This window comes from Lycium barbarum, chromosome 1 (assembly GCF_019175385.1).
Source record: "Lycium barbarum isolate Lr01 chromosome 1, ASM1917538v2, whole genome shotgun sequence".
Classification (NCBI taxonomy): Eukaryota; Viridiplantae; Streptophyta; class Magnoliopsida; order Solanales; family Solanaceae; genus Lycium; species Lycium barbarum.
In genome coordinates, this window is record NC_083337.1 from 141,755,006 (window position 1) to 141,827,094 (window position 72,089).

At 37.8% G+C, this 72,089-nt stretch overlaps 2 protein-coding genes across 7 annotated transcripts; both read right to left on the reverse strand.

Annotated features, from left to right (window-relative positions):
• Positions 1-39,157: 39,157 nt before the first annotated feature.
• On the reverse strand, positions 39,158-40,759 carry LOC132640767 (peroxidase 41-like). Its single transcript, XM_060357526.1, has one exon. It carries the CDS (start codon positions 40,269-40,271, stop codon positions 39,294-39,296), a length of 978 nt encoding a protein of 325 aa, XP_060213509.1. The 5' UTR covers positions 40,272-40,759; the 3' UTR covers positions 39,158-39,293.
• Positions 40,760-40,961: 202 nt separating this feature from the next.
• LOC132640778 (calcineurin B-like protein 1) lies at positions 40,962-47,575 on the reverse strand. 6 transcript variants are annotated; one of them, XM_060357565.1, is made up of 9 exons: positions 47,416-47,575; positions 45,175-45,307; positions 43,493-43,575; positions 42,731-42,790; positions 42,326-42,434; positions 42,166-42,218; positions 41,690-41,770; positions 41,327-41,423; positions 40,962-41,234 (listed from the first exon to the last, which is right to left on the reverse strand). In XM_060357565.1, exons 2-8 carry the CDS (start codon positions 45,251-45,253, stop codon positions 41,352-41,354), a joined length of 537 nt encoding a protein of 178 aa, XP_060213548.1. In that variant the 5' UTR covers positions 45,254-45,307; positions 47,416-47,575; the 3' UTR covers positions 40,962-41,234; positions 41,327-41,351. The 6 variants fall into 6 exon arrangements, with proteins under 6 accessions (XP_060213548.1, XP_060213518.1, XP_060213539.1 ...); XM_060357535.1 differs by having other exon boundaries at positions 41,327-41,439; XM_060357556.1 differs by lacking the exon at positions 41,690-41,770 and adding an exon at positions 41,771-41,795.
• Positions 47,576-72,089: the final 24,514 nt, after the last annotated feature.

A 72,089-nucleotide genomic window follows, 5' to 3' on the forward strand; every position in this document is an offset into this window, starting at 1 on the left:
GACTACCCTTTCAAACCCAATTTAGTTAATACCAATATTATATTATACAAGAGTCATTATATTATTTTATCTCACATTCAAACTCAGATAACAATAAATGATTAGTTTGTAACGAAGTACATCCACGACCATTTAAATTTGTCAATAAATTTCATTTAGACATTGAAACTACACCTTGTTTTGATTGTGTGCCTGAGTACGTGATAAAGTGTTTCTATTAGACGCTTTCAGCTCAATTTTTTTTTAAAAAAATTGCCCCTCTCTCAGATATCCATTACATGGATAAGTTAACCACATAAAATATATCACCTTTCTCATATATCTTTATTATTTCCAAACAGTTTGTGTTTTTCAGTTTACCCTTCTCGAAGACTACAAACACCTCAATTATAACACATAAATAGAGTAAATATTCAATGGAAAGATTATATCTTAAGATATAAATAAAGGTAAAATAGTCAAACACCCCTCCTAATTGATGTTTTATTAAAAGACGTGTAAACTAAAAGCACAAACTGTTTGGAAAGTCACCTGGTAAGTGGAATTGGTGTAATTACTAGGGTAGTAATTACACAACCTAGTAATTATACAATATTGTAATTACAATGACCTGTTTGTTTGTCACGACGTAATTACAGAATAATTACAAGCATATTGTTTGATTGCACATGTGTAATTACACAGTTAGATTAGTTAAAAATAAAAATTAATAATCAAGAACACTCAAATGAATGTTAAATCCCCCGTTAGATTCTTCAATGTGTGGTCTGAACATCCTGATTTTGAAACAATAGTGAAAGAGGTGTGGCAGAAACAACTAGCAGCTGGCAAAGTGGAGTCTACTTGAAAGAAATTGAAAACTCTTAAACCTGGCTTCAAGAAACTGAATACTCTAGAATATAAGGGCATCACTCAGTAGATAGAGAAGGTTAGAGATGATTTAGTGGCTATCCAGGAACAACTAAAATTGCAGTACTCATATACATTGCTAGAGGAAGAAAATAAGGCTGCTCAGAAATGGTCTTTAAGTGAGGAGAGCATCTTAAAGCAAAAGTCTAGGGTCAAATGGATCAAGCTAGGAGATGAAAATAATAAATACTTCTCTGCTGTTATGAAGGAAAGGACAAACAGAAAGCAGATTTTAGAACTCACTATTGCTAATTGGGACAAGATTACAACACTTACTGGTATCAGGGATGAGATGATATAGTTTTACAAGAACTTGATGGGATTTGCAGCTCATTCCTTACCAACAATCAACAAAGAGATAATGAAGAATGGGCCAACACTAACACATGAACAACTACTTAGTTTGAGTGCTGAGGTGACTGAAGAAGAGATTCAAGAAAGGTTGTGGGCTATTAGTGAGGACAATGCTCCAGGGATTGATGGATATAATTCATGTTTCTTCAAGAAATCATGAATACAAGAGTTCTTCAGAACAGGTAACCTATACAAACCTGTAAACTGTGTTGCTATAACTTTAGTACTTAAAGTGACAAACCCAACCAGCATAAAGGATTTCAGATCCATTGCCTGTTGTTCTGTCTTGTACAAGATCATCTCTAAGGTGTTAGCAACTAGATTATAGAAAGTGATTGCCAGTATCATTAGTCAGGCCCAGGCAGGTTTCATACCTGAAAGAAAAATTGCAGATAACATTATATTGGCCCATGAGATTGTCAAAGCTTACACAAGAAAGAATACTTCCCCAAGATGCATGATCAAAATAGATTTAACAAAAGCTTATGACTCTGTCGAATGGATTTTCTTTGAACAAGTTATGGTGGAACTGGGATTTCCAAAAAGATTTCAAGATTGGATCCTTGCTTGTGTGAAAACTGTCAGTTACTCTTGTAACAACCCAATATTGTTTTCAAATGTTTAAAAGTATTTCCTTAGTTATAGTTTACTAATTTTAGCGGGTTACATATCGAAGCGGGTATTGATCATATTCGTATAATATGTATGTATATGTATATTTATTCCAGAGATTAATACTGATATATGTATGATCTCTCTATAAATAACTAGTGGTTAGTGGGTTAGATTTAATGATAGGTTAACTAAGTAATGTTTTAAGAAAATAGTAGAGTGCATAGAATATTGCATTAGTTTAAGGGCAACTTACATAAATGACTACAATTTGAGGTTTTTTTTAGGCATAGCTACACTTTAGCTAATTACATTTCGTAGCTACAGTAGATTGTATTCACGCGTTACAGTAGATTGTATTCAAAATTCGGATTGTATTCCAAATTCGGCTGAGTCAGATTTCGCTTTATTCAATTCAGATGTATTCAACTAAGTTGTATTCAAGTCAAATATATTCAACTTAATTGTATTCATTTGTAGTTATTTTTACACTGTATTCACTTTATTATATTTAAAATCGGTTATATACAAAAAAATATCCTTCAAAATACACCCCAAAACACTGAATTTTGCACTAAAAAAAAATTAACGAAACTGAAAAACTGAATACAAGAAATAAAATTCACTGTATTCATTTGTATACAAAAAAGATCTTCTTCGAAATACAGGCAAAAAACACTGTATACATTGTATGTATACAACAAATCAGTGTATTTTGTATTTTCCGGTTAGATTCCAATCAGATCTGACTGTTTCCGGTTAGATTCGGGCACCGTTTCCGTCAAGATCTGACACCGACGCCACCAGATCTATGAAAACACCGTCGTCACGGCCATCGTCACCAACAACCGCCACTGTATCCTTCATCGTCACCAACAACTGACGATGTATCCTTCATCTCCGGCGATACAACGATGCCGGGAAAAGAGAGAGAGAGAGAGAGAGACAAAAATGGAAGTACTTCCGCTAGATAACTCCGCCAGTGCTAGCGGTGACGAAGGGAGTAAAAGGAGAATGCAACAAAGGTTGACGGTGGTCTATGGGTGGTTGACGGCAGTGGGGCGCGGATGACGGAGGGAGTAGATTTCGACGACGCCGTCGAACGTGTCGACGGTCCGTCGACACGCTCGTCGATTTACTTACCTGCAGATGAGCAGTTGCTAATCCTCAGAAGTTCAGCCCTGCATACCGTCATTGTACATTGACGGTCCACCGACATGTTGACGGTCCGTCCTTATGCTTATCAGAACAGATTTCTTATTTTTCTCGTTTTTTTCGCTTTCCGAGCATTTTAACTTCAAAATTCCTGCACAACACATAAAACACATCAAACTAACACAAACTTACTCGAAAACAAGTAAAACTTAGAGTTAAAGAGCATTAGATATGCCAAAATCTCGGCACATCAACACCCCCAACTTAAAGTGTCAACTAACAGACTCAATCTCAAATGTCTCGATATCACAAAGCAAAGTTGTCTACAGTGGTTGTGGCAATTAACTTCCGGCATATCAAGTGTATCACAATGACTCCCCCCCCCCCCCCCCAATAAAGACAAAACCAATCAAGGACTCGTTGCAACTAACCATGAGGCTTCAATTTATGACATCTAGTTATCGCAGAAACCATAGCGTACACGAATCAAGACTCACGGGAAACCAGTCACTTAACAAATTCTAATGCTCTCACAAAGACCAAAGAATGTCCCAACATATATGTATACGCAGAATGGGACAGAAGTCAAAGGAGAAGAGAAACACTCACACTCACAAAGAAATTCTCTAGCTATACATGCAAATACCATAAGCTTGCACTTATTTTCAGCGCCCTCGACTTTGGACAGTTCGGCTGTGATCACACTAGGACTTTTTTCAAGGTTGTAATGTAGGCTTGGGGACGGGTAGGATAGATATTTGGATAACAGTGACTCACTCTCCTTGAACACTACATCTTATTCTTCACTTTTACCCTTTTCACCTTTTGTTTTCTTTCCTTCTTTATTTTTGTTGCCTCGGTGTGGTTTTATTGCGATTCTACATCCCTAATTTTTTTTTCTTTTTTTTATCGATGATTTCATTTTTTTTCTTTTTTACACTTACCACACAGCAGCCTTTTAACTAGGTACTTTACTTCAACCCCACTTTAGGATTATGCCTCATATTCCCTTTAGTCCACCTATCACCCCTGACTTAGGCTTTTAGCCTCAATCTTATGATTTTAGTGCCAAGGAGGGACTGGGTGCAAAAGGAGATGGATATTTAGAACGGGTATCGGCTTGTTACGGCTAGTCAAAAAACAGGTTTTCAGGCTCAAAATGGCTAACAAGGGATATTAATCTATGGGTAGGCTTATATTTAGGCTAAACAGGGGTTCTTCACACAAACAAAGCCTAAGCTCATTTCACAGCTTCGCTTATCTTCAGAATGCAGGCACGACTAACCAGGCAAGTTCTAGATTACATACACCACTAGAGAATATATCCACAAAACCTCACAACACATGGCATCAGAATTGTCAACACACTATTCTCCCCGCTATAATTCCGCACACAAGGTAACTCAATAATCTAAATGTCACACAAAGAAGCATGCATGTCAATTAAACAACCAAGATACATCAAATACTCCCACCCCCAATTGAAAAAGTCTGCAATGTCCACAATTCAGAAAAAGTAATACCGGGGAGTAGGAATACCTGTGGCGCACTAGGCGCGCTTCTCATCTCGCGACTCATCGGTCTGCGAGGCATCAGGTGGTGTAACCGCACAAACAGCAGTCTCTATAGCAGCATCAGTAGCAACATCAGTAGTGGTCCCCGTAGGCACTGGCACTGGAGTAGGAAGGGGTGGTGGCAATGTCTCACCACTGGGAGCACTGCTCGAGGTGGCTCCTCTAGTCCCAAACTGGACATTCTCCACGAGCGATCTCTGAATGGCCTCTGCCACCTGCTGCTCCTCTATACTCGGACCCCTAGGGCGAGTGCTCTCTCGCACCTCTTCCTCATCACGGGCCACTCTTTTTCTCTTTCCCTGACCACCTGTTGCGGTAGGCGCAACTAATTGCACCACTGGGAGCTCCTCCTCAATATCCCCCGCAACAGACAGTGGTGCTGCTACTAGGCTAGGATCAAGGACCTTCAATAATGCAACATCAGCCTTAAGCTGCTCTAACTCTGTCCTCAAATCATCTGTGGAAGTGGTCGGGCGAGCCATCTCCAATGCAGTCAATCTCAACTCAAATCCATCCAATCGAGCGGACAGTGTCTTCCTCATAGGATCTAATGCCTCCTCCACTCTCGTCCTCACATAATCATCCAGTTGGTTTACTATGATCTTTGACTGTTGGTCCGCTGTAGCCGTATGTTTTGCAAATTTCCTAAAGTTATCCATTGAGAAGGCATATGGATCAACTCTAGCAGTACCCTGGGGCTGTGCAGCTGGACCCGCTGGCTGTAGGACTGAACTCGGAGGTGGTGGAGCCGAAGTCTGTGGCTCAGGAGTATCAGTCTTAGTCTCAACGGAATAATCTCCAATATCAGTAGTTCGGATCTCAGAATCTGTAGCCTGTATAGTCTTAGTAATAGGGGCAGCAGTGGCAGGTAACTCCTGTGTAGAGTCACCCGCGTCCTAGGGATGATTCAGCTCCTGCGGTAGGGGTACCCTTCCAAGTGCCACTGGGAACCCATTCGCTTCCCCTTGGCTCTCATCAACGGCCTCATTCTTGCTCTTTTCTACCGAGTAAATCGACGAAGCTGTAATTCGGTGGTCGATATCATCTATAAACCGCACCTGTGACCTCCGAACAAAATCTGTAATCAGGCATGGAAATATCAGGGAAGTGTTGGGCTGGGAAGCCCTCAACTGTATCTCCGTACTAGCCAATGCCCCGAAATCAGTCAGGTATCTGGACATCAATGCGGCTACCACAACCTACCTGTCAACCGTAAGAGCATTATCGGCCTGAGTGGGGAGAATCCGCAACTGCACCACACTCTACCAAAATTTTCCCTCTAAAGTCAACCACTTCTTCTTTATCCGATTCTTCAAATTAGTACACTCGGCTCTCTTGGTCGGGCGACCCACCACAGTAGCTACTCAGTCCCTGACGGACTGTTCCTTATGTCTTAGCAATTTGTCTTCTAGCTCAATGGTCTGCCTCGGGGCGGTGTAATTATTACCGAAATATACTCTGTTGATAGGCTGGGCAAATATTTCAACACTCACCCCTCTGATCTCAACCTCACTCAGTGGCGATATCTCCCTCAATTTCTGGCGCTTCTTTCTAACTTTTCTGATCAAGGCCCCATATGCGGCATATATCTCGCGAACCAAGATTGGGCAATACTCCCCAGGTGGCTCCTGCATAAACTCTAGCTGATAGTGGCGAATGAGCTCTCTGGCCTTGGGTAAGATCTCTAGCCCCTCGAAACTGATCCGCCGCTTTTCATTTATGGTGCGGTTCTCATGCTGAGTGTCGTCACCTTTTAATTCAATGTCATAGTCATATAGCTGCCTGGCACCCTCAACAGTGAAACGATCCTCAAGCCTCTTGCTTCTAAGTTCCCAAGCCCTAGCTGCCTCAGCATCAGTATCAGTATCAGCCTCATCATCACCAGGCTGAGAGCTTGGACGGGTATGGGATCTAGAATGTGCCTGAGAGGACTGAGCAGCATCCTCAGTAGACTGTGCTCGCACAGCAGGTGAGGCATCTCCAGATGCAGCCTCTGATCCCTCCTCCTCAGATCCATCACCGGACCCAGATGTATATGATTCCTCCTCGTCAGACTAAGAGGAACTGGGAGGTGTAGGAGTTGGTACTGTGACCTGCATGTTCCACGGGGGAGGAGCAGCCCTGGTCTTCTTTACGGGCATAACCTCAGGCTCATCATCCGACCTCTCATCTCTAAGTATGGGTTAGCCACCGGGCCTCCTTCGACACGTTGCTCTTTGAGTTTTCCTCGAGCCACCCCCTCGGGTGGTTGTCAACTTAGGTGGCGCTATACCTGTTGACGAGCATTTTGACGACGCCGTCGAAGGTGTTGACGGTCCGTCGACACGCTCGTCGATTTACTTACCTGTAGATGAGAAGTTGCTAGTCCTCAGAGGTTCAGCTCTGCATACCGTCATTGTACATTGACAGTCCGCCGACATGTCGACAGCCCGTCTTTGTGCTCTGGTGTAACTTTGCTGGTTTTTCGAGTTTCAGTTCCTGCGCACTCAATACCTGTGAAAAAAATAAAAAAATAAAAACTAAAACCTATAAAAACAAAATTACATAATTTTAAAATTGGGTTGCCTCCCAAGAAGCGCTTGATTTAACGTCGCAGCACGACGGTGTTATCAGTTTACTCTTGGTCGGGACTCGCCGTGTCAGCATTCGTGCCAAGGTGCTTCAACCGATATCGGTCTACAATTTTATCTCCGACAATCGTACCATGGTAGTGCTTCACCATCTGCCCGTTCACCTTAAATGTTCGAGTTCCATCTTCAGACTTCAATTCAACAGCTCCATGGGGTGAGACACTTACCACTTCAAAGGGACCTGACCACCGTGATTTTAATTTGCCCGAAAGCAGCTTCAATCTAGAATTAAATAGCAAGACGGGGTCACACTTGTAGAATTCCCGCTTCAGGATTTTCTTGTCATGATACTGCTTCATCCTCTCTTTGTATAGGGCTGCACTTTCATAAGCCTGATAGCGGAACTCATCCATCTCGTTGAGCTGAAACAACTTGAGTTTGGTCGCTTCTTCCCAATTCATGTTCAATTTCTTGAAGGCCCACATGGCTTTATGTTCGAGTTCAACTGGCAGGTGGCATGCTTTACCAAAAACTAGCTTGAAAGGCGAAGTCCCAATCGGAGTTTTGAAGGCAGTCCGATAGGCCCATAAAGCATCATCGAGCTTGCGGGCCCAATCAGTTCTGTTTGCATTCATCGTCTTTGCTAAAATACTTTTTATCTCCCGATTAGAGACTTGAACTTGCCCGCTTGTCTGAGGATGATACGGGGTTGCCACCTTATGCTACTCCATACTTCTCCATCAATCCCCGCAAAGGCTTTATTGCAAAAGTGAGAACCACCATCACTGATTATTGCCCTTGGGGTACCAAAACGAGTAAATATGTTCTTTTTCAAGAATCCCATGACACTCTTGGTTTCATTATTAGGTAAACTCACCGCTTCCACCCATTTGGAAACATAATCAACAGCTACCAAGATGTATTTCATGCCACAAGAGCTTACAAAGGGACCCATAAAATCAATTCACCAAACATCGAACACTTCAACTTCCATTACAAAGTTCATGGGCATCTCTTGCCTCCTACCAATATTCCCCTGCCTTTGGAACTGATCACAAGAACACACCATCAGATTAGCATCATGAAAGAGAGTAGGCCAATAATAACCACATTCGTGAACCTATGCAGCAGTCCTCGTACCACTATGATGTCCCCCAACTGGAGAGTCGTGGAAAGCCTTCAAAATCTCCAATACCTCACTCTCTGGGACACAACGCTGAATAATGGTATCAGCGCAAGTTCCGAATAAGTATGTTTCATCCCAATAGTACTGACGAACATCCCGCAAAAAATTCTTTTTCTGATATGATTTTATCTCGTCGGGAATGATACCAGTCACCAAGTAGATAGCAAAATCGGCAAACCAAGGTGCCACCTACATAGACACCACCAAAACTTGCTCATCTGGAAACACATCTTCAATCTCAAGTTTTTCTGCTGGCACCCCAGTTTCTTCAAGCCTAGAGAGATGATCTGCGACGTGATTTTCAGATCCCTTTCGATCTTTTACTTCGAAATCAAATTTTTGTAACAAAAGGACCCAACGAATCAGTCGCGGCTTAGCTTCCTTCTTTTCCATCAAATACCTCAACGCCGCATGGTCAGTGTACACCACAACCTTAGACCCCAGCAAATAGGATCGAAACTTCTCAAAAGCATATACTATTACAAACAGTTCTTGCTCAGTCACCGTGTAGTTCATCTGCGTCGCATTAAGTTTCCTACTAGCATAGTAGATCGGGTGCATAATTTTATTGTGCCTCTTGCCAAGCACAACACCTATCGCAAAACCACTACCCTCACACATCAGCTCAAAAGGTAAGGACCAATCCGGAGTAACAATCACAGGAGCAGTAGTGAGGCGCTCCTTTAATTCATCAAACGCCTTTCGTCACTTGTCATCAAACACAAACTTAGCCTCTTTTTCAAGAAGCTTGCACATCGGGTTAGCAATCTTGGAGAAATCCTTGTTGAAGCGCTTGTAGAACCCAGCATTTCCTAAGAAACTTCGGACACTTTTGACTGAGATGGGTGGAGGAAGTTTCACAATCACATCTATCTTCGCTTGATCGACCTCAATTCCCTTTTCAGAGATTTTGTGACCGAGGACGATCCCTTCCTTCACCATAAAGTGACACTTCTCCCAATTTTGCACCAGATTTGTCTCCTCACATTTTTTCAGCACTTGACCCAGATGGTCAAGACAATCATCAAACAAATCACCAACAACAAAGAAATCATCCATAATTACCTCTATGAAGTCCTCTACCATGTCAGAAAAGATCGACATCATGCACCTCTAAAAAGTGGCCGGTGCATTACACAACCCAAAGGGCATTCGGCTGAACGCAAACGTCCCATACGGACAGGTAAAATTCATCTTCTCTTAATCTTCCAAGGCAATGTTGATCTGATTATAGCCTGAGTATCCATCTAGGAAGCAATAGTAAGACCTCCCAGCCAGCCTATCGAGCATCTGATCGATGAAAGGCATGGGAAAATGGTCTTTACACGTGGCAGTATTCATCTTTCTATAATCCATGCAAACACGCCACCCATTAACTATACGAGTGGAAATCAGCTCATTCTTTGCATTAGGCACCACAGTGATACCTCCTTTCTTTGGTACACATTGAACAGGACTTACCCGCTTGTTGTCTGCAATCGGATACACTACCCTAGTATCTAACCACTTTATCATCCCCTTTTTCACGACCTCTTGCCTGTTCTGGTTCAATCTCCGCTGATGCTCAACACTCGACTTGCTGTCCTCCTTTAGCTAAATTTTATGCTCACAAATACCAGAAGGAATAGCCCGAATGTCTGCTATGATCCAACCAATAGCACGTCTGTACTCGCGCAAAATCTCCACTAAATGCTCAATCTGTTCCTCAGTCAACAATGCTGAAATGATCACTGGCATTGTCTTGTTCAGACCAAGGAACTCATATCTCAAATGTGTTGGGAACTGCTTAGGCTCAAGCTTTGGAGGCTCAACAATAAAAGGCTTAACTGGTGGAGTAGTTCTATTTGCAAGATCAAGATCAAGCTTTCTTGGGTGGTACGTATAGGAACCTCGACCCTCAAGCGCATTTATAGTTTCCACGTATCCCTCCATATCACAAGCATCAAAATTTATCAGAACTATAGTGAGAGCTTCTCCCAGACTTTCTTATTCCATTTTATGTTCGACAGCATCATCAATCCCATCAAACGAATCAATAACCGAGATCTTCTCATAAGCGTTTGGCAACTTCATCCCCTTGCTTGCTTAGAAAGTTACTTCTTCATCATTCACTCGGAACTTGATTTCATTCTTTTCAGAATCCATAAGCACTCTTCTCATAGCAAGGAACGGTCTTCCCGAGATAATGGGAATATTTCTATCCACCGCACAATCCAGAATCACGAAATCAGCAAGCAACATGAACTTACCCACTTGCACCAACACATCATCTATAACCCCAATTGGCTCTTGATAGATCTGTCTGCCATCTGTAATCGCATAGAAGTCGGTCTAGGATTCCCCAATATAGATTGTTTGAAAATAGCAAGGGGCATCAAGTTAATACTCGCCCCATTATCACACAGAGCACGGGCGAATGCATGAAGCCCAATATTGCACGGAATGGTAAACGCCCCTCGGTCTCCCTTCTTCTAAACTGTAGTGGAAGCAATAATTGAAATCACACGATGAGTTAAAGTCACTGTCTCATGTTGAACAGACCTTTTCTTTGTAAGCAGGTCTTTCAAAAACTTAGCAAATCCGGGCATCTCTTTGACAGCATCTAAGAATAGAAAATTCACTATTAACTGCTTCAACTGATCATAGAACTTTTGACACTTAGATTCATCATTCTTCTTTGCCAACCTCTGAGGAAAGGGAGGCTTTGCTTTGTATATTTGAGTCAAAGGGCGAAGAGCCCCTTTTATCGAGTGTTTCCCTGTATCAGCAACAACTTCTGGAATATCAGCAACTTGTTCTTCACCACGGACATCCTCATCAATAATAGGTACATCAGAATGCACCTCTTCTTCCTTAATAATCGGCTCTAGATCAACCACCTTCTTGTCAGCACCTTCAACTATTTTACCACTCCTCGTGCTAATACCAAAAGTACATTCCACTCCCCCACCATTCTTCGGGTTTGGAATCCTATCACTAGAAAGCCCTCATTTTCTAGCAGGATGTTGTTCTCTAGAAAGATCACGCATCTACTATTTAAGATTCTGAATAGCTGCTGAATGAGAGACCACCGTCTCTAATAGCCCAGATAATGTCTTTTCAGTGTTTGTCTGACTTGCCAAAACTTTCTCAAGCATTATCTCCAACCTCGAACTACCTTGATCATTAGATTGCCCTTTTGGTGGAATATAAGGGTTGGAACTTCTGTTCCCAAAATTTTCGTTGTTGTTGTTGTATCTCCTTTGGTTCGGTCCACCATGTTGTTGTTGTAGTTCCTTTGGTTGTTGTTATAGTTCCCTTGATTGTATGACCCCTGCCCTTGTTGGGGTCGCCAGTATCTCTGAATCGGCCCAGGACCATCCCCCTTCACTATGTAATCTGCATACTGAACATTCTCAATTTGCGAAGGAGGGCCCTCTTGATACGGAGCCTCTGGGACTTGGTTCATTCCAGGCGGCATGCCTGAGATATCTTCGCATACGTTTACCTTCTTCGCTTCTCTGTCATCTAGCCTCTTTGTCAGTAAAAAGAGACTAGTATCCAATTGTGCCAATGTCTGCGGCATTTTCTGGCTATCTTTCACAATATTTTGAATCAACGGTGTTCTAAGTGATAGCCCATCAGAAGTACTTGAATGCCATTCTTGGCTATGCATAGTCAATCAATCAAGTATATCAGTAATAGTAGCATAGGACTTATTCATGAAATAACCGCTGGCAGCATTATTGGCTATCGCTTGGGTCATAGGATCCAACCCTCTATAGAACTTCTCCTTCAAAATCTGTTTTGGATAACCATGGTTTGGACTCCTATCCAAATATTCTTTATATCTCTCCTAAGCTTCAAAAAGTTGTTCCCCATTACGTTGTTTGAATTCGGAAATCTGATCACGAATTTCAGCTCTTTTACTCGGGGGATACCACTTCCTGAGAAACACTCTGACCATCTCTTCCCATGTAGCAATAGAGTTTCGGGGCAGCTTTGTGAACCATTTCTCGCTTCTCCAACTAATGAATATTTGAAGAGTTTTAGCCGGACTGCTTCTTGAGTCACACCCCGTTGGATATGCTGAGAGCACACATCCAGAAAGTTTGTTATATGTTGGTGAGGGTCATCATCGACTGCATTCCGAAAGTATCCCTCTTGTTTGAGCATATGATAAAGGGAATTATCAAACTTGATAGTAGTAGCAGTCACCCTCGGATGAATGATTGCAGATGCAAAATCTTCATCTATTTCTGGTTCATCATCAAAAACATTCTCGACTGGAAGTTCGTTGTTGGCCATGATCACCTGGTTTACAAGGTAGCAAACGAGGTGTGTTGGAATATGACAAAGACTTTAAGAAGAGTAAACACTATGTAGTAATTTCAAAACCGTATTCCCCAGCAACGTTGCCAAAATTTGATACGCTCAAATTACACCTATTAATGGTATAACGCGGACGTTGTCAAATATAGTAACCCAACTAGGTTGGGGTCGAATCCCACCGAAAATATGGTGTGAAAAATTTACTAAACTAGTATTATACTAATCTAGCGGTCCTGGTGTATTCCAAAAAAAAGGTTTTATAGTTGATTTGGTTTGTGGACTAATTTAAAGTGACTAAAAATTTAAAGTTGTAAATATATAGGTAAAAAGAATCAAGGTTGTGTCCCCGTCAGATAAAGTGTATGATCATGGGTATCGATCTTGAAATACTTCTAATGGACTTTTTGTATGGATGCACTTAACCTCTATGTGAATCTAAACTATTTCCTAATAAGAAAAGATTATTTCTTTCTATGCTTTTTCCAAAGATAAGAAAGTATGCATGAAGAACGGTTAATTATGCCAAGTAAAAATTCCTCTTATTCCTAAGTGAATTTATTAAATAAGGTTTAAAGCCATGAGTTCTTATTATTTGTTCTTACCTAACCCTAGCTATTTTCCCAAATAAACTAAAGTTTATGGCGTTAGCTAATGTTTGCAACCACTAACTATATGATGAATACGAAGAACAAATAAACCCTAACAACCCATTATGCGTATATCTTTCACGATCCCCAACCACAACACACCCATCCTTAGGTTCACACCTTAGTAAAGGTGTTCAGCTACTCATGACAATAATAAAACAATAAAAGATTGAAGATTGCATAATTGAATTATTGTATTTGAACTTACGAATAAAACTTGAAAGTAATGAATGTAATTGTTTGGAACTCTTCAAAAGCAATAACAACTCAAAAGTAATTACTACAAGTATAAAACTCTAGATGTCTAAAATATAAAACCTAAACAGGTATTTATACAAGTCAAACTCGGAATAATCAATCCCAGTCCTGCTCCAGCTCGGCTTGCACTTCTACAGGTCGTCTTTGCACTTCAACGGTCGTCGACATGCTCGACGACCATATCGACTATTTGAGTATACTTTTATCACTCTGCAGGAACTCCACCGTCGAAGCACTTCAACGGACCGTCGATCATATCGACGGTGCAAGTCGACGATCTGATGATTTTGTTACTTCGCAGGAACTTATTGACAAGGCGATTTGACGGACCGTCGAGCATGTTGACGGTCCGTCCTTATGCTTATCAGAACAGATTTCTTATTTTCCTCATTTTTTTCGTTTTCCGAGCATTTTAACTTCAAAATGTCTCCACAACACATAAAACACATCAAGCTAACACAAACTTGCTCGAAAACAAGTAAAACTTAGAGTTAAAGAGCATTAGATGTGCCAAAATCCCGGTACATCAAAGGAGCAGTGGTGTGTTGTTGTTGGTTGGTGGTCGGAGCTCCGGCGGCTGTCTGGCTGAGAGCAGAAGCAGTCAATTTTTTTTATAAATAATTATAAAGTATTCTATTTTAGATATATATGTAGCTATTAATTGTATTTAACATATTACTCTTAGTTATAGGATGTAATTAATATAAACTATAGCTATTAAATCTAAATATGTAATAGAGTTAGTTATGCCATGTAAATTTTCCTTAGTTCAATGGGTTAATAAGTGGGCCCAAACTCATCCTTTATGGCTGAATAGTGGAGTGCCTAAAGGAAAGAAAATATGGAACGTGAAGTTGGTTTTTATTTTAGTTGGGAGAAAATAAAAGCATTACGGCACCGACACTAGTGGAAACAAAACTACTGCTATCTCAATTCCATCCATTATTGATTGTGTGAGAGTTTTCTTGGAAAGAAAGGGTCGTTTGGTTTGGCCAGGAATCAACAAATAGATTAAGAGAACTTTCCACATAGGCTTACAATTTTTTTTGCTACAGCAAGTATACAGGTTAAGGTAATTTCTTTAGTCTGGTTTGAGTATCATTATTACGATGCAAACAATTATGTACGAGTTATATATAAAATATTGAGTTGAATTGTAATTAATGAGATGTGTTTTTAATCTTTAACTTCAAGAATTGAGGTAGAATGTTGAGATTTATCCCTAAATTTAAGACCAGGGAAATTTTGAATTTGACCTATTAATTGATATCAAGATTGAAATTTGATTATAGATTTAGACTCCATGGCTTATGACCAAGAGTTTACTTTGACCATGAGGTGTCTTAAAAATTATGGGATTAGTTTCCGTAGACTAATTTGGACCCATTATTTATGTTATTGAATAGATTGAGGCTATTGGAAATCGCTTGAAGAGTATTTGGCATTTCAAGAGAGGTTTGCATTCCGGTTATAAAGCAAGTGAGGCTTTAACTCTCAGTTTACTTGATTTTCATAAAAAGCATATGGTTTCTATTGTATATATACATTTAAACCATTTAGTTCGTGTGAGTGGGCAAGCATGATCTAAATTGGATAATTTTCAAGAATCTAAAGTAATGATCATATGAGTCCTTTAATGTAATTTCGCTCAAATAAATACTTGCTGTATGTGTAAAGTTTTGAATTGGTATTGATTGGATAGTTGTTCCACTGTATCATATCTTCAGAGAGGCATACTCCGAAAGGCCCCACTGGGTTCGGTTGGGGGTTAGATGCCAGAATTATAAGTGACCAGTAAGATTGTGGGTAAATAATCTCTACTCCAGAAGACGAGGTAAGACATGGACAAATATGTACCGTGTCCCGTGAGCATAGATTCAGATTCAGTGTATTTCATGCGATGCTTGTTTATGCTTCATGATTTCAGCTTCAGCTTCAGTGTTTGTATATATTTAATATACTTGTATTGTTTATGCAATATCAGAGATTTCTAAGACTTGCCCCTAGGATAAGCTGAGAGTGTGTCGATGATCTTGCTAGGTCTTTTAGACTCACACTTCTTGATGTTTGTATGTGTGCAGGTATGGTTAACGGCGACCAAGTAGCCGATACCTGAATATTCCAGCTTTCTTCAGTCCAGTTCAGCCGAGGTGAGCTACCATTAGATTATGGCGGCCTCTTCTTCTTTAGTTGACTTAGTAGTATTCCGAGTTATGTCTCGTACTTTTGTATTCAGACTAATCGTTCCATGACTTTGACATCTTATGGGGTTTATGGGCAAAATTAGAATTAGTATTTCTCTTACATACTTTTCTTTATATTATGATGAGACATTGAGGATAATTCGTTTATTCCGTTAATTTTTGCACGATTAGCTTAGAGGGTTCACCTTATCGGTAGAAGCTCGTCAGGTGCCCTGTTACCACCTGAGTGTCAAATTTGGTTTGTGACAACTCTATTATAGTGAATGGGGAACCATCACCACCATTTCCAGCAGCTAAGGGGTTGAGACAAGTGTTACGATCCGCTTTTACACTTGCGTATAAAAGTGTAACAATAACTTGGCTCTTTGTGTGAAAACAGAGTCGCCACCTAATTTTATGGAATTAGGAAACCGTTTTGGAAAAAAGATTTATTTATGGAAAAGAAACCTTTTAGTACCAAAGAAAGGGTAAGGGTTCTGATGATTTCCCGAGGAAGAGGTTAGGCATCTCAGGGAATCCGCAAAAGCGGTTACCGATAGATTTTAAGTATTTGGCTAAAAAGAATACAACTTATTTAAAGAAAGCGATTTGGGAAGGAAAAGTTATTAACTTAAATAAATATTTTATTTAGAAAAGATTGGCTAAAATATAACTCGTTTAGAAAGTGATTTAGAAAAGAACAGTCATTAATTTAAAGAAATATTATTTTTAAAGAAACGGTCCGAAAAGAAACGATAGAAAATTACTTAATACTTAGACGCTTATATTGGTTCACTTTGTGAAATAATGTAGACATTAAATATTTCATGTAAACGTAAACTTTTTATTTATCTCGGTTTCGATCTTGAATAAATTCAATTTCGGAAGCTAGACAAATACCACTTAATTGAAGACCATTAATATTCTGAAAATTATTTTCATTAATAACCTAAATTTAACCAATGACAAAGAAATACCCCTTTTATTTTATTATACAAACTACTTTTTTATTTAAGAAAAGAAAGAACGGACAAAACTGATTTAATGAACTTAAGCAAACTAACCTAACTTACAAACTGATTAGAAAGAAAGAAAAAATCCATATTTTAATAAAAGAAGCACTGGTTTTTATCCTTTAATGAGAACGAGACAAAATCTCATTTTTATAGGAAAAAGGAGTTGATAACAGAACAGGATTTAATGGTAAAAAAGATAAAATAGCAACTAAATGTACTCAAAACTGCCTGCTGGGGCTTTATTGAGTTTCTAAAAAATATTTACACAAAATGTAAGCAAAACAGATGCAGAAATTTAAAGAGAGAGAGCAAAGAATCGGGCCTCAATCCCGATAAAACTATTCTAATAGTCGGGCTTAGTCCGAGAGAGTCTAAAAAGGGCCCTGTCCTAGGTTCTCTTAAACTTCCGCCCATGATTTGCAATTTTTCTTTTCCTCGAATTGTTGCTGTGATCTGCTACTATTTCAAGGTACTGGTGATGCTGTCTGGACTCGATAAAAATGCAGGGATTTTGTGTTAGGCCTAATTTTGAGCAATGAAACTCAAACGAGAAATGAAAGGAACTCAGAAGAGAGATATTTTGGCTAAAACTTGCTTCGAAAAAAAAGCTTTTAGATTTTACTACTCTTTTTTAGAACTTCCAAAACTGAAAAACTTAGACTCCAAAAATATCCCTGCTAAAGGGCATCAAAGCCCTCTATTTATACATGAAAAAAGAGGGTCGAGGTTCAATTTGAATTTCAAAAAATAAAGAAAAGAGGGGGAGGGGTTCGGCTCGAAGTGACAGAAAGAAAAAAAGGAGAAGGGATGGAGCACTTACACTGTTGCAACGGCGAAATTCGTACAAATCCTATGTTTCGAGGGGGCATGGGCGATGATGGGATTTGTCCCTTCCATGGCTCTCTTCAACATAGGGAAGGAGGAAGAGATGAGACATAAAGAGGGCGAAGTTGGCGGCAGAGTTGAGGTGAACGATGGGAAGTCTGGGCGGCCAAATTGAGAGGTCTGAATAGTCTAGGGTTTAGGGTTTCTATGTTTTGGGGGATCTGATGGGATTAAAGGTGGGGATTTAATTTGGGCCGTTTATCAAATATTGATCGATGGTCCAGATTAAAAGAAACATTTAAATGAAAAGGACTATTATATATATATATATATATATAAATCTGTATACATAAATAAAGGAAAAACAAAGGGGAAAAGAGATGACCATCGGATTAAATAGTTGGTCGACCCAAATCGAAAGAAAGGCTTGATCTGCGTCATGCCCACGTGGCACGCGCGGATTGGGCGAACAAAACTGAAGGGATTTTAAAAAAAAATACTAAGTGTTGAGCACTTTGCAAATGTGGCCAACGTCATTTAAGAGCTAGCCAAATTGATTTAAACTGTAACCAAAATATTTTAATTGAAGCCATAAATTACAGAACTGAACAAAATTAAACATAAATCGGAAATTAACTAGTTTTGAACAAAATTGAGGCAAATTATTATGCAATTAATTAACTAAACTTCTCGAACTTAACAAAGTTAAATAACTACTTACAAACGCGGACTAGTTACCAAAATTTAATAGTGAATGACTCAAAATTGACTAATTAATTAGACATGTGGAGGGCTAAAATTGGGTGTCAACAACTGCCCCTTACTTTGGCCAGGGATGATGAAAGAAAGCCTGGGTAAAGAAAATTGACAAACCCGATTTTGTCCGACCACCAATTCATCTCTTTGAATAAAAATGGCATGAATTTTGAAAGATTATGGTCGGACTCTTGTATTGAGTTTCCTGCATATCTCATGTTGCATGAGAATTCAAGCCATATGTAGTTCAAGATACGCCCCATTTACGCAAGATTGAAAGTGTTCAAGGCTTGTCCCAATGTCGAATTATTGAGAAGTTGGGTAGCCCGAGAATGCGATGTGCGAAAAGACTTTAGAATACGGCCAAACTCAGGTCTCAAGTTCACCTACATATCCCCGGTATGGGAAATCCGGCTGTATGTAGTTCGATTTCGTCAGTTGAAAAGGTATCCCTTATATGGAATCAACCTTTGGCTTAGGATAGGTGACGAATGATCTAAGCTATGGAAAAGAGGCTTGTAGTCTCTTAGTCATGAATGTGGTGCACTTCACACCCATAAATAAGAACTCACATGGACATAATTCTCATGGGTCTCAAGTGTGTCGTCACCATGATTTGAAAAGACGATAGTGGTCTAGTAGGGATTCAGAATTTGTACTTTGAGCAAAACTGACCGACAACCGATTTTATCCCCTCGATAAAATGACTTTGACACGGGAGAGTACCTACGTGCCTTCTTACAGGGGTGTAGTTTGAAAGTAGTGAAAGTCGATTCTTAACTCTCTTTTGAAAAGTTTAGGTCCCTCTTCGGTAAACCCATTTCGTTGCTGAGATGACGTTCCACGTTGCTCCGCATGCATCTCGAAATTCATCTGAAATAAATAATCTTTCGATGATTGGGTAAATAGTGCCAACTGGCACTTCCAAATGATCGTTGTCTTCGTTTGACCCTGATGGTAGCTCTCTGAAAAGAAAAGCTCGACGGCAACTAATGGAAAATAAAGCCCGACGGCAATAGAGGAAATGTAAAGCTCGTCGACAACTGCTGGAAGGTAAGGCCCGATGGCAACTGATGAGAAGTAAAGCCTGACGGCAACTGGTGAGAAGTAAAACCTGCCGGCAATTGATTGAGAAGTAAAGCCCGATGGCAACTTATTGACACGTAAAGCCCGACGGCAATTGACTGAGAAGTAAAGCCCGACGACAACTAATTAAGACGTAGAGCCCGACATCAACTGACTAAGAAGTACAGCCCGACGGCAACTGATTAAGAAGTAAAGCCCGATGGCCACTGACTGAGAAGTAGAGCCCGACGGCAACTGATTGAGAAGTAAAACTTGACGGCCACTCGATGTACCTGACTATATACAACTTGTTTCTATGTGAGTCTGGTTTTCTTGAATTTAGACCCCTTGATGTGATTTGATAAACGTCCTCTTGACAGTAGACCTCAAATAAAGAGGTCAACCTACGAATGTTTTGTCTGTCTAAAATTTTGACAACCTTGCATCAAAAGGAAATTTGTTAGTTTTTAAGACTGATCTGTGTCGGCCTGGCCTAGCTGATGTGCTCCGTCATCTTGGTAGATCTATTAGAAGTTCTTTTGGCCTTTTGAGTCACGATAGTTTGAAAAAGTAAAGAAACAATTGTAAAACGTTAGTCAATCTAAACAAATGATGTCGAAAAGCTCTGCCTGTTAATGTCATGACACATGTGATTTAAGCGAACGTCCTCTATATAGACTTGCTCTTTGATATGCCGCTTCGCTGGAATTTTGAGGACCTCCTCAAAATTCTGCCCCAGTTAAGATATTGATAGAACTTCTAAACCTTCTTGTAGATTTTGACGCCACTTGTAGAAGAATTTTTGACATCCTCTCAAAAATTCTGCCCCAGTCACATGTCTTGACAATTCATTATATCGATTCTGTTGAAGCAAAAATCGTTTGCAGAATTTTTTGAGACCTCCTCAAAAATTCTGTCCCAGTTGATGCTATGATCAAACACTTGTTACTCATCCGTGAAGGAAAATACTGTTTGGAATTTTTGAGATCTTCTAAAAAAATCTTCCCCAGTCCTTGTCTTAAGAGGGTACAATGGAGGTTTTGAATGACATGACCGAGCCCATAAGGCGCCTACATATCCCGTTTAAATAGCAATCAAGTCGAACATAGTTCCGAATACAAAGAAAGGATTTTTCTAATAAAGCGACCGCGTTCGACATGGACTGCCTATGTATCTTGCCCCGCAAGAAATCAGGTCATCATGTAGTTCATAATACAAGGAATATCGTTCATAAATCTATTACAAAAGGAGACCAAAACCGATATGGATTTTCTACGTATCCCACCATAAGGGATAGGTCAATTGTAGTCAAACTTACAATCAAAGGATGCGATTACAAGGAAAATGGAAACAAACTTCAAGTGTAGTATCTCTTGACAGCATTTGAGTTAATCTCTTTTGGCCTCTACTGGCCATCCATTTCTGCTATGACCAGCGCCCCTCCTGACAGCACTTTACGAACAATATAAGGCCCTTGCCAATTCAGCATGAACTTCCCTTTGTACTCATCTTGATGTGGAAATATACGCTTCAAAACTAGTTGCCCTATTTCAAAAAGTCGAGCCTTTACTTTCTTATTGAAAGATCGCATCATTCTTTTTTGATACAGTTGACCATGACAAACTGCAATCACTCTCTTCTCATCGATGAAGGCCAGCTGCTCACATCGGTTACGAACCCATTCGATATTTCTCAACTCGGCTTCTTGAATGACTCTTAGTGATGGTATCTCTACTTCAACCAGTATCACTGCTTCAGTGCCATCTACCAACAAATAGGGGGTTGCCCCAGTCGAAGTTCGAACTGTCGTTTGGTAGCCCAACAAAGCGTAAGGTAACATCTCGTGCCAACCCTTATGGTTATCGATCATGTTCCTCAGTATCTTCTTGATGTTCTTGTTGGAAGCTTCAACGGCTCCATTCATCTGTGGACGGTATGCGGTTGCGTTGCGATGAGTTATCTTGAACTGCTCACATATTTCTTTCATCAAGTGGTTGTTCAAATTTTCCCCATTATCGGTTATGATGGACTCTGGAACTCCAAACCGACATATAAGATTGTTTCGGACAAAGTCTGCTACAGCCTTCTTCTTCACGGATTTGTGTGATGTTGTTTCTACCCACTTAGTGAAGTAATCAATAGCGACCAAAATGAATCTGTACCCATTTGAGGCAGCTGGTTTGATGGGACCAATGACATCCATACCCCATGCTGCAAATGGCAAAGGAGAACTCGTTACATTGAGCTCACTCGGCGGAACTCTGATCAAATCTCTATGAATTTGACACTAGTGACACCTTTGCACAAATCGACTGCAGTCACTTTCCATGGTCATCCAAAAATACCCTACTCGTAGGATTTTTCTTGCTAGAGTTAATCCGTTCATGTGTGGTCCATATACCCCAGCGAGTACTTCTTTAAGCAATCTTGTGGCCTCTCTAGCGTCCACACATCTCAATAATCCTAGGTTAGGGGTTCTTTTATAAAGGATTTCCCCGCTTAAAAAGAAATTATTGGCCATTCTTTGGATTGTCTTCTTCTGATTGTTCGTTGCATTTTCTGGGTATTCTCTTTTTTCCAAATATTTCTTCATATTAGTGTACCATGGCTTCCCGTCTAGTTCTACCTCCACATGTGAACAATAAGCGTGTTGCTCCTTCAAATTTATTTCAGGCGGATCAATATAGCTCCTTTTTTGGTGTTGTATAATGGAAGATATGGTGGCGAGGGTGTCAGCAAACTCATTATGTACTCTTGGGGTGTGCTTAAACTCGATCTTTCTGAACTTTTTGCACAATTTTGTGCAAGATATAGATATGGTAAAATCTTGACATTCTTTGTGGCCCATTCCCCTTGAACCCGATGAATCAGCAAATCTGAATCACCAATTACCAAAAGTTCTTGAATGTTCATATCGAGGGCTAATCTCAAAACCAGGATGCACGCTTCATACTCTGCCATGTTGTTAGTGCACTTGAATCTAAGCTTTGCTGCAACCGGATAGTGTTGTCCAGATTCAGATACCAATACAGCTCCAATTTCAGATTCTTTGAAGTTTACCGCTCCATCAAAGAACATCCTCCAACTAGGGTATGATTCTGCAATGTCTTCGCCTATGAACAATACTTTTTCATCAGGGAAATATGTCCAAAGAGGCTCATACTCTTCATCGACCGGGTTTTCTACAAGATGATCGGCCAAGGCTTGTCCCTTGATTGCTTTCTGGGTCATGTACACAATATCAAACTCACTTAACAACATCTGTCATTTAGCCAACTTCCCTGTCGGCATTGGTTTTTGAAATATGTATTTCAAAGGATCCATTCTTGAAATCAAGTGAGTGGTGTAAGCTGATAGGTAATGTCTCAATTTTTGGGCAACCCATGTCAAAGCACAACATGTCCTTTTTAAGAGGGTATAACGAGCCTCATAGGATGTAAACTTCTTGCTCAAATAATATATTGCTCGCTCTTTCTTACCAGTCTCGTCATGTTGCCCAAGCACACACCCGAATGTATTGTTTAACACGGACAAGTATAGCAACAAAGGACTGCCAAGTCGTGGTGGTACCAGCACTGTTGGGTTAGAAAGGTAATATTTGATCTTATCAAAGGCCTTTTGTCACTGTTCTGTCCATTCTATTGGAGCATCTTTCTGTAGTAACTTGAGTATGGGCTCATAAATTACAGTTGATTGCGCTATGAATCGGCTGATGTAGTTTAGTCTTCCCAAAAAACTCATCACTTCTTTCTTTCACTTTGGAGGAGGTAGGTCTTGGATTGCCTTAATTTTGGAAGGATCCAGTTCTATGCCTCTCCTGCTAACTGTGAAACCCAATAGCTTCCCTGCTAGAACCCCGAATGCGCACTTGGCTGGGTTTAATTTTAGGTTATACCTCCGCAGCCTATCGAAGAATTTCTGTAAGTATGTCAGATGATCAGAACTCTCACGAGATTTTATGATGACATCATCTACGTAAACCTCGATCTCCTTGTGAATCATATCGTGGAAGATAGTGGTCATGGCTCTCATGTATGTGGCACCTGCTTCAGACCAAAAGGTATCACGCGGTAGTGATAGACTCCCTAAGGCGTGATGAAAGATGTCTTCTCCGCATCCTCCTTATCCATTAGGATTTGATGGTATCCCGCAAAATAATCCACGAATGATTGCAACTCATGCTTAGCGCAATTATCAATGAGTATGTGGATGTTGGGTAGAGGGAAATTATCTTTGGGACTCGCTTTGTTGAGATCTCGATAATCTACACATATCCTGATCTTGCCATCTTTCTTCGGTACTTGAATGATATTAACCAACCAAGTAGGATATTTGGTTACCTCGACGACATTCGATTCGATTTGTTTTGAGACTTCGTCTTTGATCCTCAAACTCAAATCTGGCTTGAATTTTTGGGTTTTCTGTTTCACTGGGCTAAATGTTGGATGGATAGGCAATTTGTGGGAGATAATTTCTATGCTCAACCCCGGCATGTCGTCATAAGAACATGCGAACACATCGATATACTGCTTTAGTAGGCTGACCAATTCTTCTTTTTGTGAAGCTGTCAAGTGTACACTGATTCTAGTTTCCTTGATTAAGTCATCATCCCCCAGATTTACTGTCTCGGTTTCATCCAAGTTCGGCTTTTTCACATCCCCAAATTGTTCCAACTTTTTTGCTAGGTATTAGGGTAGCATAGTATCTTCGTTATATTCCTCGTACTCATTCTCATCAATTTTGGTATGTTCGTTTGTGTCACAGCATGTCATGACATTGGCAGGTTTATTTTCATTTTTATTGAAAAACAAAACAAGTTAGAAATCAGATAATAAGAGTTTAAAGATAAACATAAATAGTTTTTCGAAATAAATGAAGCTTTCATTGAAAATTAAAGGCGTACAAATTGGGTCATGACTCGGATCAACACGAGTCAGGTCCTCTTTTGAAACATCACAACAAAAGTAAAGACATAAAATGGTGGGTTCGAGCCTCATTCGAACCACACCGATTTTTCAAAAGTAGATATTGCCATTTATCTACCGAGACATTCGATGGACCAAAAGCGGAGTAGAAATCCAATTCCGCAACGGCTCCCCGGGCCTGGCATCACAAATGGTCGGCATTTCAGCACATTCTTCCAGGATCACAGCACAGTCTTCCTCCCAGAATAGCCCTTTCAAACCTTCTATCAGACCATCTTCTTCAAACTCTTGAACGTGGACAAGAAATGACTGGTACAGGCTTGAAATAGGATGAGACAAGTTGGAGATGGATTTCTTGATTGAACTAGCTTCGAAGATATCTTCCCCAGTTGGCACATAACCTAAGCCAAATTGAAAGTTCTTATGAGAGACCGGGACAGGCTCAGTTATTCCATCCAAATTCTTCCCCAATCCACGACCTGGTTCGAAACCGCTCCTTAGCATAGTGGTAGCTAGCATTTTTTATGTTGGAGGCATCGGTACTTATGGTGTAAAGTCTTCATATGCAGCATTAACTATCTCCACAATATGATAATTAGTCTCCTCGGGAATTTTCTCAATAAATGGGACAGAGTATTCGGGATAGCTAGAACTGCTTCCTTAACCGTAAATGATGACTTCGTGATCCTTCTAGACAAACCTCAGCAACTGATGCAGAGTGGATGGTACTACCCCGGCCATGTGGATCCATGGTCTTCCCAATAGCAAGTTATAATTGGCAGATACATCCATTACTTGAAACTCCGTGGTGAATTCAGCGGGCCCATTTGGATACACAAATCCACTTCTCCAAGGGTACTTCTTTGTGCGCCATTGAATGCTCTCACGTTCACGTGACTTTGGTGGATCTTTTCAACATCGTAGCCTAGTTGAGTAAGAGTCGATTTTGGGCAAGTATTGAGCCCAGACCCATCATTGACCAATACCCTCGCCACAAATTTGTCCCTGTACTTGACAGTGATATAAAGGGCCTTGTTATGTGTTGCTCCTTCAACAGGAAACTCGTCGTTGCAGAAAGATATTCAATAGTTCCCAATGACATGGCTCACCATGGTCGCTAAGTTCTCTCTGGGTGTCCCTGTCGGCACATGTGCTTCATCAAGCACTTTCAATAATGCTTGTCGGTGCTGCTGGGAGCTCAACAAAAGAGACAACACGAAAATCTGAGCAGGGGTCTTCTCCAAGTGCTTAACAATGGAATATTCTTTTGGTTGCATCCTCCGCCAGAATTCTTCAGCCTCACCTTCTGTGATTGGCCTCTTTTGGTTGTTTTCACTTCTCGATGCCTCTTGTGCCAAATTATCTGGGACATAGCATCTTCCAGAGCGTGTCATACCCTATGCCGCGGCTGCTTCTACAACAAACTCTTTTCGAGGAACCATGGAGGCTACCTGAGCTACAACTGGTGATGCGGCCATGACGATGAACTCCGGACGAGCGTCTATACTCGATTAACCCACCGCCTGCATAATAGACTTAGAATCCATTTTAATTATGGCATCGCAAACCGACCATTCCTCTTCTCTCTCGATAATGTGAATGGTTGTGCTTCTATGATTAGGAAATGGGTTGTTATTCACATTGGGGGCTGGCGTCTAAACCGTGATTATCTTCTGATCAATCAAGTCCTGAATTTTGTGTTTTAGGTTAATACTTCCCTTAGTAGTGTGTCCAGCTCTGCCTAAATGGTAGGCGCAATGTTGGTCGGCCGGGTAAAATCTGGCAGTTGTATTTATGGATTTTGGGTCGATGGTTTGGATCATTCCTGCTGCTTTAAAATGCTCGAACAACTGGGTTCGGGTCTCCATTAAGGGCGTGAAAACTTGAAGTATTTTCTTTTAAAAATTCAGTTGAGGGAGGTTGTTATATCGGTTGGGTGGAGCTTGGTTTCGGTATACTGGAGCTGGATTGTGATATGTGGGAGCTTGGTTGTTTGGCAGGGGATTCTGGTAGACTGGTGCGGGTGCTGGTTGGTCATTTGGTTGGGCATAAAAAATGGGCGGCGAGATGTATGATGTTGGAGGATAGGTGTTTTGTGGGTAATGGTTTCCGGTGGCGGGACTAGACTCGAAATATCTTTACGGGCTTGGACTGTGAGAGAAGTAAACAATAGACACATCTTCCTTCTTTTTCCTGGCGAATCCTGCGGCGTTGGTATATGTAGCTTTATTGGCGGTTTGTAGGGCCGTCAGGTTCGTGACCTTCCCAGACTTGTGCCCATCTTCTATGGCCTCTCCCATTTTGAAAACCTCAGAGAACTTTTGTCCCATCATGGACAACATCCTTTCGTAGTATTCTGGTTCTTGAAATCTGATAAAAATAGAAATCAACTCGTTTTCACTCATTGGGGGTTGTACCCTCGCGTCTTCCTTTCTCCAACGGATAGCATATCCCCGATAGTTCTCTATGGATTTTTGCTTGATTTTCTCGAGATAGTAACGGTCGGGGACCGTTTCGACATTGAACTGAAATCTATTTACGAATGCCCTAGCCATAGATTTCCATGTCGTCCAATTGCGAGAGTCCTGGGAACTGTACCATTCTAAGGCCTCTCCTCCTAGACTGCAGCTAAATAACCTCATGATTAATGCCTCATTCTCACCAACTCCGACGAGCTTGTCACAGTAAGCTCGAAAATGAGTCATAGGATCCCCGATTCCAAGAAAAATGTTAAATTTTGGTGCCTTAAATCCTTCGGGTAAACTGAGACTTGGGTGCATAAATAAATCTTCATAGTCTAAACCCACGACCTTTTGTAAGGGTTGAATGCTCTTCATAGCCTGAGAAAAAGTGTCCTTCATAGCGTTCATCTCCTGAGCACGCTTTTCCTCCTTCGCCTGCCGCTCTCTCTCCAATTCATTATGGTGGTCTTTCTCGGGCACTTCTTGGGGTGGGATATTTAATGTATAGGCTAGATGGGTAGTAAATTGGGAGAAGGACATATGTTGACCGGCGGGATTGGTGAAGGTTGGTAAGAGGGTTTGATAGGTGGAGTGATTATGATATGCTAGCAGCGGAGTAAAGAGTGTAGGATGAATGGTATTTTGGGAATGGCTAGTGTTTGGTGCGGGACCGTGGGTTTGTGGTGGTAGGGTTTGATATGAGGAGCTTGCACGGAGTGGGTTTGGTACTGTGAGGTCAATGGTAGGGGAGGAGGAATAGAGGCAATAGGTCTCATAGTGTATGCAGGGAATTGTTCGGCCATGGGCATGTTCAAAGAGGGAAAGTGAGGTGGTGGTCTCCTTGCGTCGAGGGGTGGTGTATTGGCTGCAGCGGCCAATTTGGCTAAGTCCTTAGTTTGTTGCATTTCCTCTCACATATCTGCAATCTGTTGAATCAAAACGGCAAAGAACTCATTATTGTTGGCATTGCTACCTTGGTCAGAAGCTTCGGGTCCCTTAGTGAAACGTCAGTAACCCTAGTTTTTTCGCCTGATGTACCAGTCATTTTTCCTTTTCCTTTGGACCTGGTGAAATAAGGGTGATCGGCCAGTTTGAATGCCGATACAAATCAATCTTTCTTGTTGAGATAGAAAAACTCAAAGGTAAACGAGTTAGTTTGTCATTCGTAATGTTTAAATCATAATAATGTTTGTAATATTCGAATCGAAATAATACACACATATAAAGCAAGTAACATTTGTTTTGCTTGAGGAAAATTAATCCAATATTTGAGGGTTGAAAGGCTTTCCGAGATAGGACTGAATGGATGAAAATTTTATGTCTATTTGACTGGTTTTGATAAGTATTTGGATATGATAAGTTTTATGGTCTTTTGACAAAAGACAGATTCATGCCAATCTAATTTGAGGTTGGGTTCATCGACCCCTGTCTTGTTAGTTCTTTGTGTTGCTTTCGTGGGATCATGTTTCAGTGTTGACGATGCTTCTATTCGCGCTCCAAAACATATCTTGGGGGGGTAAAACTTACAATAGGAAAGGGACCGAGTCTTAAGTAGACTGCCTACGTATCCCACTATGGGAAATCAGGCCCGACGTAGTTCGATTACATATAAATGACTTATGGATATGTCCTACCCAACCCGAAGACCAGAGCTCGTTATGAGCTTCCTACGAGTTCCTCTATGGAACTTAGGTCAATGTAGTTCTTAATAGAGGAAAATAAATATAAAGACAACATAATTTGAAAATGCAAAATTTGGACCTAGATACTACCCAAAATGATGACCTCCTTGGATCACGGCAATCTGGATATTTCTAGATTGCCCTTGGCGCCTTATCTTCACTAATTGTTGTCAGAGAGATCGACTATGATGTCCCCGGTGTGAACCATGTTTTCCACAACCTGTTTGAAGTCGCGATATGCCTCAATATCGTGTCCTGGTGCTCCGTTGTGATAAAGACAAGTGTCTCCCCCTTTTAAAGAGCATTTCCTTGGTTTTCCAGCAGGTCGTATCATCCCATCGTTGGTTAAAGTCTTAAATATTCCAGTATAGGATTCCTCAAAGGTGGTGAACTCATGACGCCAAATATGGGGTGGAAAAATCATTGCGGCTAGTCCCCCAAGCTAAGGTCTTTCATAGCTCAGCGTGGTGTGTGCTCCCCATAAATGAGTGATTTGTCCATTGTTGATCATTTCTCTAATCTGAGCTCCCAAAGCCCAACATTCGTCAGTGGTATGGCCCAAAAGATCGACATGGTAGTCACACCTTTTATGGATGTCACCAAAGGTGTACTCGGGGTCTTTGACTGGGTGCAATATTCCAATTGCCTACTCAACCTCGGGGTGAATGCTGTGAGGGCGAGTGTGGGCTCTTAAAATGATGAATTTCCTTCCCCTGGTTATGTTTACCGTGTCCTCAATTCGGACCGGGTAGTAGGGCATACAATCGGCATCAGTTTACATTCTCATTCCCTCCATTTTGTAGCTAACCTTTGTCTCCTCCCAAGGAGTGCCGTCCGGCGATCATTGGGCGGAGCTACTGGTGGATCCTTTAGCATTACTTTTGAGTGATTCCCATATAAGGGCTATTCTCTTATCACCCTCTTCAATATTTTTCCATATCCTCGTGATCTCTTTGTCTGTCTCTTCAACTTCTTTCCAGGCTAAGGCAATGTTTCGGTCATTTTCTTCCAAGCTATCAAATAAGTTCTGGATGTTCTCGCTTGACGTCATCTTAGAATGGTCGGTCTGAAAAAGGGTAAATAGGTTAGGGTGTATATTGGTGAGGGATTTTGCGAGACAGAGTCATTGCGAATGAGCGATGATTTGACGATTTCTGAGAAACTTGAGACACTTTGACATAAATTTGGAGAGTTTTTGGGTGAACTTGACAACATTCATTTCGGAAGTTTTATATGCCTAAGGATCTAAGCAAACTGTCGGGGTTGAATACTGGATTAATATTTTTCAAGCAAAATATAAGCATATAAACTCATAAGCAGATAAGACAGGTTATATCACGTAGTGTGTAAGCAGTTAATAGCGTGCCCTACATAGATGACCATATTATGCCAAGGTTGGCCTAGCGTTTGAAAGATGTATATGCCATTTATGAACCGGTCCATTGCCCCAAATTACACTTTATTTAATAAGATACATAACGAAATTTAATAAAGTGAGCCAAATGGGGATACATAAGTGGGGGAAAAGGAGAGAATACATAAAGCATAAACCCATACAGGGGCAATAAGTACTTATGATGTTGTGGATGGTCCCTCACCGGTCCTTGCCCTTTTGGCATTTATGACAACGTCTCGGGTGCGATATTGGTTTGCGAGTAAGAAAGCATCGGCTAGACATCCATTATTCTCAAGTCCCAATGGAAAAGGAGTCTTCATTTGGTCGTTCATCTCATTGTCGAGGCTGATTATACAGTTTCTAGTAGTTTCCAGCTCGTGGGATAGGTCGGCTATGACTTGCTTATCTTCTAACTGCTTTTGTCGATACATCACCTCTTTTTCTAAAATCTCTCTTTGAAGAAGGCGTAACTGGATTTGGGCTTTAGACTCGACGTCTCGAACTCGGTCAGGAATGACAGTTCCTTGTAAATCTGCTTTTAACCAAGCTTTATACATCTCATCATACCTCGCTCGGAACCTATTTCGGGCCATAGTTTCAGGCCCATAAAGTCGGCAACCCCTCCATTCGCGGATGATGTTCTTGACATAAGGGACTATATCTTCCTCATAGTCGACTATATACTGGTTCATGTCCACTACTTGGGGTATTTCTTGCATTCTTCCAAATTGTCTTAACACTCTCACAAGTACGTAAAGTCTGATTCCCCTAATCCCCATGAGTGCTAAGAAAGGAAACCTCTTGCCACGAACGACGACGTCTTTGGAAACAAAATTGTTGAACATCTCCTTCTCTCAAATCGGTGAAGATTTGGGCCCATTCTTTCTTGGACCGCCACTTTCGGAAGTTCTTCAAATGCAAACGCATTTCGTGGAATCCAATATCATACCCTCAACTTGGGTGTGAAGGGTCTGTTCCCCCTCGTCCTTAATAAGGTGTTTAATCATCCACCATTGCAAAAGCAAATTGCATCCTTGGAAGAACCCATGTCCATTTTTGCACCTACCTAAGGATCGGTAGATATCAGCGAGGATAATAGGTGCTAAGCAGAAGTAAGTGATTGTTTGGTCATTGCAAATGCCGTAAAATATGGCATGAGTAACCATGACGATGCGCGGGTCAATTCCGAGGCTCGGGCCTTGAGGAAATACCATTGTTCCCAATAGACATATAGCAAAAGTCAAGGATCGTGTTTTCCCCCAAACTTCGGGTGTAGAGAACTCTTCTTCAAACATTAGAAATCCATTGAAATGGCCAAAACGGATATAAAAGTCGTCAAAGGATATATTTGAACCCTGTAGCCAGTCTGCTTTGACAAGAGAAAGTTTGTCTTTAATTTCCCGAACACTTGGTTTGTGTGGAACTAAAATATTATTGTCGGGTTTCCTTCTACATTTCAAACTCATGCCAACACTTTCGAGACAGTCTTTAAGCTCTTTTATTGTCGGGGTCAATTCTACATCTCCGAAATGGAAAACTATCCTTTCACAATCCCAATGCCTAGTAACGGCTTCCACCAACTTGGGCCATGCTACCATATTTATTAGTGATGGTAAGTGACCTATATGCCTGACGACCTCTTTTTGTTGATCTTCGCTTAAGTTGGCCCACCATAGTTTCAACAACTTAGGTGTCTCAGTAACCATACCAAATTTCAAAGTCTTCTGTACCATAGCCATCTACAAAATAAGAAAATGGTTAGTAAACCCGCCCCCAGGAACAATGGTTTGGATAACTTGGCATATCCATCTTTCAAAATAACACATAGTTGGATGAATGTCTTTAGGTCGTAGACCGTTTCGACACAAGGTGGTCTTCTAATGGATTTAATACACCAAGGGTATTAAACCAACTTAGGCAAATGCTCTAAAAATAATAGGTTTTGGCTTCATTCTAATCACAGGTTGACTAGAGTGGGCTTTAAAAAGAGACTGGTACCCGGGCGGACAACTGGAGGCGGAACGATGATAACTGTTGGCCGGACCGCGACCAACTACCAGTCTGGGTGTCCCAGAAATAGGGTTTTATAGTGGAAGACGGTTGCGAACCCGCATAACTGCTTTTGAGAAGGGATGAGAAGTGAGAGTTGCCATTTGGCAGAAGTATGCCATGAAATGCAATGTCAGCGTACGTATAAAATAAACAGATAAGGAAAATATTTAAGCACATAAAACAAATAAGAGTTAGCCAAACATAAAAATCTTTTTGGTTAGAACCTAAATAAATCCCCAGCAGAGACGCCATCTGTTACGATCCGCTTTTACACTTGCATATAAAAGTGTAACAATAACTTGGCTCTTGTGTGAAAACAGAGTCACCACCTAATTTTATGGAATTAGGAAACCATTTCGGAAAAAAGATTTATTTACGGAATAGAAACCTTTTAGTACCAAAGAAAGGGTAAGGGTTCTGATGATTTCCCGAAGAAGGTGTTAGGCATCTCAGGGAATCCGCAAAAGCGGTTACCGACAGATTTTAAGTATTTGGCTAAAAAGAATATAACTTGTTTAAAGAAAGCGATTTGGGAAGGAAAATTTATTAACTTAAATAAATATTTTATTTAGAAAAGATTGGCTAAAATATAACTCGTTTAGAAAGTGATTTAGAAAAGAAAAGTCATTAATTTAAAGAAATATTATTTTTTAAGAAACGGTCCTAAAAGGAACGATAGAAAATTACTTAATACTTAGACGCTTATATTACTTCACTTTGTGAAATAATGTAGACATTAAATATTTCATGTAAGCGTAAACTTTATATTTATCTGGGTTTCGATCTTGAATTAATTCAATTTCGAAAGCTAGACAAATACAACTTAATTGAAGACATTAATATTCTGAAAATTCTTTTCATTACTAACCTAAATTTAGCCAATGGCAAAGAAATACCCCTTTTATTTTATTTTACAAACTACTTTTTAATTTAAGAAAAGAAAGAAGACAAAACTGATTTAATGAACTTAAGCAAACTAACCTAACTTACAAACTGATTAGAAAGAAAGAAAAAAAATCCATATTTTAATAAAAGGAGCACTGGTTTTTATCCTTTAAAGAGAACGAGACAAAATCTCATTTTTATAGGAAAAAAAAGTTGATAATAGAACAGGATTTAATGGTAAAAAAGATAAAATAGCAACTAAACGTACTCAAAACTGCCTGCTGGGGCTTTATTTAGTTTCTAAAAAATATTTACACAAAATGTAAGCAAAAAAGATGCAGAAATTTAAAGAGAGAACAAAGAATCGGGCCTCAATCCCGATAAAACTCTTCTAATAGTCGGGCTTAGTCCGAGAAAGTCTAAAAAGGGCCCTGTCCTAGGTTCTCTCAAATTTCTGCCCAAGATTTGCAATTTTTCTTTTCCTCGAATTGTTGTTGTGATCTGCTACTGGTGATGCTGTCCGGACTCGATAAATTTGCAGGGATTTTGTGTTAGGCCTGATTTTGAGCAACGAAATGGGTCCAAGAGTGTTTGAATCGATTTCAACTTTGATTCCCTAGATTCGAAACTCAAACAAGAAATTAAAGGAACTCAGAAGAGAGATATTTTGGCTAAAACTTGCTTCGAAAAAAAAGCTTTCAGATTTTACTACTTCTTTTTTTGAACTTCCAAAACTGAAAAACTTAGATTCCAAAAACCTCCCTGCTAAAGGGCATCAAAGCCCTCTATTTATACACGAAAAAATAGGGTCGAGGTTCAATTTGAATTTCAAAAAATGAAGAAAATAGGGGGAGGGGTTCGGCTCGAAGTGACAGAAAGGAAAAAAGGAGAAGGGATGGAGCACTTACACTGTTGCAACAGCTAAATTCGTACAAATCCCATGGTTTGAGGTGCAGGTGATGGTGAAGAAAAGTACGAGGGGGCATGGGCGATGGGATTTGTCCCTTCCATGTCTGTCTTCAACATAGGGAAGGAGGAAGAGAGGAGAGATGAAGAGGACGAAGTTGGCGGTAGAGTTAAGGTGAACGATGGGAAGGGTTTGGGTGGCGGATTTGAGAGGTCTAATTAGTCTAGGGTTTAGGGTTTCTATGTTTTGAGGGATCTGATGGGATTAAAGGTAGGGATTTAATTTGGGTTGTTGATCAAATATTGATCGATGGTCCAGATTAAAAGAAACATTTAAATGAAAAGGACTATTATATATCTGTATACATAAATAAAGGGGAAAAGAGATGACCATCGGATTAAATAGCTAGTCGACCCAAATCGAAAGAAAGGCTTGATCTGCATCATGCCCACGTGGCACGCGCGGATTGGGCGAACAAAACTGAAGGAATTTTAAAAAAATACTAAGTGTTGAGCACTTTGCAAATGTGGCCAACGTCATTTAAGAGCTAGCCAAATTGATTTAAACTGTAACCAAAATATTTTAATTGAAGCCATAAATTACAGAACTGAACAAAATTAAACATAAATCGGAAATTAACTAGTTTTGAACAAAATTGAGGCAAATTATTATGCAATTAATTAACTAAACTTCTCGAACTTAACAAAGTTAAATAACTACTTACAAACGCGGACTAGTTACCAAAATTGAATAGTGAACGACTCAAAATTGGTGATTCAAAATATGTACCAAGTAAAAATGAATATATTTTTTAAGATGAAATTTGGTTTTCCCATTTAATAACATACTTTAAAATTACGAAAACAATATAGAAATATGTATAATATATATTGTGAATATTTTGCCACATGAAATGTCAAATAACACTGAAATTAGTTAAAAGAATATTTTTTTCTTCTGCGAACGGTTATTTTACTTTATTTTAAATATCAAGAAGTTTGACTAATTAATTAGACATGTGAAGGGTCAAAATTGGGTGTCAACAACAAGGGGACCTATATTCCCTTCTTTTATTTGCAATAGTCATGGAATACTTGAGTAGATGTCTCCATGGACTGAAAAAGGAGAGAATCAAATTTCACCCTAGATGTGCAAAACTGGGTATTACTCACCTCAGTTTTGCAGATGATCTACTATTATTTGCAAGGGGTGACCTCTATTCTATTACTTATGTTCATAATTATTTTAACCAGTTTGCTATGGCCTCAAGATTACAAGCAAAGCTGAGTAAAAGCTCCGTTTATTTTGGGGGTGTGTCACATTCAGTGAAGACTGAGATTTTATAAGCATTGGGCTATACACATGGAGAATTTCCATTTAAATACCTTGGAGTGCCCCTATCCACTAAAAAGATGACTTTACTTCAATGGCAACCTCTTATAGACAAAATGGTTGCAAAAATCTCTTCATGGACTGCTAAGAAATTATCTTATGCTGGAAGAACTCAACTGGTTCAATCTGTGTAGTTTGGCATCCAAGCATATTGGGCACAACTCTTTTTAATTCCTACTAAAGTGCTTAAAACTGTTGAATCCTATTGCAGAAGCTATATCTGGTCTGGGGAAAATGTCATTACAAGAAGAGCACTAGTAGCTTGGGAGAAAATGAGTACACCAAAGAGTATTAAAGCCCTGAATCTGATCAACCTAAGGTTGTGGAACAAAGCAGTAGTTGCTAAGAACCACTGGGATTTAGCATATAAAAATGATAAAGTGTGGATCAGATGGATTCACTCATACTACATTAAGGGGAACCAACTGGATACTACGGCCATTCCACAACAAGCTGCATGGATGGTAAGGAAGATCATTGAAGCAAGACATGTGATTACTCAGAGTCAACTAGTGATACAAAACTCTAGAAGTGTGATTAGGCAAATATACTTGCAACTCCTTGGACAACAGAAAAGAATCATATGGAAATGTTTCATGTTCAAAAATAAAGCAAGTGTAAAAGCTAGATACATTATGTGGTTACATTTTCATGGGAGGATGCTGACAAGTGATAGACTAGCGAAATGGGGTATCAATGTAGATCTAATATGTGTGCTATGTCAAGTGCAACAGGAGAGTAGAAACCACTTATTTGCTGAAGGTGTATTTACTAAAGCATTATAGGACAGACTATTGGGTGGATGAAGGGTAAACCATACAGAGCTACAACTTGAGCACAATACTTCCAGTGGGCTCTCAACAATGCCAAGGGGAAATCACAAACTGCAAATGTATTCAAGATGGTGTTTGCTGAGACCATTCATGGTGTATGGACTGAAAGAAATTTGCGCATATTTGAGAAGAGGAACATGAGTATTGAAGACATTGCCAGGAGGGTTGCTTGCACTTGCAACTACAGAGCTACAACAGGAACAAGGACCCTGCTGCAGACCCTTCAATTTTGAGTAGTTTGTAGGCTGATTACAGAATTTTGAGATGTATTGGGACTGCTAGACAAGAGAAACCCTCCCTTTTGATTTGAAAGTTGATCCCCGATAGATTGATTGGAGTATTTGAGCTTTTTTGTATATAGTCCAATAGAGAGACTGAACTGAGACAGTAAAGTCCTTCTAATGTGGTTTTGTAAAGTTTGCACTTGGTGATTAATAAAAATCAGTTAGTTACCAATAATAATAATAATTGACAAATATGTGCCTTTATAAATGATATATTAAATTAGGTATTTAAGATAACTATTGTTTCTTGAAAATGTATTAATTAATAATCACATATTTGTAAATAATTTTTCTAAGTAATGGGGAAGAGGACCGAAACGTGCCACTGAAAGACTCTACTGAGACAAAGATGGACTGTCAAGAACGTAGAGGAGGTAGGATGGGCAGTTGGTCAGATCTAGTATGAATCGTACATGGACGGTAGTTGGAGTCGGCGGCTCTCCCAGGGTTCCCTCATCTGAGATCTCTGGGGAAGAGGATCAAGTTGTCCCTTGCGAACAGCTTGATGCACTATCTCCCTTCAACCCTTTGAGCGAAATGCAACAAAAGAAAAGGAAGGAAAATCCATGGACCGACAGAAGATATAATTGACAATTCGAAGTTGCACATTATCCCTTTCCTGCAATGGATCCAGTGGAAAAAGGGTTGCTAAATGTAAGAATAATTGTATATATTTTTCAAATTATTAAAAATGATTTAATTTAATTAATTATAAATATTAAAAGCACACATTTTGTAAGAATATCAGGGGTTGAAACATCAGGGGTTGAATGTTTGACAAAAAAATTATTGTAATATTTATACATATAATTCTATAACATTGTTCAAATGTTTGAATAAAAAATAATCTACCAATTTTAATAATTTGAAGAATTATGTTCTTTTTATAAAGCCAAAAAGCCATGACTTTACTAATTGAATTACTATCTTGGGAAAAGAAAATAACTTGCTCAATCTAAAAACATTAAGAGTGGAACATCCACAGTTTAATACTAGTATTTACAAAAAGATAATTGAATGTTGTAATATGGGATTGCTGCCACAAAATAACACGTAAGGCAAGGCATTAGTTAGTTATTTCCGTCTCATTTTTATGTGAAAATGTCAACTGAACACAAAATTTAAAAAAGAAAAAAGATTTTTAAAACTTGTTGATCTTTAAATAAGTCATGACGATGTATAGATATAAAATTATGTCATTGAAGTTAAATTGAAAGTTTAAAAATTAAATTATCTTTAAATATAAGAAAAACTAAGCAAAGCTTGTTGCGTAAAATGAGATAGAGGGAAACATCAAAAGATGTGTTGCAATTGATGGGGCTGCTCCTTCTTTAACGAGAGATCTCGGGTTCAAGCCCTTGGCATGGAAAAATCCTTGGTAAGGAGTGTTTCCCCTGAATAAGCCCTACGCGGCGCGAATCCAAATATAATCAGGCTCCAATGAGTGTACTGGCACCAAACTAGAAACCCAAAAAAAAAAAAAAAATAGAGATAGATACTAATATATGTTATCAAATGATTTGATTAATTTTATTAAAGAAAAACAAACTGGGACGTTCTTCCAGAATTGAAAACGCAAGTCAATGGGGAATGAACTTGAAACGATAAGAAGAACTATGGGTGTTCATTGAAACCCAAAAATGGGACCAAATCGAAAATTAGATCAAACCACAGAAAAAAAAATAGTGACATTTTTGGTTTGGAAATTAAGATTTTTAATTTTAAAAGCGAAAATTTGGTTTGGTTTTAAGCGAAAAATAACCGAAAAAAGAGAACAAAACTAACTATATAAACACCTATTCAAAAAAAATTAATTGCACATATATATATGTATATTTTTATATAATTTTTTAAAAATTTAATGGCACATATTGATCTTTTGCACTATTGATTTGTAGTGTTTTCCTTTATAGTATTCCAATTCTTTTGGCTTTGCATTCTAGTTTGATTTGTAATTTTTACTTTGATATAAAATAATTTATTTTATGTTCAAGATATCTTGGTATATCACAATTAGATCTTTAATTTTTTGTAAAAAAAATTAAATAAATTCTAAGAACATTTTATTATTCCTTGAAAATGACTAAATTCTTGAAGAATGCATATGATTTTGTTAAATTAGCTACGCACGCATTATGTCAGTATAATATGTGTTTAAAAATATATTGCCATATATTTAAGATAATTAATAAGAAATCGAGTAAACCGACAACACCGAAGCGATGAGAAACCGATTTAATTGATCTGGTTTAATTTCAACATTTTACAGTGTTATCCTACTTTTAGTCGTATGTTTTAGGGTAGTCATGTAGTTTCTTTTCCACTAATGTGTATTGATATATGTTACTGCATTTTTGTACATTTGCTATTTTTGCCGTCCCTTTTTCTTTTCTTAAGTTTCTGCATTGGTTACATTTCTTTTGAGCCGAGGGTCTATCGGAAACAAGCTCTCTATTCCAAAGATAAAGGTAAGGTCTGCGTACATCTTACCCTCCCCAGACCCCACTTGTGGAATTACACTGGGTATGTTGTTGTTGTTGTTGGTTTAATTTCAACATTTAAAAAATCGCTTAATTATTCTGATTGACTTTCAACGTTTGAAAAACCAACTTAATTGGTTTGTTTTCCTTTTAGAGAAAAATCTAGCTAAACTGAACCATAAACACCTCCTAAAAGAAGACGTATAATTAGACTGAAAAGAAGATCACCAATTACTGTATCTTGCAACTGTCTACCTCGTTTAGCAGGAGTTACTCCAAATTAAAAGTGAATTTTAAGTAGTAGTATTAAATTAAATGATTTTTAGCTTTTCTTTGCTAATTGTCATGATTTGTTTTTCGTCTGAACAAAGCAGCACACCTTATTATGACCACCTTATTCATTGATCCAGAAATTTTTTCACAAAATCTTATCAATAATATGATCTGTCTTATTCAATTATCCTTTTTATCATCAAACACAAACATATGCACATCATCAACAAGTTATGCTGATTCAAACAACGTTAACACAATCAAGAACTCATACACAATCCTTATTTCTCTTTAGCCTTTTTTACAGCTGAGCAGTGTTAACTGCATCACATCTCCTCCTCACTTCTCCTTGATTGTCAATTTTAACTTGATAAACATTAAGCTTCTCCATGGCACAAGCAAAATCAGCAGCGAAAGCCAAGGCATCATTTGCATATTTCTCAACAAATGGCCTTGTCCTTGGATCACTCAAAAGCAATTGATCAGAACCAAGAACTCCTAAACCCTTCATCAAATTCTTGAACAACATGTTGTCAAAAGTGCCAGGGGTTATCACATCAAGAAATGCTGCCATGTCCGTGTCCATCGTGTAATTCCCGCACATCCCTCTCAACCTCTCTGCCAATTTCGGGTTCATTGTTGGATCAGGTTCGCCAAATATCCGATCAGCAAATTCCTTGCAATGAGCAAATCCAATAGAGTGTCCACCTCCAGCTAATGCAACCATTTCTTGGATGTTGAAACCTAGACCTTGGAATTTTTGTATCATTTGATCCATCGTCTCATTTGCACGACCGAGTTTCCCTTCTACACGTGTAGCTTGGGAAACAAGGCCGTCTTTCCGACCTAGAGGGACTTTATAGTGGGGTCCACCTATCATAACGATGAGATTCCTCGTGGCCGAGGCTAAGATGTCTGCACAAGATACAACGCCAGGGCAGGAGAGCTCAAGGGCGGTCTTGATGCGTGAAATGAGATCAAACCCGTCACCCGCAAGGGAGTGGTTGATGTCATGTTCGAGCTCGGGCTTGGTGAAGGTGGTTGATTTTATAAGGACGGAGGCATCACAACCATCCACAGCACAGTCGTGGAAGAAGAGACGTAGGGTTGCTGCGGCGGTGACGGGGAACTCTTGTTGCTTTTGATGGACAATCTCGGTAACAATGTCTTCAAACTTAGGACATGTCTTGGCATAGTAGTCCAATGTGAGGGTTGATTTGGTGAATGGAATGGAAGCAAATGATGAAAACAAGAAGAGAAGAATCCATGGCAAAGCCATGGTTGATTGAAAAAAAGACCTGCTTCCTCTCACCAGAATAATGGTGTGATGGCAGGCCAAAAGGGTAAGAAAGAAGGTGGATCAACTTGATATGAAAAAATAGGAAAGAATGATGAAAAGATGAAGAAAGAAGGTGAAAGTTGAAAAGAGTTGGAATGCTGTGGTCATGAGAGGTCTTGGGGAAACAAAATTGACTTCATTTCTAGACGTGTGAATTTGTGCTGATAATTTTCATGGCTGGATTTTAGTTAAGCATGAAGAGCGGTTCACCACTTGATTGAAAGGAGTAGTGCAACCTTTGTTTCATTCTAATTAATTAACCCAAACCAATTAGAGGTGCATACATTATTATTGTGAGTTAAAGTTGTAAACACTAACCGTCTAAAAAGAATTCAAACAATCAGGTCACTTGTTATAAGATAAAACTATAAATTTTTGTAACAAACATTAATTGGTAACATGATAAAAATAATAATGAACCTGCTATATTATGTTAAAATACAATGATCGTGCCAAAAATGCTTTCATGGTTAGTATGTTTCACTTGAATTCTCTTTTTTCTTCAAGAGAATATTTATGATTTAACCAAAAAACTAATAATGTTTTCTTTACCCGGTTATGCTCGTAACTTGCAAGGATGTTATGCAAAATTTACCAACTCAAAACAGATAAAGAGTAAACAGTAACGGATTGAAATGTAATCTATCTATCCTGCTCACTCTTAAACAGCAGAATATTGCTTACAAAATAACTTTTTAACGGGAGGCTAGCTTAACCTAATGATCCAATCACTACTGTTTCCATTTTAATCACCCTTAGTTTTTCTACATTCTAAAAAAAGCTCCAACTCCCCAACAAAACTTAGGTGCATCAATTAATTACTCAACTACATTTGATAGTTAGGTAGCACCTTCATCAACTTCAGAATGAAATACGAAGCTTGGGAAAGTAGTAGTTATATCCCTGAATCAAGAAAAAGAAAAATCTCATCAGACAACAACATCCTATGTCTAATATATTAATGTTCACCACACATCAATATCAAAACATGATACCTTAGATACGAAAGAGTCATTATCTTTAATAATGAAGGATTTCGGCCCACAAAATTGTGCCATTCAGATTTGTCAATCTTTCCGTCCTGATTTGAGTCTGCTTCCAAAAATGTCTGTACGTTAAAATACATTTACTAGTTACTAAAATAGGAATGGTAATGATCAGCAAACAGTAAATGCTATTGTAAATGGCCATCTCCCATATACTATTCTTGGGCAACGAACCAACCACATATTACAGTGATAGTAAATGCAAACAGAAATTATTGGTTCCCTTAGCATCTTATCAAACAGGGAGGGGGAGGTACCAATTTTAAGTACTGGGATGATGGAAACTTAAATTGGTCGTCATCAGTAAATTACCTTATCAAGTATTATCTCAACAGTCTCATCGGCCAACTTCATCTGAGATTCGCATAAAATTGCAATCAACATTTGCTTAACCTGCCAAAATCACAGATAATGAAGCCTGCAAAATTATTGGATAGATACCAGAAATTAATTAAACCATGATGTAAGTGTGATATTGATATCTGCATAACTATACGCAAACAACGCTTTGAACTCGGAAGGGGAAAATAAACAAATATTAAATGAGTGCTTCCTCCAACTTCTGGCTGCTAAGAACTTCAGTGTGGAAGCTATACAATATATAAAGAGGACATAGCGAAGAAGTGAAGTACAGTTGTAACTTGTAAGTACAATATATGCCTCAAGTGGCTCTCTCTAAGTCTTCCGTGCAAGCTATTATAACTTAAAATAAGGAACAGAGTAACAGCTCATAGACTAGCAGCAGTAGAGTGAAAAGTGCATGGTCTTAAACATCTAGAATAGCATACCTCTTGCCGCTCGATGAATCCCGTGCCATCCATATCATAAAGCCTAAATGAAACTGCAATAACCGAATGATGGAGTATCAATGTGACTATTTGTGTGCCAGCATTATCTGAAACATAAAAGAGGAACTAAACAGTTATGTTTATCTTTTGTTTCACTTACAATCAATCTTCTCTTCCTGTGGGGCATTTGGGTGGAAAACATTAAGTGCCCTAACAAAATCACCAAAATCGATAACTCCTCTTTGCTTTACATCAAAGAGATCAAAAATCTGCACCCACAAAGTTCAAAAGGGCAATTAATATACCATGTCTCATTTAAAGTAAGTTCTGAGCTTTTCACATGTAAATCTAATCATCTTAGCTACTTCCCAAGTCATCGGATTCAGTAACTTAATCCACATTTTGATGGACCTCTGTAGGTGTTTTTTGATACAACGTATCAAGCTATAACATTCACGCTAATTTTATTTGGAGCAATTCTTGAAACGCATGCTCAAACTTTGAGTTGCAAACCAGCATTATCTCAAACAGGAAAAAAATGCTGCATATCAAAGAAGTATCATACCCGATTTGCAAAAAGGTTTTCTTTTTTTCTGTTCTTGAATAGAGCCAACTGAAATTCTCCCTGTACCACCAACATGATTTTCAAGAGCATTAGAAAAACAAAACCAAGTACGTAGAAGGAATATATAATCCCATAATTCCATCTTCAGAAGTTGCTGCAGCAAAATTTTTAGCACAAAACAGTTTGATATTCTGCATTTAGTAGAAATTAACGGTAAAAATAAGCAAGGATGAGATATACTCCAAAGACAATAGACTTCAAAAAACTGATAAGGTAAGCTAGAATTGCAAACAAAGCCATGTTGATTCTGTCACATGTAGCTTTGACAATCTATGGTTTGCCGTTTATCTGGAAAAGAGAACTCCACCAAATATCTCACAGAAATAACCTTTTCACTCCCTCAAAAATAACTCTTTCATCCCATGATCGAGTAACCATCAGAAAAGACAATTATGATTCCTGTTGTAGCTGAGTCAAGGAAAGTTTCCCAATGCCTACCAAATGTCATGATTTGAGATACTTCCAGTAAGATTTCAAGTTTCCATCCCTTTCAATCATTTAAATAAAGTATAACTAACTTATGATTTCAACAAAAGGTCAAAGGATAACAAGGAAACTCAAAAAGATGCAGGTGAAAGACGCAGAACTTAGCCTAGCATTGCACTAACTCATGAACCATCCATCTGGAATGATGCAGCAGGAAGTCACAACCCCACATTGAAAGCCAGTAAGAGTATGTTTGGGCAATTAAGGGAAGACTACCTTGCTTATTAGCCCGTCATCTATTACGGAACTGCTAATATTCTTGAACAGCTCAAATAATGCTTCAACTTCGCTCACACCAACTGCAAAAAAGGAAAATAACAGAGAGGAAAACATATAAGCAACAAGAAGGACGGTTGGGTAGTAGGAAAAAAAACTGGTGACGCGGGGGGTGGGGGGGAGGGGGGGTGTCCAGTGTTATCAAAAGCGAAAAGCGCAAAAAAGCTCTAAGGTTAGCTGGGGCTTTAAGCGCAAAGCGCAAATAAAGCGTGGGCTTTAATGAAAAAAGGCGCAATGGTGCAAAATACAAATCTATATATGTTTAGTCCAAGACTAATAATAATAAGCATGAATAACAAATATATGGACAAAAGAATTGTAAAAATATTACGATAAAGTGAAATATGAATTATCTAGTGTCACCCCTTCAAGGGAGGCTCATTGGCAAGGGAAAGTATGTCTTAGAGCCTTGATGATGACACTGAAGCGCACATAAAGCGAGGCGAAGCGCTCAACATGGTTTGAACCTCGCTTCAGGGCTTAAGCGCGCTTTAAGCGCGCCTTTGACAACACTGGGGGTGTCTATGCTGCTCAGATCCTCTAAAAATGATGCCGCACCCGTGTCAGATCCTCCACAATTGTAAGCCGTATCCCAGCACCCGTTAATGAAGTTCAGTAACAGTAAACCATGAATGTTTAATTAATTAAATAGAAGAAAATCAAGTCATTATTATATTAACTTATCAAAAAAAAATCCAGTCATAATTACACAAATCACTGAATCAGTGGTCATTTAACTTAATTAAATAGAAATTGAGTTAAATTACATTGTTCACTAAACATTTAATTTATTTCTCAACCAAAATATGTACCGATCCATACCCCCAACCCTAATATTGATGTGATGATGAATCCGACATCTAGATCCATACCCATCTCGGATACCCCACCTGTAGCCGAGTTATATAGATGTAAGCAACTAAAATTGTTCCAAGACAACCTATGGGATAACCAGATGTGAAATGACTAGACCTGAAGTTCGGAACTGCATCAGGCCAATGTCTCACTTCTCCAGTTTATGGCACTTAATACATTTAGTGATCAAGCGCATTGTAAGAGTAATTCAAAGAACCCAAGGGTACAGATCAGCTCTCAGCACCAAATGTTGCAAGTGTAGGAACCTTTCAAAGCTAATTCTTAACATAAATCAGAAATAATAGTTTTGTTTGCACAGCTCGATGATGAAAATTATGTTTTTCATTGTGTTATAACTTATAAGTCCTAACATGAATCTCATTTCAAATTCTTGTTTATGTTTCAAGGTACTTATCCATTGTCTATGTTTCTTCTATTTCCAAGTCATCATAGTCAAAAATTTCCGATACGCACGTCTCATCTCACCCTAGAAAAGACGTCTCAAGCTATACTCCCACATTTTTAAGATAGAAGCAAAAGTATCCCATCCAACACTGAGAGGCTAACTTCATAATACTAGCCATAAACTCGGACATGGACTCAGCACCTTAGAAATCGCAAGGAAATCATCAAAATCAGAAGTCATTGCTTTTGACTTCCATTAATTTGCCTGATTGTTCATCACAAACCTCTAAAATTCAAAGGCAACCTTAATTCAAAAGTGCACACCAAAATCGCAATTGGACAAAAGTCAATTAATAACTTACAGGCAGTTTGAGATGAAAGGACCACAGGATCTTCGTGTCCAGGGAACTGCTTTGTTGCCTTGGAATGGAAACAGCCCATCTACGGAAGAATGGAGGCCAAGGAGGAACGACTAGTGCCTAGCAACCAGCTTCACTACAATATATCATCAAAACCGTCTTAACCAAGCAATTGCACCGCTCAAATTCAAGCAGAGGATTTAAGAATTAAAACTTCCTATAAAGGAACATAATACTTAATATCCAACTATGGATAACTCATAACTATCTATAATAAGGGCGCATTGATAACCTAAAAAAGATGAGCGTCTCATGCTACAACCAAACACATTGACACTTCGGAACTTTTTTTTTTTGGATGAAGTAAGTTGTTATATTCAAAAGCATCAAGCAGATGCAAAAAGCTTTACAAAGAAAAGGTTAAAAACTCCAGACACTGCAAAAAAAAAAAACTATTAAGAGCTGGGAGTTTAAAACCATGAGCAAAAGACTCAAGGCTGCTAAGCCACTGAGAGGGAGCCAATGAAACCTAAAAGGGGGATAACATCATTCACAGGGGATAGATTGCTCCAACTAAAAAGGTTAACTAAAACACTTTGATTTTAGAGAAAAGTTAGGAGTTGAAGTCCCATCAAAGCATCTGCTGTTCCTCTCTGTCCATAAACACCAAAAAATACACACAGGTTTGCCAGATCTTGTTGAGGGTTTTGTTCACTTTCCATAAGCTCCGACTTTCAACTGCTCCTTTTAAGCTATATGGGATTGTCCAACTGATTCCAAAAATTGCTGTAAACATGTGCCTGAGATCTGCTGCAACAGGGCAGTGCAAAAAAAGATGGTTAACTGACTCTGGCTCTTTTTGGCACATATAGCATCGGTTCACCAAATGGATCTTCTTCTTTTTTAAATTATCCAGAGTTAGTATGGCATTTTTGAGGGCTGTCCAAGTAAAACACTTGACTTTGGTGGGTAATTTTGTCTTCCATATCAATTTTCAAGGCCAAGGATCAGTCAAAACATTGATAGTATTCATCCTATTATAACTCGCATTCACTGAGAACACCCCTTTGCTTGACTCTCCCCATTTCAGGCTATCTGGTGTTTGTGAATTCACTGGAAAACCTTCCAAAGATTTAAACAGGTCAAAGATCTCTCCTAGTTCCCAGTCCTGCCAATTTCTTCTAAAATGGATATCCCAAATGTTTCCATCCCTATTGCTTGCAACTGTGGAGTCTGGTTCTGTTGCTATTAGGAAGAGTCTAGGATGAGTCTTTCAGGGGAATATTAAGCAACCACTTATCTTTCCAAAACTTTACAGAGGTGCCATTTCCAATCCTAAAGGACACTTCCTGGAAGAAGTCATCCTTCATATTATTAATGTACTTCCAGGGACCAACACAATGAGGGGCTGTATTTTTCTTGGTGCACCAGTTCTCAAGTTTCCTATACTTCGCGTTGACCACCTCTTTCCAGAGGCTAGGTGTCTCCTGGCCATACCTCCACCACCATTTCATTAGTAGGCTCTTGTTGTGTTTGTTTAGATCTCTTATTCCCAACCCACCCTGATCCTTTGGTAGGCTAACCTTTTCCCATTTAACAAGGTGAAATTTGTGGTTCAGAACTTTACATTTCCAATGTATGTAACTTACTTATTGTACAGTCAAACCTCTCTATAACAACATCGTTTGTTCCGATATATTTTGGCTACTATAGCCAAATGTTGTTATAGAGAACATAACATAACATGAACAGTCTGTTCTAGAACAACTTGGCCCTTACAGTGAAATGTTGTTATAGAGAATGGATACTATAAAAAGTTCTGACTTTAATCTGTATATCCTTATTTTATGTTTATCAGTTTGCCAGCTAAATAAAAATACACGAGGTAAATTGCTGGAAAATCTTGATTCTCAAAAAAGATCAAAACTTTCTAATGAAATCTTGAATTTTGATTTCCAAAAGTATAAATATTTCATCTTCCAGAAACCAAACGGTACAAATTTCAAAATTTGCCTTAACCACCACCCACCCACCCACGCCGTTCTCTCTTTTCATGACCCATTAAGAACAAATATGGGTCACTCTCAAACTAGTTGAGTTACATCCATTTAATCCCCTTTCATGACCCATCATAAAATTATATTCTAAGAATGCAAGCACCAATAAGTATAAAAACAAATACACAGAAATCCATGCATGTAAAAGTTAACAACCAAGAAAAAATTTTAAGAAAAGAAAACATACCGATCAGACAGTCCACTGAACAGACAAACAAAAAGAGCCCGAGAAGGAATTAAATAAATAGTAGTTCAAAAGTGAGCTTCAAAGGGACTTATGTAATATCTAGAGAGAGTCATACTTTTAATGAAGTTTGGGAAGGTGGTGACTGGTGAGCAAGAGAAAAAAAGAGTAGAGAGGCAAAATAGTAATAAGCAGTAGGAGTGATGCGCACGCGTTATTTTAGAACGTGGCAGTACAGGATAGGTTCTGGACAAAACGAATATTCTATCGTTCCAAAAATAGAAATACTAGATTAAAACATTAAATTTATGTTAATCTATTAGTATTAAGCGAATATTAAGGTGATAATTCAATAATAATATACAGGTACATAACACGTTTTTTTCTCCCACACGGTATTTGTATCCTACATTTGGGCATGACTAACTTCCCTACATAATCTTTTTCATACCTAAGTCTCGAAGTCAGACTTTCGTTGTAGGGAACATATGTATCTCACCACAGCCCTTATTGGTTTTTTTTCTCATAAAAGTCTCATTAATTAATATGAATAGCGCATGTTATGTATTCATAAATTTGATATAAATTTCTGTTGTGGACAACTTTATTCTTGGAATTGATCCCTAGATTAAAGAAGTTCCCATACTAATTAACATTAATATTATTTCGTGATTACCTAATTTTCAATGTACACACTAGTGTGATTAATGAGTTAATAATAGCCTCTATTCAAGCTCCTACTATTTTGATACAAAAGTTTTATGGAGTGGCAAAACTGGTTAAGATACTAATTAGTTGTTAGAATTACTTGTTGTGTGGTATGAAACCACTGGCATCCATATATTACGTTAACTTAAAATGGACGTTTTCTTTCTTTGGCTCTTGGAAAGTGTTGATAATATATCATTAGACATTTGTTCGTTGTATCTAAGACAAATTAAGAATTTCTTTACAGTATTGTCTTAATGCATAATCAGAGGTACAAATTTTAACAAACACCCACAAATAAGGTTTTGCTCAACCGAACGGGCTGGTACACAAAAATTAAATTCTTTCTTTTTTGTCTAAAAAAAGGGTATTCATAAATTCTACATAGATTTTCAAGCATACTTTTTGCTGACTTACTAATCAAGAGAATATTCCCTTTTTTTTTTTTTCCAACGAGAATGTTTCTTTTTCTATTCTGAGGAAACTGGGAAGAAAAAACATACAACTATTCTATTATATTATGGAAGAATTAGTAGTTAACTCCTTAAATGATTATTCAATAGAGTTTATATCTTTTTTCGTTTTTGACTTTCTTTAACTGGCTGCCATTTATTGAATAAACAACATCATCTGATCTTTCATGGATATGATAAGAGAAATACAAGATAAATATCATGTTAGGAAATCATGTGGCTCACGTATATATGAAAGTTGTTACTCCTATTTATTTTCTGAAATGAAAATCAATACTACGATAACTATTTTATCATATCAACAATTTGTGAATATTTTATAAAGCGTTTCTGTAGTCCTTTACTCTGTGAATGCTCTCAATGCACAACAACTTGAACAAAAGTCTCCTATAAACAGTTCTCTTTCATTTATATTTTTTGCGTTGTCTTTTCCTTTTCTTTTATTTTTCCCTTTTCAATAAGTAAAATCACATATATGGTAACAATTCACGATATTAACGCCACTATGTCGGGAGTTAAAAGGAAAGACGTCCAGGTTCAAAGTCTAAATTGAACTACACAATTGCAAATGACTACATTACTTCTTAGTTATAATTTTGTTAATCGCAGTATTTAATTATTAATCAACTTTACTTCTCATCTTGCTTCCTTTTAGTTCTTCAACAGTGTTAATGCTGGCGCTGGAAGGCTTGGAAGAAAATTAAGCCATCCATTTCGTTCATATAACACTATTTTCTTATTAGTTCATGCAAAAAAAAATGGTACACTAATTTTTTTCCTTAATAACAAGTTTTTATAGCCATAAAATGTTATGACATGTTTAGAATCATAAATTTATTCATAACCATATAAATATTAAATATATTTAAGATCACAAATTTAAAAATTCTTCATTTCTAAATCTGACTATATTTTATACTCAACTGTGTATGTTAGAATATTCTTGAACAAAGTAACGTGGTGAAGCCTTCTGATGGGACCAAAATGTTCCCCTGATTACCCTTGGTTCCGTCCTATCCTTTCCTAATTAAAGCACTTTTTCTATTTTAGGCAGTTACATACTTTTATGGTAGGGCTAATTAGTACCTATTAAATACCCTTTGTCATTGCAACTGGAGAAAGGTTTCACATGTGAATTGTCCTTGCAGTATCTTTTGACTCTTCCACTGACAAAGGAAGCCACTAACAATGCTGTAGAAATATATAATTAGTGGAACAAAACAGTAGAGGTTTTGATAGTACTATTGTCACTCTTCTCAAAAAACTTATACTCCCACAGTCCCACCATATTGGTGAGGCAAACGAAATTTAAACTTGGCAAAAACTTGAATTTAAACGCCAAGGTGAATACACCAAAGTACTGAGATTATACATATAGAGAGAGAGACACACACAAAACTTTCATTTCAAAATTGTAGTCTCTTTAATTCTTATTACTACTTAATAATTATTTGTTTCTATATATCTTGTGACACTCATTCTTGTAAAGAATAATACTACACAACACATCAAACGGTCGAAAAGTAAAAGAAGGCCACTTAAGGGCCGAACCCATGTGTAGTGGTCCGAGTGCTCGAGCACCCACTGTCCCGAACCTGAACTATACATTCTTATATAGAAATATTTTAAAATCTGATATATTGTGTCAATAGAACCCACCAGCCAAAAGTTTGGGTGGGTGTTTTTGATTGAGAGCCTGAGTTGAAGGCGCATAGTTGAAGTGTGCGGGCTCGATTCCAAGTGGTTACGCATTATTTTAAGAGCTCCCATCTTCATTTTCTCTGACTTTTTCCCTTCTTTTTCTCTTATACATATACAACTTGTTCTTTAATTTTTATACTTTACTTATTAGCTTTCCTTTTTAGTTTGTTGACTTTTACTTTAGAGCCCGTTTGGATTGGCTTATAAGTTGCTTAAAAGCTGTTTTCAGCTTTTTTGAGTGTTTGGTTAGCCAGCTTAAAGTCATTTTGTGTTTAAAATAAGCTCAAAAAAAATAATTGGGCTCATTTGACTTAGCTTATCTAAAGCAGCTTATAAGCTGAAAACAGCTTATAAGCCAAAAAAAAATAAGTTAGACTACCCCGATTTATTCTTTTTAGCTTATAAGCTGCAAACAGCTTATAGGCATAAGCCCATCCAAACAGGCTCTTAACTTGGTTTCAACTTAAAAGTTCTTATATTTTTTCATTGTTCTTTTTCCCGCTGATTTCTCCTCCTTTTTACTCCAATATATATTCTCTTTTTTTTAACCTTTTTCGTCTATTTTTTTTAAACTTTTTTAAATGTTTTTTCGCTTAACATTTTTTATTATTGTGTTCAAATAGTTCCACTTATATTTTATGATCAGTAGCAATTAGTGGCGGATCCAGAATTTTCACTCATGGGGTTCGAAAAAATAACAAAAGCTAAATATAAAAAATAGCGTTGTTTTTGGAAATTAAACCTAGGACGCTAGTGATAATTTTGAACACCCTGGACCACTTGAGCTAGCCTTTTGTATTTGTTCAAGATATTCAAAGCTATATATATTATATAAAAACACAGAAAATTTACCTTATATATACCCTGTAATTTTTTACCAAGGGTATCAGGTGAACAAAGTCACCACCCTCTAAATTCGCCCTTGGTAGCAACTTTAGTTAATGGAGGTCAGCACTCATGACCATAAAATTCTGAGTGCACCACCACTATTTAAACACTTTGTACTTATCTTAACGATGTCCTTTTATTGAAAAAGCAATATATATCCGTTTTACCATTAAGGAGATATTATATTATTTAATTATTGTTGACTTTCGTTATGCTCCTTTTGCAGGGAGAATATACATAACGTATTGACGAATAATTCACTTTATTTGCTAAAGTGGAACAAAGCCATTAGCTCAACACCACCTGCGTATCTATTCAACCAAAACATTCTTTGAATCTTTAAAGTTCCAACTATATAAAAGGTAAAGTGAAAAAGAGACCAAGGGCAGACACGACTTCCTGACCATTTTGTCTAAACAAAATCGGTAGTAGCCAGAGACGGACCCAGAATTTTAAGACGGCGGGGCACCATTATCTTAACATAAACGCCAACTAAAATTTTAATGGCAACTGAGGGATAATACCGTGTCGGACCGATCACTAATAGCGTAGCAGTAGCGAAAATACAAGTATATAGGTCAAATATGGATAATAAATAAAATTTAACACAGTGAAGCAAATGAAAGAGAGAGCTCAGTGGCTAAGGTTGTGCAACATGCAGTGACAGTGCAGGTTCAAATCTGGGCGAGCTCATTTAACGCTTATTGTTTTCCTAAAAATAGGCTCAAAAAATAATTAAAAGTGACATTCGGATTCCATTCGAGGTGACATGTAAAGGAAGCAGCTGTTGCAACCAATGTGCCCCAAAGACACTTTCATTTTTTAGAGTGCACAATTAAATATATACTAATTTCTCAAGATATATACACAAATATATACATAATTTTTTCCGAAGGGTGGGTGTGCATGTGCAGTCCCACCCTTCTACTTGGGTCCTCCTCTGATTGTAGCTAGTCTTTTTTGAGTTGAAATATTATGTGTTATTTCTAAGAACATAAACAATGGAGTATATAGTTTGGCGTATGAAGTATTTCGCATTTAGACAGGGTGTGAACAAGAATCACACCTTAAATAGGTATTTACAAAGGTAGTTTGGTTTTATTTTTTTGGTATTTTTTGTTTAAAAATAAAATATAATCATTATTTGAAGGTTTTTAATATTAAAAATCAAAATCTAATCAAACTAAAAAAAATGTCTATTGGTTCCTTTGATTTGGTTCGATTTTTTGGTTTCTCGTGAATACCTCAATAGGCAACCTACTGAGAAAAGCATCCGTATGACTGAATTCACAATTCGAATTTATAACTATAGGCCACACAAAATAACTTTACCTTTAGTCCAAAGTTTCCCCAGAAGTATGCAGTTGTTGGACCTTGCATGTTTTGATGATTGACAAAATGAATGAACTAGGTCGATTGATACATGTTTCATCTTAGAGTCCAGATGTTGCGGCAAAACTCTTGGATTAAAGTAATTTGGAGATATGAACTTAGCGGATAGGATCTAGGAGTCTTTGAAATAATTATCTAGGATAAACTTCGGACTCTCGTGAAGCATATCAAGTCGTGTGATAGCAAAGAGATTGCCTCCATCTCAAATACTATTTCTCCTCATGGGCTTTATCAAGTAACGTGTTTGTGACCGACTAGATTGCTACTCACAAGTTGCTACATATATGCAAATCTTCTACTGAAGAAGGTCACACACTCACATAGAGTGACAAGGAGAAATCGAGCAAATAAGCAATAACAATATTTGAGAAACTTCTAATTGGCTACTCAAGTGTGACCTGATACAAAGGACCATATTGAAGAACATGTTTCGTAGTGTAATGCTCTACAGTCTTCAAGTGTAGTATTTTGTATTAGGATTGTTTATCGAGTTGTACCTTTTCAACTTTTTTAGAAGTATTGTAATAGGTATAAACAATTGTCAAATTCAGCTCCAAGTTGAGGGCAACTCGGAGGGGACTCAATAGCCTAGGTAGATTGTTGTAATATGAATTTGTTGAGGTTCACACTTTTAGTGGAGTTTGGGACAAATCCTGTAGAGGTGTAGGTCGTGGTTTTTCACCCTTGTGAGCAGGATGTTTTCCACTTAAAAATATTGTGTTGTTACTTTTCTATTTATCATTATTCTGCAAACTGAACTTAGGGACAAATAAAATAACCTGATCCATCATCTAGAGGAAAATCAGACATACCTCAATTCCCCTCTTGTGCTATTTAGTCGTGCAAAATATCAGCAGCAGTTGTTAAGAAACTTTACTACATCAAAAGCTCTTCTTTATGACAGGTCATATTGGAGCAAAAGGAAGGAGTTTTGAAGGGAAAGGTGGTCACGGTATTGTTTAAGTAATTTGACATGATACAAGCTGTTTGTTGGGATTAAAATGTTGAATGTCCAAAAGTGCAAATCCCTTTGTTTATAAGAGACTAGACAAGTATAAATAATTCTGAGATAAAAATTTCGTACTGGCTTATCTCTTGTTTGATTATGAATATTGGAATATAAGTTATATCGGGATTAGAAATAGTATCGGGATAAGTATAGATGATGGAATAATAGTATAGGGATTAGTTATTCCTAAATAAAACAACGAAAATAACAAAAATATCTCTGAGGTCCCTCAAACCTTTTTTCTACTAAATAAGACAAAGGGTATTTTTGTAATAATAACTTCTTCTTAGAAATTATGCAATGCGTGGTGTTTTTAATCAAACAAACTAAACAATCAATAAAAAATAAAATTAGAATAATTAATTCCAACATAACTTTTCTTCAAACCAAACGACCCCTTAAAATGAGCTTTAGTTGCTGAGGTGTGCCCAATGGGAGATTTGCACGATTTCCCTTATTCGGGGGTGGTCTTTAATTTTCGCCCTTCGCCTAAAGTATCTTGAGGTTCTGATTTGAATCCCAGCTCAGTAAAAACAAAATCACAAGGTAGAATTTCGTAGCAAAATTAGGCCTATTCGGCCAAAAGTTAGGCGTTAAGAAAGCAGAATTTTCGCGAAGCCTTGCACTTGCCTTGCGATTTTATTTTTAACTGAGCGGAGATTCAAATTCAAAACCTCGGTATATTTTTGGCCACTTTTGTAAATGAAGAGAAAAAAATTAAAGACTAGCGCCTTTGAAGGAAATCCGTGCAAAAAAAAAAAAAAAGGGCCAATGACCGAATGGACAAGTTAGTCATTTTTTTGCACGGATTGCCCTTCTTTTGGGGTGGTCTTTAAATTTTGCCCCTCATATTTGTGTTCTTTAAGTTTTGCCCTTCGCTTGGATACCTGAGGTTCTGGGTTCGAACCCCCGCTCAGGCATAAAATAAGAAAATAATTTCACAAGGCAGGGCTGGGGGGAGTGTATGCCGGATCCGGCATACAATCCTTAAGGAAAAACTAAAGTTATGCCGGAGGGGGCAGACTTTGCCTTGAGACATATACTTTTTTTTTTTACTTTTCAAGGCAAACTTTTAATTATGCCTTAAGGAAAAGTTCTGCCTTATGATGCATACTTTTGGTTATGCCTTAATTAAAAGTCTGCCCCATAAGGCATAGTTCCTTAAGGAAAAGTTTTGCCCCATAAGGCATAACTAAACTATGCCTTGAGGAAAAGTTATGCCCCCTCCGGCATAACTTTAGTTTTTCCTTAAGGACTTTATGCCGGATCCGGCATACACTCCCTCCAGCCCTGCTTTGCGAAATTATTTTTTTTATTTTATGCCTGAGCGAGGGTTCGAACCCAGCACCTCAGGTATCCAAGCTAAGAGCAAAACTTAAAGACTACAAATATGAGGGGCAAAATTTAAAGACCGCAAATATGAGGGGCAAAATTTAAAGATCACCCCAAAAGAAGGCCCAAGTTAGTTTGGTATGATTAGGCTAGGAACTTAATTTTGCAACTTCTAGAATTGAGAATTTTTAGCCCAGCCCTAATTACGCCACTGACCTCAAGGGATGGGCTAAAGCCTGTCCATGAACGAACACTTCAAAAGAGAAACAAAAAGGATCATATATACCACTTGTATTATTGAAAGGGAAAAGGACACTGTGTGTTCACTCAGCCAAACTAATCCCACATTTAATTACTGTTTGGGCTTAATTTCATTAGGTGTCCATTCGGTCCAAATTAATGCCAAAAAATGGTCGGTCGGCCCAAAATAATGTCAAGGCTGGCCGGCCCAACAACTTAGGCGTTAAAAGAAAAAAAAGTCGCCACTAAAGGGCTGCTACAGCATATATACATATGTTGGAATTATATATACACTTTATATACAAGAATTATACATTTTATATACATATGCTAGAATAAATCATACATTTGTTATAAATAAATTATACGTTAATTATACATTTATTATACACATATAGACAATAATGATATGATACTTATTTTTAACATATACAATAGTAATACATATTATATACCACAATGATACGGTTTCTATAATACATTTTTTATACATATGGTACACTTTTTATACAAGACTGATACAATTTATATACATATGCTGGAATTATATATACACTTTCTATACAAAAATGATACATATTATATACAAAAATGATACAATTTTATATTCTTTATAGGGCAGTTGCACTGTGCTGATACACATTATATACACAAATGATATATATTATATACAAAAATGATACATACCTTAGTGATTCGTATTTTATACAGTTTCTATACATTATAGTTAGGTACTGATACATATTTTATACACAAAAGACACATGTTATATATAAAAATTGCCTCAAACATTTTTGTGTTTGGGTTTTTATTTGAAAATTGTCTTATTTAAGTTTTGGCTAATGGATGAGATTAGTTTAATTGCTACATTTTGGGTTTGAGAAAACTTGGGCTACATGGTGGGATTATTTATGGCCGACCGGCGATATATGTCCTTTTCCCTTATTGAAAATGGTCAAATATACCCCTCGTTATACTTTGGGTCCAAATATACCTTATGCCATTATATTATTAGATTAAATATACTCCTTTTCTGTTTAATTTGTTTAAGATGGACATCCAATCTTACGTGACACTGACATTTGATAAGGTGGATGTCCCGTGGCATGTCACTTCAGCACTCCTAATCCATTTTACCCTTCCCCTTTATTTATTTTTCCACCATTAAAATTTATTTTCCCTCCACCATCATTGCCACTGCATACCGGCACCCTCCCATCCCTCTAAATACTAAGAAGAAAGGGGAAAAGGAAAGAATAGAACATATGAAAAAGAATACTAAAAAGTACCTACACCTTAAAAAAAAACTTCCAAGATAAAGGAAATTAACCCCAATACTTCACTAGGGATTCCCGGAGTAAAAATGTATGATACATTTGTTAAAGAAGTATTATGCTGCTCCTTCTAGTTTTACAAAAGAACGGGTCTATTTTTACAACGTTGTCACTTTCTGTCAGTTCAATGTAAACCCGTCAACCGGTTCGATTTAACCGGTTAAAACCGGTAACCGGACCGGTAAAATCGGAACCGGAACCGGAATCGGTAGAACCGGTTAACCGGTTCCGGTTAACCGTTTAATTATTACCGGTCCGGTTCCGATTTTTTTGAAACCGGAACCGGTTAAACCGGTAAAATCGGAACCGGACCAGTTAAACCGGTTAAACCGGTGAAATAAAAAAAATTAAATTATAGCCGTTGGGCGTTGGGCCTTTGTCCGTTAATGGACCGTTGGCAACGGTCCATTTGCAAAAATGGCCGTTGCCAAACGGTCATAAAATTAATTTTTGGCCCCCCAATCCCCCAAACTTTTTTTTTAACACTTTAACCCATCACCCACCCCTATATAAACCCTTCTTCATTTTCATTTTAATTCACACCAATTCACTCTCCTCTTTCTCTCAAATCTCAATCTCTCAATTATAGTTACTTTGCAATAATTAGCCACTTTATATTTCTCTCAAATAAATATTACAAAGTCTTATTATAGTTTCAACTTTCAATTATTAATTTTGCAATTATAATATTGTTGGTGGAGTTGGTGATTTTGCAACAATCCGAAGTAGCTTTGGTGGATTTGCAATTTTAACCGCCTTCACTTTGTTGGAAATTAATCCGGCAATTTGGTACCTTCGTTCCAACTCTATCTTTATTTTTCGCAATTTAATTTACGCAATTTAATTCTAGCAATTTATTTTTCGCAATTTAATTCTAGCAATTTAATTTGTTGTAATTTATTTTCTTGTGATTTATTTGATTGTGATTTAAATTAATTCTATTTAATAATGTCAAAGAGATTAAGATGTGGTGCCGGTAGTAGTAGTGGTATTGTTAGGGGTGGGCTTAATGAGGAAACATTTGTGGAAGAAACACCTAATTTAGGTATTGATGTTGATGGAAATAATCCATTTTTAGGTCATGAGGCAATGCAACAACATTTTACCGACACTTTTAATGAAGATGATGATGATGATGAAACACAACCCCCCGAAAATCCCATAGGAGATACATGTCCTGCACAATCACATATACAAGACAAACCGCCTAGAACTCGTAAGCCAACAGATAAAGTTTGGAAATTTATGACTAAGAATAGGGAAAACCAATCAGCTACATGTACCGTATGTGGACAAGTATTTAGTTTTAAGCAAGGAACTGGTAAGGATGGTGGAACAGGTACACTAAATGGTCATATGAGAAGCAAACATATGGATGTTTGGGGAGAGCAAACGGGTTCAAATGTGGGGGGTATTCAAATGACGATAGACCCACGAATCGGTAGAAATTTTAAGTATGACAAGAAAAAAGAGCGTGTAGAAATAGCTAAAATGGTAGCTTATGATTGTTTACCATTTTCCTTTCCCTCGGGTTTGGGGTTTGTTACTTACATTCAACGTTGTTATAATCCGTTATTTGAGGGTATTCCTAGAAGTACTTGTAGAGCCGATGTTATAGATTTGTTTAAAAAATATAGATTTTATTTGCGCCATGTATTTAATTCTTTAAATTGTAATGTTTGTCTTACCGCTGATTTGGGTCTTAGTCTTAACAAGTTAGATTTTTTTACTATTACATGTCATTGGGTTGATGACAACTGGGTTATGCAAAAAAGAATTATAACTTTTTTATATGATGAAGGAAAAGGTCGTCACGATGGAAAATTTTTAGCGGATTCAATGTCTACTATTATGAGATTTTTTAACATTTATAGAAAAACACTTTGTATTGCTTTAGATAATGTTTCTAATAATACAAAGGCGATAGGTCTTACAAAAAGAGAACTAAACCCTCTGCTAAGAAATATTTTTCATGTAAGATGTAGTTGTCACATTTTAAACTTAATTGTTAAAGATGGTCTTGTGCATTTTGAAGATTCTGTTCAAAAAGTTAAAGATGCGGTTGCGTTTCTTTTTTGTAATGCTAATAGGGGAAGAATTAGAGATTTTAAGAATGCTTGTGTGGAAAATAACTTTAGACCTAGAAAAATTCAAGTAGAAATTGAGATTAGGTGGAACTACACTTACATTATGCTACAACAAGCATATGAGTATAGGATTCCCATACAACAAGTCCACAACAAATATAATACTGATAGTGATGATTGGTTAATTTTTTTGCATTGGGAAGATGTTAAAGAATGTGTTGAACTCTTAGAAATTTTTTATAATGCAACTCTTGTTTTTTCTAGACAATTTTATCCCACGGTAACCGGAATTTTAGCCTACTTAGTGTAAATAGCTAGAGTTTTACAAGAGTATAAATATAAACTCGGTTATCAAGTGGCTATTTTTGAAATGATAATCAAATTTAAGAAGTATTTTTTTCCCATCCCAACTTTATTTATATTGGGTTCTCTTTTAAATCCTTGTTTAAAAGTTTCTTATACTAAAAATTTGGTTAGTCAAATTTATACATTTTTAGAAATTGAAGAGGGAGTTCAACCATCTTTAGCTGAAGCCGAACTCGCTATTGATGATGAGTTTAGAAATTTTTTTACTCATTATTCTAGTTTTGAAGAACGTGCTACACCCGTTGCTCCACGCCCTACTACTTCTCAGAGTAGCAAAAAGGGCTTGTCGGGTTTAAAAGTTTTACATTCACAGCCAACTTCTTCTTGTACTGCAAACTTTGATGAATATAACTTTTATTTGATGCAGCCAAATGTAGATATCAAGGAACTGGATGACTTGAACGTCTTAGCATGGTGGAAGAAGTACAAGGCAAGTTATCCGATACTTTCAAGAATGGCTCGAGATATCCTTACGGTTCAAGTATCAACTGTGGCTTCGGAGAGCGCATTTAGCCAAGGAAGATAGCAAATTGGAGACCATAGACATTCATTATCCGGCTTTAGCTTGCAATTACTAGTGTGCATTCGCGATTGGATAAGATCGGAGCGACGCAACCAAAACTTAGAAGCGGAGGAAGGCGAAGAGGAAGAAATTGAAGATTTGATAGCTAGTGGACCGGACCAAATGGAAGACTTTGAAGATATTTCCATGACCGAATATGATATGGGGGAAATTAACGAAATGATTCAAAATTGGTGATTTTATTATTCTACTATTTCTGTACAACTCATGTATTATTTGCAAGTTAAAAAAAACTACAACTTGCAAATAAATGTTATTCAAGAATGAATAAAATATATGGCTCATTGAGCTTTCTTCTATTTACTTGTGTTCATATTAAAAATAAAAACTAGAAAGTTATATTCTTACTATATTTTAGGTATATATATATGTATACGTATATACGAATTTATAAACTTAGAAAAAAATTAAGCTATAAATAACATAAGTTATAAGTATATATAGTATATAACTTAAACACACACACACACACACACACACACACACACACACACACACACACACACACACATATATATATATATATATATATATATATATAAGTTATATAACCTAAGTATATTGATATATATACGTATATTCTTACTATATTTTAGGTATATGTAGTATAACACTATAACTTAAGCATATAACTTAATATATATATATATATATATATATGTATACACGTATATTCTGTATTGCTGACTTGCTGTTAGCCTGTTAGTCAGTAAATATTTAAACTTTACTTATAAACTTGTATAACATATGTAAATATACCTACAATATACTAATAAATACTATAATATATATATATATATAATACAAAAAACAAAAACCAAAAAAGATTTTGGAGACTTTGAACCGGACCGGTTCCCTAACCGGTTACCGGTCCGGTTCCCTAACCGGTTACCGGTCCGGTTCCCTAACCGGTTACCGGTCCGGTTCCGGTTAAACCGGTTAACGAGCATAGTTCAATGGATGTTATTGTCTTTCCTGTTGAAAACATTAAACTTGTTAACATTATTGAACTTGTTCACATAATATTTAATTTAGATCATGAATTAGTAGATTAATGTTTTAGGAGATACATGAATTGGTGAAAAATTCTAGATTAGTCTAGTGAGTTCTTATTCATGGATTTGGAGGATGTGAAGTATGAACCTATCAATAGTGATACATGTATGCTAGCCTAGATACATGGATGAATTCACCTATAAATAGTTATGTAATCTAGCCATTTGATCAAGTCAAGTTGAAATAGAAAATCATTTTTCCTCCATTTCTCTTCTAGTGAGTTTTTGAGTGTATTTTGTGTTGTCTTGCTCTCCCAAATTTTCACCATTTGGTACCAGAGTCGGTGTGTTCGAGACAACTAAATGCAGAGAGAAAATAACTAGCACCAATGGAACTCCATTCCAAGTTCCGATGCTCACTAAAGAAAATTATGAAAGTTGGTGCATCCGAATGAAGGCTTTGCTTGGAGCCTATGATGTTTGGAAAATTGTGGAGAGCAGAGTTGATGAAGAAGAGTATGCCGCTGCCACAAAGAAAAAGGACCAAAAGGCTCTCGCTCTCATCCATCAAAGTTTGGATGAAAAGATGTTTGAGAAGGTTGCAAATGCAACCACCTCCAAGCAAGCATGGGATATTCTTCAAACTTCCTTTAAAGGTTTGGACAAGGTGAAAAGGGTTCGTCTTCAAACCTTAAGAAGAGAGCTTGAATTGCTGTAAATGAAGGAATCCGAACCAATTTCAGATTAGATTTCAAGAGTCTTAGCGGTTATCAATCAAATGAAAAGATACGGTGAAGAGTTGAATGATGATATGGTAGTTGCAAAAATACTATGATCCCTAGATTCAAAGTTTAATTATATTGTTGTTGCCATTGAAGAGTACAAGGACTTAGACACCATGACCATAGAAGAACTCAAGAGTTCTTTGCAAGCACATGAAGAAAAGTTGAAGAAACCAAAACAAGAGTCGGTTGAACAAGCTTTGCAAGAAAAACTTTCTTTGAAGGAGAAAGATGAAAGACGTTGTCACGCCCCGAACCATGACCTGGGCGTAACACGGCACTCGGTGTCTGACTACATATAATCGAGCGAACCACACAGCTTACTGAATCAACATGGGGCATGTACTGATGCGGAATGCAGATTAAATCATGAGAATTTAAATAAGCATGAGCTATCATAATAATACTGAAAATACTTGTTTAAAACATAAGTGCGGAAAGTAGTCTGAAAACATAGTTGTGTAGCCTATAAGGCTAAACATAACTGAATACTAAACATGACACACTGACTAGTTTATGAAACCTCTGACATGAGTCTGGAATACTGAACTAGTGCTTTGACAAGGCCCTAGCGTACCTGACTGTCTAACATGGCATAACTTCTGAAAGTAAAGACAACACCCCGAAGTAAATGGAGCTCACCAATAGCTGATACGAAAAGTCCTAGCAAGAATATATGTCGTCCTATAAATCAATGCTTGCATCGTGAAATGCAGGCCTCAGGAAAAAGGGACGTAAGTACATTTGAATTGTACTTATATATAAAGCAACTGAAAGAAAAAACTGTAAAGGGGGTGCTCGGGGAATAGGCAGCCCAAATCAATAACATGGATACATGAAGTAATACGAAACTGAAACTATAAATGTAACTGGATACTGTAAAGGATGTAACTATAACTAAAACTTGGACATGACCATGATCTGCATGATCAAGCTGTAATAGGAGTACAACATTTTTAAGTGTGTGTGTGAGTGTGTGTGTGTATTATGTGGGAGAGCATTAGTAAAACCGACATGTAATCCACGACGTGAGTACGTGGTGTCTGGCCTCTGACCCGACCAGCTGAGCCATCTCATACCTTGTCGAAGTATGAGACATGAACATGACATGAATGAATCCAATCAGTAAAATCCCACAAGGTTAACATGAAGGAATTGTCCTAACTTAGCGGATCAGTCCTTATCCTATGTTGGTGTTACGCCTCGAACTTTTGTATGTTAAGCGTCTTCATGAGTTGGTTGTTATATATTTGGAGAGTGGAATTATCTTCGAGGTTATATAAGATTACAAGTTTTCATCTTGAGTGTATGAGGGTTTAATTTCATGCTTAATATGTGATTGAAGGATTAGAGGTTAAACGAATCGACGAGAATGCGTTTTGAAAAAAGCTGGGTTTTACGGTTGGATATACGGGCCATATAATTTTTACAGCCCATATATCTTGTTGACCCCCACCGTAAAATGATAACAGTGGGGGTGAGCCACTGTTGGTATTTTACGGTCCAATTATATGGAACATATTTTTACGGACCGTATAATGGGACTGTAAATTTAAGTCGGTGGCAACTCTTGTTTTATATAATTCGTACCCTACTCTTTTTGTCTCATTTTTCTCATTTCCTCAGACCCCAAAATTTCTAGAAACCCTCTTCAACATATGTGATCAACCCCCAAGTGAAGTTAAGGAATTAAAGTGAGAATCAATTGCCAAAGGGTTCCAAAGTGTTGTTGAAGCTTGTTTCTCGTTCTTGTATTATCTTTGGAGGATACTTCAAGGTGAAATAATCTTGGAGTTGTTGTGTTCTTGAGTCCATGAGATAAGAATTCATCTTATTTCCATGTTTATGAGTTTATGGGATGGTTATACTAGGTTTAGAGGGAAAGAAGTTGGAAGGAAGGTTCAAATATGAACTTGAGTTTATGTTGAGTTGTAATCTATTTCGAGCCATGATTGTTAATGTGTTTTTGAGCTAAAATCTTGTTATATCGATAGTAGTTTATGTTGAGGTTGTTAGACTTGGTATATTTAAAAGAAGAAGGTGTATAGGTGTCGTATGTGAAGTGTATATCGGGTTGTTCTATCGTATATCTAATGTTGTTGATATGAGTTTAAAGAGGATCATATGAGATGGTTGTGTTGATTGTTAGCTATTGGATGAGTGTGATAATTAAGAAATAAGGGCAATGCTGCCCGTTTTGTTTTTTAATCAATTTATCATTGGGTATATGTGATATACTAGTACCATCTAAGCTTGTAAATGTCTTCCTTTGTTGTAGGATTGGAGTAATAGTTCGATGGATTCGTTGGGGGATTGTGTTGATGACTTGAGGTATGTTAAGTCTAACTTTCCTTCTTTTGGCATGATTCATATGAGCGAAACGTAAACGTAACACTACTCCATAATGCTTCTATTCTTAGCAGCTAGAGATGTTCTATGTTGATTCATGCTCCAGTTCTGTTGTTCTTAGCAAGCTCTTCTCCAGCTTCCGTATGCTTCATAGAGTCAAATATTGATGGAAATGATATCTCATAACGATGTTCGGAGGTGTAACGACCTTACGTCACTCCGATCGATTCAGGATGTACTCTTATCATATTCATGCATTTTATATACCAGGACCCACAGGCTTTATATACGCGTATACTTATATGATATCTATATGGGTTATGGGGAAGGTTACGGCGTTATATATGGACTACCACCTGATCAATCAGTCATATGATGATGATTATGCCCACAGAGGCCGATGTGATACGATGGGATGCCCACAGAGGCTTGACAAGCATTATATATATGTATGCATATCATTGGCCCTCGGAGGCAGTTCAAATATATATATATATATATATATATATATATATATATATATATATATATATATATATATATATATAGAGAGAGAGAGAGAGAGAGAGTTGTTGTTATGTCTTGGTACGTATATTTTTGTTGTGCATATGGGTATGGGGGGGCCTGTCCTGACCTTATTATGTCATGTACTCTAGTAGAGGCTTGTAGGCAGTTGTGGTACAGTTAGACGTTGTATGGCCCTCTCAGCCTATATTTTGTTGTATAAGTGTCTATGATGGCCTTGTCGGCTCGTACAGTTATGTCCAGCATTGTTATATACGTATGTCCTTTCGGGCTCGTCCCTTTTCAGTATAGTTCTCCTATGATCTAGCAGGTTGCCTTCTGATGACCCTCGTAGTCTATCTTTGTGTACGATTACGATATGAAATCATGTTTTACTGGTGCTCGGCAGGTAGGGCCCGGGTTCCCGTCATGACCCTTCGATTTGGGTCGTGACAGTTGGCATGCGTAGTTTCAGGCTATCTGAGCCTTCTCGGTAATCTGTGCAACTTACAAAAATATGAACATGAATATAGATGGCATAGGAGCCAATGATTTTTATAATAGGATTTGTAAGCATGACTTGTAAACATGGCTTGTAAATATGAGTTTTAAACACGACTTGTAAGTATAATATTACATGTATATAGTATATAACTTGTGTAAAACATGAAAACATTTAAGATTCATGGAGTAGAGTAATATTTATTCATGACTTGTAATTGAGAACCCATGGAATTCAAGACATGAGTATTCGTGGATTACGGACAGGTTCATGGTAATCGAAATTATATTTTTATGAATACAAATAACGAAAACATGATTGAGCATGATAATATAGAATTATTGACATGTATCTGGGGTTTATCATGAAATGAGGCATACTTCTCAAACTCTGAGGAGAAAATATGTTTCATGAATTAAACGTGGCATGGGAAAGAATAATGATGTTCCCTTACATGGATAGTTACCTTAATTTCCTGCTCTTGAGCGTAATACAGCGTTTGTCCATAATTTCCTGCTCTTGAGCGTAATAAAACGTTTGTCCACCCTTTCAAATTTTATCTACAGCAATACAAGTCAAAGGGATTCAATATTAGCAAGGATACTCATGCTTTGGTCATCTACTTTTTTTATCAAACACTTGGTGGGCATAAAACTCCACAACTTCCATTAATGGTGTTAATACACCCAACTACCCATCCTCTTGCTTCAAGATGATTCTACAATCTCATAATGCTTTAATTATCTTCATCTCTCATCACCCATAAGATAAACAACACCCTTAGTCAACAATAATCAATCAACAATCAACAACCCAAATAGATAATCGTTCATGCTTTTCTATCAAACCTATCAACTCATATCTCATGAACTTATAGTCTATAATCACCAATACAAGGTTAAAATCAATTGAAGTAGGAAAGTCTTACCTTTTGATGTTCAAGTTTCTTGAATTCGGATTCTAGGGTTCTTTTGTCCAGGATGAGGATTCAATCGATAATCTACATAATAGATGAGGATTCTAGCGTTAATCTTTGTTAGAATGATGTAATAATCAATGGGGTTTGAGTAGGAACTCACCTTGGATGCTTTGTGGAAGCCCTAGAGTGTTTTCTATCCAAAAAGACAGTTTAGAATGAAATGGGAAAAAAAATCTTTTATAAAATTTGGGAAAAATCGCTTCAGGCATAAAATAGCCTGGCGCTGTGCGTGGGGCTCCGTGGCCCTCATCGCGCACAGTGTATTTTTCGACGGTGTCAAAATTTTGAGTTTTCTTGTAAATTTTTCCTGGCCCGGGGCGCGGGACGTTGAGCCATTCTGGCAGCGTTCGGTAAAATTGACATAACTCCCATCACAGAGCTCCGTTTGGGCTCCATAATATGTCGTTGGAAAGGTATTTCAAAGATATACAACTTTCATGTTTTAATTTTTCTCGAATATCAACAGATTTTCGCCAAATCTGGCTGGAAGAATGACATGTTGAAAACTTAGCCGATTCTATCGAATCTTAAGCACCTCACTATTCGTCTTGATTCCAAAAAATATATTTCCTCGCATATTCATCCTGGTAGTACTTCACATGTCTAAAGTGTGATATTAATGCTCATTTAACATCTCTATACCTAATATGGATTTACAGAGTGCTACAGACGTGGCTCACAACAAAGAGGTCATGGGTGTGGAAGAGGTCGTGGTAGAGGAGGAAGAGGTGGTAGTTAACCTCCGACCAAAGAAAATAGAAGTCAAGACTCCAACCAAGGAAGAGGCCGCGAAATAGGTAGAGAATGGAGGTCAAATCAAGAAAGGTATGACAAATCAAATATTGAATGTTATACTTGTCATAAGTATGACCATTTTTCGTGGGAATGTAAAAATAATTTGGAGGAGATAAATAATTTTGTGGAGAGCAAATATGAAGATTAAGATGACACTTTACTCATGTCATGTAAAGAAGAAGAAAGTGTAGAAAGAAATAAATGGTACCTTGATTCCTGTGCAAGCAGCCATATTTACGGAGTTTGAGGAATATAATTTAATAGTGGCAACATCACTCTTGGAGATTCTTCAAAAGTTCAAATAAAGGAAAATGTACAATTTTTATTTGTTTGAAAGATAGAAAACATCAATTTATCTCCAATGTCATGTATATATCGGAAATGAAAAGTAATATTGAGTTTGGGACAGCTCTAAGAGAAAAATTATGACATTCATTTGAAAGATAAAAAGTTGACTATGAAAGATGAAAATGGGAGATTGTTAGCCAAAGTTCCTATTGTTAAAAATAAAATGTTTGTTTTGAATCTTTAAAGTGATGTACCGAGGTGCTTATTTTCATGTGTCAAAGATTCATCTTGTCTTTGGCATATGAAATTTGACCATTTGAATTTTGATAGTCTAGGGTTGATGGAAAAGGAAAATATGGTGAAAGGGCTGCCAACCATTAACCATCCTAATCACTTTGTGAAGAGTGTCTTTTTGGAAAGCAATCAAGAAAAGGCTCTCCCAAAGAATCATTGACAAGAGCACGGTGCCCTTTGGAGTTGATTCATATGGATGTGTGCGGACTTATCAAGCAAGCCTCACTTGGTAAAAGTAATTATTTCCTTCTCTTTATTGATGATTATTCTCAGAAAACTTGGGTTTATTTTTTGAAGAAAAATTCTAAGGATTTTGAAAACTTCAAGAATTTTAAGAGCATGGTGGAGAAACAAAGTGGCTACCAAATTAAGTCACTTTGGTCCGATAATGGTGGAGAATTCACTTCAAATGAATTCAAGGCTTTTGTGGAAAAACTGTAATTCGTCATTTTTTTACCGTTCCAAGACCGCCTCAACAAAATGGCGTGGTGGAGAGGAAGATTCGGACTATTCTCAACATGGCAAGAAGTATGTTGAAGAGAAATAATATGCCAAAGGAGTTTTGGGCTGAAGCAGTTGCTTGTGTGGTGTATTTATCAAATCGGCGTCACACCAAATGTGGTCGTGGCAAAACACTGCAAGAGGCTTGGAGCGGTTTCAAACCAAAGGTTGCTCACTTGCAAGTATTTGGAAGCATTGCTTATGCACATGTGCCGAATAAGAAGAGATCTAAGCTTGATGACAAAAGTGAGAGATATGTCTTCGTTGGTTATGATAAAAAATCTAAAGGTAATAAATTATATAACCCAAGAAATGACAAAGTTACCATAAGCAGAGATGTTGAAGTTCAAGAAGATAGTGCTTGGGAGTGGAAATCTAAAGAGCAAGATTACTCTTTTAGTCCATTCCTTGATGATGAAGAAGTTATGGAGCAGCCTACTACACAACCTGCAACACTTCCACTGTAAGTTCAAGAAGTCGAGGAATCAAGTTCCAGCAGTGTACCTCAAAAGACTAAAAGTTTACGAGAATTGTATGATGCAACGGAAGAAGTAACAAACAGTTTAAGTGATTTAATTCACTTTAATTTATTGGTGGACAATGAGCCTTTAAGTTATGAAGATACTGCTCGTAATCCAAAAATGGAGAAATGCGATGGATGAAGAAATCAAGACAGTCAAGAAGAATAACACTTAGGAGTTGGCGAAACTTCCAAAAGGAAAAAGCACCATTAGAGTCAAATGAGTTTACAAGCTAAAGAAAAATTCCAAAGGAGAAGTAGAGAGGTACAAAGCAAGATTGGTCGCAAAAGGCTGGTATTGATTACAATGAGGTATTTGCACCAGTTGCTCGTTTGGAGACAATCCACTTGATTATTTCTTTGGTAGCTCAAAACCAATGGAAAATTCATCAAATGAATGTGAAGTCAGCTTTCTTGAATGGGGTTTTGGAGGAAGAAGTTTACATTGTCAACCTTTGGGATACAAGGTTGAAGGATATGAAGATAAAGTGTTGAAATTGAAGAAGACTCTCTATGGCTTGAAACAAGCTCCACGGGCTTGGAATTGTAAAATTGATAAATATGTACTTCCAAGCAAATGAGTTTTCAAAGTGTCCACATAAGCATGCACTTTATGTAAAAATTAATGAAAATGATGACATATTAATTGTTTGTTTGTATGTGGATGATTTGATCTTGACAGGAAATAATCCAAAGTTGTTTGAAGAATTCAAAAAAGCAATAACAAGAGAATTTGAGATGACTGATATTGGTCTAATGTCATACTATCTTGGCATTAAAGTGGAGCAAAAGAAGGATGGCAATTTTATTTCTCAAGGAGAATATGCATAGGAGATTCTCAAGAAATTTGAGATGGAGAATTGCAAGCCTGTTAGCACCCTCGTAGACTTTGGAGTTAAATTGTCCAGGCGTGAAGATAGAAAAAATATCAATTCCACATATTTCAAGAGTCTTGTTGGAAGCTTAAGGTACTTAACTTGTACGAGACCAGATAGTTTGTTTTGGTGTTGGACTTGTCAGTCGCGTTATGGAAACTCCAACAGCTTCTCATTTAAAAGCATACTCCGGTACGTCAAAGGTACACTTGATTATAGAATTTTTTATTCATCTTCCAAAGACTTCAAGCTTGTTGGCTATTGTGATATTGATTAGGATGGTGATATTGATGCCCGAAAAAGTACTATCGGGTCTATTTTCTCTTTTGATAATTCTGCTTTGACATGAAATTCCAAGAAGCAACCAATTGTGACTTTGTCAACTTGTGAAGCGGAGTATGTAGCAGCTTCTTCTTGTGTTTGTCATGAAATTTGGCTAAGAAATTTGTTGGAAGAACTTCACCAACCACAAGAAGATGCAACTAAGATTTGTGTTGATAACAAATCGGCCATTGCGTTAGCCAAGAACCCGGTGTTTCATGAAATGAGCAAGCATATTGATACTAAATATCATTTCATTAGAGATTGAATATTGAAGAAGGAGGTAGAGCTTGAGTTTGTGAAATCTCAAGACCAAGTTGTTGTCACGACCCAATTTATGGATAGTGCGGGCACCTACCTGATTACCTCCTAGTAGGTGAACCCTCACCAACCAACCCATTATTAAATCTTATTTTTCCATTCAGTGGCTGATAATCAGAAACATTAAGTGAGAAAACATAAATGACACTCTTTATAAAATTAGAGCTTACAATTTCCTGGGACCTAGTCCAGACGTGTACAAGAGCTTCTACAACACAGAGTAATAAACTTACAATAAAATGACACAACTTCTGCGTTGGAACGAGATGCACAAAAGCTGTAGGAAGATGTCCGCCACTCCGATTTATGAAAACTTCAGCAATAACCTGAAACACATCTACACTCCAAAGGATGTAGCAAAAGTAGTATCAATACACCACACGTACTGGTTAGCATCATAGGCCGACTAAAATTAATTCACGCAATACAATATAAAATCAATAAGGTAACCAGATAAGCACAATCGTACACCTTTATAAATCCTCCCCCACAAGTGACAACTCTACTCTAAGCATACTCATATCCTCTTAACATTACCATATCAACATAACCACAGAAAATAAGGACTAACAGGCAACAATCGGTTTCAACTCAGAAGGACCCCTAGACCACCTGATCCTCAATAATCAATAAGTCAGGGAAACACCCCTCAGGTGGACCCATTCCATTCGAACACACTAAACCCTACACTTCTTCCAGCGATCTAACAGACTCATAGTTCGACGGGAAGACTCAACAGCATAACAATTCAAAATAGACATCAGTCGATAATAACTTATCGGTTAAACAACGAGAGTAAGCACAAGCAAAGCGGGTGGCGATAATAGTTCTCCCGTACGTTCCAACCTTAGCCATTCTATTTGGATCACTTTAACATGACCTCCCTTCATTTGATAAACAAGATCATGAAATTACGTGTAAACACAACAGCTCAACAACCAAGAAAATCAAATATGAAATCACCAGAACGAGTTATGATTCAGTGTAATGCAATCAAGACTAGTATTACCTCTATCACACGAATATAAGTAAGTAAAATGTAATGTAACCCGAGTTAGTATCACATCTGTACACACATGCTAAATGGTATTGTGCCCAAATAGTCATGACCTGCATGGGACCCATGGTGTCCATGTCCATGGTGTCCATAACTAGGCCACATCCTCACCCCCTATCAAATCTGCATTTTCGTATGTATATAACATATATGTTCTGTTTCTCATCACAATGTGTATCTCACGTATTTCCAATTCATTGGCAAATATGAAATATGATTTGTCTACAATATCAATATCAAGATCACAAGGCATCATGCCACAAGTTATACCAAGAACCAAATAACTCCGCTCATTATTCACAAAAATATGAACTCCACTAAATCATGACACGAATACTCTAATGAAGACACATGCAATTACCGCACAAGTCACCCCGCCCATCAGTACAACAAGCTCTATAATTATCAACTCAGTACGTATGCGAATCCTTACCTTCTAACCTAATCACTCTAAGAACATAAAAACCACCATATTCCCTCAAGCATAACGACTATTCACCTTGGTTCGACTACTCACTCAATGGCGACAAGCCCATATAATTCAACAGTTTGTATCAATCTATCTAATACAATCGAACTCCTCGTCCGAAGACATAATCATGCTTTCTCTCGTCAATGCTATAACATATATGCGTTTCGCTAATCAAAGTCTAACTCAAGTAAACCATAAGATACCTTGAGGCCGAGTAGCTGCCACAAACAATCATGGAGTCCACGACGGAGAAGTCTAAGAGTAGCACGAACTTCAATAACGAGAGTCAAAATAAATCATGCGCAGTAATCTTGATTTTATAGTTGACTACCTCTGCCTTTATATTTCTAATTCAAGAACTCGAGTCCCAACCCCTCTAATGTGTGAGCAATTTAAGAACTTCATGTTTATTATTATCCGAAGGTTAAACCTAGCGGTGAGGAATTAATTATAGAAAATATAACAAAAGGAAGGGTTAGAAGGGTTACCTTACTCAAGTCTCTATGTGCTCTGCCCAGAATTTCTCCCAAGTGACGGCTTAGAAGAAGGTTTGAAGGAAAAGTGGGATTTAATCCCGTAATAAGGTATTTAAGCTGGGTCTGTTTTCGCGTCGACCGTTGCAGCTGTCCTCTGTCCGCTGGGGAGGACCTGCTACTGCGGTATATCGACCGCTGCGGCGAAGCGCGTCCACCAGGCCCACACCTATTTTTTGGCTCGATTGACTCGACTATAGTTAAAATTTAACGATGTTTTTTCCCTCGAAGACTAATCGTACAACAACCCAACTTAGCTTTTGTACACGAGCGGAGGAAAGTTTAATAACGATCTGTCAGGTCATTACAGTTGCGAACATTTTAACCAAGCCGTTGATGATTGATATTTCTTAGAAGTTGCGGATGGCTCTTGGAAAGTGAATCAAGTTTTGGGGGGAGGGGATGTTGAATAACTTTTTCACATTATTAAACTTGTTCAGATTATATTTAATTTAATTCATGAACTAGTAGATTAA

Bases quoted from the DNA above. Each gene is read 5' to 3' on its own strand.
- LOC132640767 (XM_060357526.1), bottom strand. From the start codon at position 40,271: ATGGCTTTGCCATGGATTCTTCTCTTCTTGTTTTCATCATTTGCTTCC.
- LOC132640778 (XM_060357535.1), bottom strand. From the start codon at position 45,253: ATGGGCTGTTTCCATTCCAAGGCAACAAAGCAGTTCCCTGGACACGAA. The intron at 41,771-42,165 runs GTATGCTATTCT...TGATTTTGGCAG, and splicing joins GATTCATCGAGCGGCAAGAG to GTTAAGCAAATGTTGATTGC. The intron at 41,235-41,326 runs GTATCATGTTTT...TTCTTGATTCAG, and splicing joins ATGACTCTTTCGTATCTAAG to GGATATAACTACTACTTTCC.